At 45.6% G+C, this 56896-nt stretch overlaps 1 protein-coding gene and 1 non-coding gene across 2 annotated transcripts; one reads left to right on the plus strand and one right to left on the minus strand.

Moving 5' to 3' along the window:
* Positions 1-9282: 9282 nt before the first annotated feature.
* Positions 9283-13816, minus strand: ITPRIPL1 (ITPRIP like 1). Its single transcript, XM_056124438.1, has 2 exons — positions 13575-13816; positions 9283-12516 (listed from the first exon to the last, which is right to left on the minus strand). Exon 2 carries the CDS (start codon positions 12500-12502, stop codon positions 10859-10861), a length of 1644 nt encoding a protein of 547 aa, XP_055980413.1. The 5' UTR covers positions 12503-12516; positions 13575-13816; the 3' UTR covers positions 9283-10858.
* A 10322-nt stretch (positions 13817-24138) lies between these two features.
* Positions 24139-24245, plus strand: LOC130038655 (U6 spliceosomal RNA). Its single transcript, XR_008794748.1, has one exon. It is a non-coding gene; the product is annotated as a U6 spliceosomal RNA (small nuclear RNA).
* The last annotated feature ends 32651 nt before the right edge of the window (positions 24246-56896 follow it).

Below are 56896 nucleotides of genomic sequence, written 5' to 3' on the forward strand. Positions count from 1 at the left end.
CCAATTTCTTAACTATCTGACTTTCAGTAGAAATACTTCCAGGGTCAATAGGTAAAATAGCAGAAATCCAAAACCAACATTTAATTCTTGAACCCAGCTGTAGAAAGCAAATCACTTCACAATGCTTTTTCAGCATGTCTGATTTGGCGGGGGGGGGGGGGGGGGGGGGGTAAACTCTAAATAATAGTGGTGAATCTTTTATTGAAACAATGAATCTAATCAAAGCAGATAGAGTGTTAACTAGAATTCATCTGCCTCACAGGGACGGGGAGGGGTGGGGGGTGGGGTTTTATTGGGGTTCTTCATGGTAAAAAATAAGTATTGGTAAAGGGAAATGTGTTTGATATTTGCATGACTGAGACATAAACCTGAAAGCTTTGTAACCTTTCCCACAGTGATTCAATAAATAAATTAAAAAAAAAAAAAAGAAGCAATATACCACTAATGGAATATGGAGTGTAACCTAAGAGAATAGAGACCTCAGAGGAGAGGCACAATAAAAAGCAGAATAACTCTTCAAAAGACTGGGAGTGAGGAGAACAGGAAATACTGGGTTGAAGCTGACAGGTAGGGTGCTTAAAACTAAGGAGAGTGTGCAATTGATGATTATAAGGCCTAGAAAGTAATCAAGGTGAGGAGTGGCTAGTTTTGGCTAGTCTACTATGGTAGGGCAAGAAACAAGATTATTGGGGTCAAAGAGATAGTGCGTTTGCCTTGCATGTGGTCAACCCAAGTGCACGGCATATCCCCCCTAGCACTAGCAGGAGTGATCCTGAGCAGAGTCAGGAATAAGCCCTGAGCATGCCAGGTGTGGTCCACCCTCCTCCCAGATAAGCAGATATATAGAAGACACAGTAAAAGGTTGTCATGTAAGGGAAGGGAGTGAATAGGAATAATAGGGACAGAACGTCACATGTTCCTCTGATGTCTTCCCACAAGAGTTTGATTAAAATGACTCTCAATTGAGATCAAAATAAATAAAATCAAATTAAAAAAAGGGAAGGTGGGGAGCCACCATAAGGATAGCTTAAAAGACTGGAGCTTACGCTCTGCAGGCACGCCAGGGTTAATCCTTTGCACTATATGATACCAAGCACTATAGCATACCCTCTAACACTGCCAAGTGTGCCCCCCCTTCCCCCCTAAAAAGGAAGAGATGTTTTTAGACTCTAGAGGACTTTTTTTTGGGGGGGGTCACACCCAGCAATGCTCAGGGGTTACTCCTGGCTCTGCACTCAGAAATTACTCCTGGCGGTGCTCAGGGGACCATATGGGATGCCGGAGATCAAACCCGGGTTCGCCTCATGCAAGGCAAACGCCCTACCCACTGTGCTATTGCTCTGGCCCCTAGAGGAATTCTAAGTATTTTTGGATGTGGGTATACTGACAAACTAGGGAACTGAGTTTGACATTGGAAGAGACTAGAACAGAAACAGGACGCACTGAAGGAAGAATTTGTTTAAGATGCGAACTCAAGAAGGAATTAGAGGCATATTTCAATTCTCAGAATTTTTTCCGATTTTTCGCTTTGACTTTGACATTTTGCACCCATTTATCCAACAGATGTTTACTGATCTCAAACATTTTCCGCATCCATCTCCTCACCTTCTACTCATTTTTCATCCAGCTCTGATCCTAACCGACTCCATTCCTATCATTTATTGTTTTTTTTTGGGGGGGAGGGGGCAGGAGTCAAACTGCCCTGCAGAATCACCTACAACTTCCAGTTACGGACTCATTATCACTTCCCAGGCTTCCCAGAGCAATATATTTGAGAGCGCTGACAAGCTCTTTCCTTCTTGAAATGTTCCTGGCTTCTAGACGAAGATACCATTCTTCTGCTTCTCTAACCTTCCCTTCTCCATAAAAGTCCTGGCTGTCTGGCTGTTTTCTGTACATTTTCTTGTTTTTCTTTTTTCTTTTTTGGCTTTGGGGCCACAAACAGTGTTATTCAGGCTATGAGTGGCTGTGTTCAGGGGTCACACCTGTCATTGGGCGGGTGGAGGGAGTGGTCATGTGGTGCTGAAGCAGGCAGGTAGATAGGAAAGGGTCATGGCAATGAATCCTCACCTCTAGCAGAAAACTCAGACCACCACAACCCTAAGAACAGTCATATAAAAGCCGGTCTTAAAGGCCATTCAAGGCTCTCTCTGCTTCTTTTTCCCTTACTTCGAAAAACCTCCAAACAAAATGTTTTTATTAATTTGTTTGTTTTTTGGGGTCACACCCAGCGATGCTCAGGGATTCCTCCTGGTTCTGCTCTCAGGAATTTATTCTGGTGGTGCCCGAGGGACCATATGGGATGCTGGGGATAGAACTTGGGTCAGTTGAGTGCGAGGCAAATGTCCTACCCGCTGTATTATTGCTCTGGTCCTAAAACCTGGGTTTCTTTTCTTCTTTTAGGGTCACATGCTGATGTTCAGGGGTTACTCCTAGCTTTGCACTCAGGAATTACTCCTGGCAGTGCTCAGGGGAACCATTATGGGATGCCAGGGATAGAACCCAGGTCGGCTACATGCAAATGCCCTACCCACTGTACTATCACTCCGGCCCCTTAAAATCTATTTTACTTCACTGCTGGCTCCTCCTGAAATTGTTTTTTTTTGGGGGGGGGGGGGGGGTGGCGAGGACAAGGACCTGTAAGGCCTGGGTAGGCCTAGCACTTTCGTTCCCTGAAAAGAGTTTCCTTTTCCTGAAAAGAGCAATTCCTCCCTCCAGCCTGAATCTATGGTTCCCTGAGAAATCAGGTGGTAGGGATTAACTTCTGTGCTTTGGGCAAGAGGGCTTCAGGTGTGGCTTGATGGCCACCTAGTGGGGCTGGCAAGCTCTAGCCTGTGCAGAACTGGAGCAAAGCACGCATGCTCCCCAGCCAGTTGAGCTACCTCTCTGACCCAAATGTTCTAACCTGTTCCAGTGGTTTGGTTTTACAACCTATATGAAGACATCCAAATTCATTTTTTTTTAATGAATGGGCCACTTCCCGGAGAAGCCCATTATTTCCATGAATGTCAAACTCCTATTCAGGTGGTTACTTTTACTCAGTAGGTCATTTATCATGCCCAAAACATAACTTAGATTTCCAAATCTCTTACAAGGAACCACAAGGAACCACCTGTTCCACTCCACTCAAGACATTCGGTCACGATCCTCTCTTACTAGCCCATGCCAGGTTCTTTCCTGCCTGCCCAAATTTGCACTTTCAGGTGAAATATACAGTCCTCAGCCTAGGTTTACAGATCTCCGAGATCTCCAAAGGGGCCCCTCGGGGCACCCTCCTACTCTCAACCAGCATTCAGTCTCATTTGTAACTGGTTTGCTTTGTTGTCCCTCCAACTAGAAAATAAGCTTCCAGAGGCTGGAACCAGATTAGTTTGCTCTTAGTTTAGAATTTTTGTTTGTTTTTACAGAGAGAGGAGGAGCTAGGACCATACTGAGCCGTACTCAGCAGCTGCCATTCCTGGCGCCGGTGCTCAAGAGATCCTCTAAGTGTGACAGGGATTCAAAACGGGGTCGTGGGCACCGTAGCCACGTGCAGGTCAAGGCCCTGACCTCCTGCACCATCTCTGTGGTCCTTACGTGGTTCGTCCTCTCCTCTATCTCTGCACCAGATGGAAGGTCTGGCTCGAAGGAGGAATCGCTCAATATTGGTTAAAAAAATAAAAGGCATGGGGTGGGATGGGGAGTTGGGTGGGATACTGGGAGCATTGGAGGTGGAGAATGGGCACTGGTGGAGGGATGGGTACTCAATCATTGTAGAACTGAAACCCAAGCACAAAAATCTGCATGTCTACAACTGTACCTCATGGTGTTTCACTAATAAAAATTTTTAAAAAAAGAAAATATATATACGTTTAACATAGGTGCATTAAATAAACATAAATCAATGTAAATGTTGTAAATAATAAACGTAAGTTGAATAAATACATCAATATTCTGCAGCTACATATTAAAAAAATTAAAAAAAAATAAAAGGCACGAGTCTTGAGCGCACAGCGGCAACCACAACACTTCCATGGCCCTGAATTCACGCGTTTTCCCGGGAAAACCACCTTGGCGGCGAAACGCTGGCCCGCTGACCAACAGGCCGGGGGGAGGAAGACCCACACTCGGGCCTCCGCGGCGGCGACTCCGGGGAAACAGCTGCGCGCGCCCCGAGGCTCCGCCCCCGCCGCCCGCCAGGCCGCGCCCCCGCGGCTGACAGCCCCCCCGCAGCGAGCCCGAGGGGTCGCGGCGCTCGGGTCGCCCGCGACGCCCAGGTGCGACCCCCGCGCCGCAGCAGAGCACCCCCGACGGCCGTGGTGTCCAGTGGCTGGTCCCTCCTGGGCACCGAGGCGGGAGCAGCCTGGTCCCAGCCCCGCCGGCTGGGGCCCAACCCCCACCCTCTCCTCCAAACAAAAGCCAAAAGAGACGCCGAGGTCGAGGGGCTCCGCACGCCCCGCTCCGCCAGCAGCCCCGCTCCGCGGCCCCCCGCACGCCGCGGCACCGGGCGGCTCACCTGCACCGGGAGGCCTCATCGCGTCTCCGCCGGCGCAGCAGCAGGTTTTAAATTGCGCGCCGAGACGCGCGGGCGCCGCAACGTTCGCGGTGACGTCACGAGCAGGGCGGCGCGCGCCTGCGCACGCCTGGCCCGCTGTGTGGGCGGGGCCCGGGCGCGCCTGCGCAGTGCGCTCGGGTGAGGCGGGAGGCACCGGCGGGCGGATGTGTTTTGGGGCGGGGTCTTCCCGAGGCGGCGGTGGGAGGGCGTTTCCGGCCTCGGGTCCCGCGAGTGAACAAATTGTAGGGCTTCAGGGACACCCCTGCAGTATGTGGAACTCCGTCTTTTCGAGCGCTCGAGGTGGAAGTGGGCGCTGGGAACCCAGTTTAGGTGGGCGGGGCGGCACTTTCCTGGAATTGACTTTTTAATGGGAGAGGCGGATTCTGGGAAAAGCGACCGGGTTCCCTTAGCGACTGCGGGGCCTGGGCAGCACTTAAGGGGCTCGAGAGTGTGAGACAGAGGTGGGAGGGAGCAACGGCTAGCGGAGGACAGGTACAAAATGGACTTTAAAAAATGAAATTAGGTCGGGGGCTGGAGAGAACACAGCGGGTAGGGCGTTTGCCTTACACGCGGCGGACCCGGGTTCGATTCCCAGCATCCCATATGGTCCCCTGAGCACTGCCAGGAGTAACTCCTGTGCACCACCAGGTGTGACCCAAAAAACAAAAAAAAAAAGAAATTAGGGGCTGGCGCAATAGCACAGTGGGTAGGGCGTTTGCCTTGCACGCGGCCGACCAGGGTTCGATTCCCAGCATCCCATATGGTCCCCCCAATCACCGCCAGGGGTAATTCCTGAGTGCAGAGCCAGAAGAAACCCCTGTGCATTGTTGGGTGTGACCCAAAAAGCAAAAATAAATAACAAATTAAATCGTTTACTATTCATACTTCTTTTTTTGTGAAAAGCTTCTTGAATATGTTACCCTTTCCAAAAAAAAAAAAAGAGTTGGGGGCAGGACTCAAGGGACTGGAATGAGGGCGCTGCACGCAGGAGCCCTGGGTTTATCCTCAGGGCCGAAAATGGTCGGGGTGGGGGGCGGGGGAGAAGGGGATGAAGAATTTAAAAAGAGGAAAATGAGTTGGGAGTTCAGAGATCGTACAGCAGGTAGGTCCCTGGCTTAATGCCCCACACTCCATAGGATCTTCTGTACCCATTAGGAGTGACCCCTGACCAATGCACAGAAAGAGGGGGAGGGAGGAGGGAAAAGGAGCAGGGCCACACTCTGCAGGACTCGGGTTTCTCCTGACAGTGCTCAGGGAACCTTAAGTGGTGCTGGGGATTGAACCAGGGTTGATGGAATGAATGTACGGCAAGCATCAACCCCGTACTCTTCTCCAGTTCCGCTGCCATGCTCTCCCATACCACAGGGCCCTGCACACATGACATACTCCATTTCAGATCTTCTTCCTTCCGTCTTCACCCAGTTAGTTGGCTCCTTTCAGGTTTCAGCTTGAGTCACTTCCTCAGGGAGATCTTTTTGTCCTGACTGGAGGCATTAGTAGAACTTATAACCTTTGCCAGATGAGATGCGTCTTTGCTCATAGTTTTTCCACTGTCTGGTACTGACTGCTTACTGTAGCAAGTGCTTAACTATGTATAGAGTGAAATGGGAAACTAGATTGTTTTGGTTGTTGTTTGGGGGCTGTATCCTGATGGTGCTCGGGGGACCATGTGGTGCTGGGAATTGACCAGGCCTCCTGCTTACAAGCATGTACTTAGCTCCTTGAGCTACCTCTCTAGTCCTAGATCAGTCTCCTGGCTCTGAGCTCAGGGATCACTCCTGGCAGGGCTCCCGATATTATCTGTAGAGCCAAGGATCGAACCCAGGCTGGCTACATGCAAGGCAAGTGCCTTATTCACTATGCTATCTCTCTGGCCCTAGGCTGAGAGTGTCTCTGCACCTCATTTTGTGGTAGAGGGGGTAATACCCATCTGTGCTTAGGCCTTTCTCCAGGTTCTGCACTCAGGTATCACTTTTGGCAGAGCTCAACCATATGGGGTGCAAGAGACTGAACCCCAGTAGGCTGTGTGCAAGGCAACCATCATACTAACCCTCCCCTACACCTCAATTTTGGGAGGTGGTCAGGATTCTTTTTAGTTTATTTATGGACCTCATTTCTAACTCAATTATAATATAGTGACCCTACTCCCACACACACACCTTTCCATATTACCTTAATGAGGAATTAAGGGAGCAAATCTTGGGTTTTGTATGTGGCATACCCAGAGCTCCATTCCCTGTACTGCATAGAGTCCCCTGAGCACTGCCAGGAATATTTGAATAAAGCAGCAGGAGTAATGGTCCCCTAAACTCTGGAAGTAAAAAAGAGAAAGAGGAACTCTTGGAGGCCGGTGGGTGTGTACATTGGTGGCCCTGACATCTCACTTGTTCTCTGTAGGCCAAATACACTTGAGAAAGGGAAGTGAGACCAGGTGGTCCTCTAGATTTCATGTGGGCATCAACTAAGCTGTGGGGGTGGAAAGTGATCGTGGCACTGAACCAGGAACCTCTGAAATAAAATCACAGTGAGGAGGACACCGTTGTCCAGTGTGAACCTGTCAGAAGAACAGAATGGCATCTCTGAGCTGACTGCTAGGGACGCCTTGTGCAGGAAGGCAGACTCCCCATCCCACACGCCCACATCATCATCTCCCTGGGCTGGGCCTTTCTGAATGCGTCTTTGTTTGGGGTGGGGGTGGGGTGTTAGTGTTAGAATTAGGACGGATGCCAAAAGATTGAATGATTTGTCAGCAGTATCAGTGGTATGTAAAGTTCAATTCTGAAGTTAAGCATGGGCCCCTCCCAGAACCGCTTATCTGCTGGAAAAGCAGCCCGAGCCCCGATACCCATGTAACTTTCACCAGATTCTCGTTCACCCAAATGAAAGGCAGCAGTTTCTGTTCAGGTGAGGAATGTGTGTCACCAGCTGGCTACCCAAATAAGTAATGTGGGGCCTCAAATTTGCCCTGACCTTCTGGACTGCAGCTGGCTTAAGTAATGGTTCATGATGTCATTGGCGCTCAATAGGCACACAGTTCAAATGGCTTTTGCATTCAAATTTGCCTCTGAGCAAATGCCTTTAATTTTTGTATGATAGGAAATTCCTGACCTCCTGACTGGGCTAAGAACCAACAATTTCTGTCTTCTAGAATTCCCCAACATACAGCCCTTTATGTTAAAATAATTATAGTGCTTTTGGGACCAGCTACCATTTTGTAGCTCAAATGGTAGAGCATATGCCTCGAGGCCCTGGGTTTGATTTCTGATCGCTAAGCACTGCTTGCGTGGGCCTCTTCAACCTTTTGGTTTTGCTTTTCCAAGTACTTTTTTGTTTTAGTTTATGGGCTACACTCAGCAATGCTCAGGGATCACTACTCATGTTTCTGGAAGGAACATGTGCTATCATAGATGGCCCCAGGTCTCCTGCATGCATGTAGAGCATGAGCTCCTGCCAAGTGAGCCTATTTGTTTTTGGGTCACACCCAGTGGCACTCAGGGTTTAGTCCTGGCTCTGGCTCAGGGATTGCTCCTGATAGGCTTGGGGGACCCTATGTGGCGCTGGGGATAGAACTTGGGTTCAACTTATGCAAGGCAAGCACCCTATGCACTGTACTATCACTCCAGCTCTCTTAACTCCAATATCTTGTTTTATTCCTAAGCATACCAGCTTGCTAGGTTAGGTTCTTCCTTTCAGGACCTGCCATTTATTGCCAGGATCTAGTTGTGACTGTAAGGAAGTTATATATCCCTTCTGTGTTCCGTTTCCTCACTGGTAAAATGGGCCCGAGAGAGTAGAGCAGGTAAGGTGCATGCCTTGCATGCAGTTAACCCTGGTTCAATCCCTGGAAACATATATGTTCCTCCAAGTCTTCCAGGAGTGATCCTTGAGCATAGCAAGAGTAAGCCCTGAGCACAACAGGTTGTGGTCCCCCAAAATAAAATTGGAGGGGTTAAGTGCCCACATCGTAGAGTTATAGAATAAGACCACCCTCTCCCCGCTGGACCTTTTTTTCTTTTTTAATCACATCCAGTAATACTTAAGTTACTCCTGGTCAACATGCTCTCATGTTGCTCTCAATAGTGCTTTGGAGGGTCCAAGTGGTGCCAGGGACCAAACTGGGACCTCCCCCTTGCTAAGCCTGCATTCAGTCGATTGAGCTCTCTCTTCTCTCTGGCTCTAGTGTAATTAAATGAATTACCAAATAAAAAGCAAAGCAGTGCCTGGACCACTGTCTATACAAAGTAATCCCCTTACTGGAACTGCTGTTATATCCTGGGTGCTGGCCAGGTATTGTTTAACAATAAAGCTCAGCTTCCGAAAGATCTGGACAACTTTCCCTGCTCATTGTCAAAGTATTCCCAGAGTGCTACAGCTCTGGTCTTTCCATCATTTCTTGTTTTTGTCTCTACTCCTCCCTGCACTCCACCCAAGTTTTGTGACCATTCCCTTTGTAATCTCCTGCCTGCTCATAACTTGATGCTTTCTTTCTCACCCTTTACTGGACTAGAAACCACAGTTCTTAAATATCACACCACACACACACACACACACATACACACACACACACTGGACAAGTTTATACTTTCTAGAGCACTCATGAATGTTGTTTGTAGCCCCTTATGATCTTTTCACGTGGCTCATTATTTTGATTTGGGTACCAGAGAAATGAATAATTTAGGTGCTCCTTAACTTTCTGAATTATTCTTTCTTAGCTAACTCGTCCTACCACTGGGAAACCACAGAGCAGACTGGTTCACGGTGTATTGAGAAATACCAGGATGTTCTGGATGAAGGTAAAACAAACTACTTGGCAACAGGCATGTGAGAATGTTGGACTGCTGTATGTGTCATTGAATAGATTCCGGTTGTACAGAAAATAGCCTCCTTTATTGATAGGGAACTGAAACACCAGAAGACATCTAAAACAAACAAACAAAAAAATGTCTTCACCACCCCCAAATCCCACCAGCAATGAAGTCACCTCACTGATCTTAACTTGATAGCAATGTCTGGCAGAGACCACCAGGCAGCATAGGAGCCCAGGAGCTACTGTGCAGTAGGAGTCCCAACTATTGATTGGCATCAGGTCCTGGGACACCAGTAATTGATTTCTGCCAAGGCAAGGTGCAAAACTTCTACAGCAAAAGCCCTAAAGCCCAGCATCTGATTCCTGCTGCGGTCAAGTTCATTGTGAGGCCATGTTCTCCTTCCCAATGGTACTGGTCAGGAACAGCACTGGTATGTCCAAAACAACCACACCCACAATGATAGTCACATCATTAACACTACTAAAGAAGCCCAGAGCTTTGAAAGAAGGAGACACCACACCAAGACTATCTCCAGAATTGTGACTTTGTTAGAGTTGGACTGTTTTACAGTCCTTCCTGTCCAACCCTGGCACTGAGCCTGGATTGTGATGAACCTGCTTTGCAGAACCTCGAGCATAGTTCAAAGAACCTCTTTGTCATCTCTGAAGAGAATCAAAGACATTATCCGATTGACAAAGCACAGCTGTAACAAACAAAAGGACTCTCCCCCCCACTCCCCAGAAACTGTGACTATTCAGAGACCCCGAAAGTACTGTCCTTGACTAAGGATTGTATAATCTTTCTTCTGGGTTCTAATAAAGTCAACACAGATATTAGCTTTTGTTAATTATAGTAAACAGGTTATCTTGATTCCTTTTTCACTTGGAGACGTTCACTTAGTATTTGTGCATCAATGCTAAGAAGTTCTGTTAATTGCAATTTTAAATGCTGTATTTATGAAAATTAACTAAATTAAGGACATGGAAAATAAACATCTTGGTTTTTAATCTTCAGATGTGTAGTCTGAAAAATTACATCCTAAAATACAAGAAGTTGTCATCAGAGTATTTGGGATAAAACGGAGTGCCATTAGTTTGGATGTGAACTAAATTAATGAACATGGAATTAGTAAGGAAACCGGTTGACAGGAATGTGCTAGGAATCATTCACAAGAAGAAATAAACTAGAGTGGAAGTATTCTCATTGTCTTTTACTTCCAGTGTTGAAATAAAGTACAACTTCACAGGCTCCCTCTGAATTGCAACACTTGAGAAACAAGATCCTCACAGAACAAAGATTTCTCTAGACTGAAGTCAAGAGATACCTCAGAGCACCTGCCTTGGCTGAGGCCCTGCTGGTTGGGCCCCTTCTCCTAGCTACTCCTTAGGGTATCTTTAGCTATCAGAGCCCTGACTGGCAAAGGGAAGGTCCCAAATACCACTGATGTATCTGAAAAAATCTTTTGCAGTCTGAGGAGTCAGAAATAATTTCTCCCCCCTTTTTAATGGTCTTTACCTTAAATTCTCTCCGCCACGTGGGCACAAGGCAGAGTTTTCACCTGGGTCAGAAGGCTGTGGAACTCTTCCACAGCCTGTGAATGTGCCATGGGGTTGAGCACCAGGTGCTGGAAGAGATTGACCGGCTCCGCGTTCCGAAATGTCTTAGGGATAGGGATGGTGAGGGGCAGGAAGTTGTTTCCAATGAGGAAATGATGGAGTGACCTTTGCTGGAGGCCCCGACCCAAGAACCAAAGGATGTCCTGGAGCCGCTGGGAAATCATGTCTGGCTGCCAGTCTGTCAAGGGCAGTCGTAGCAACAGATGCATGAGTGCTGTTTTAAAGTGGTAAGAGGTGAGGATGGGAGGGGATGCTCCAGGAGGCAAGTTCTTGGTGCCCCGGAGACTGAGTATGATCTGGAGGCACTTGAGGTGACAGGTATTCTCGGGAGCGAAGCGCCCCACCAGCTTCAGGAACAAGTGCTCACAAGCCGCGAAGGACTCGGGCCAGTCTACACTGGTGAGCTGTTCCTGGTCAGGAGCCTGACTCACCAGGTAGACCAAGGTGTCTTCCCGCTGCACCCCCAAAATCAAGCGGATTGAGAGCGAGCGGCCTGAGCGGTAGTCCAGCCGGAGGTTGCAGGAGGTGGTGGACAGCGGGAAGCTGAGCTTGAAGTCATACTTGTGGGCCACAAGGGCCCAGGCATTGCTCAACAGTTTCTGGAACCACTGGGCGGTCTTGTAGACGTCCAAGTAGGAGGCGGTGCACAGCGCTGCCTTGGTGGAGCTGCTGCACATGCCCGAGTGGGCAGGGCGCTCCCGGTAGTGGTGGTGTACCAGGCACAGCACATCCCCCAGCAGCTTCTCGTGCTTACAGACACACTCAGACTCCACCAGCACAGAGCCGCAGCGGCGGCCCAGGGCCGGATCCCGCATCTCCAACACAAACATCATGCCCTGCGGGGGAGCGATGGGCACCAGGATGTCAAATGCCTGGGTGTCATGGACAGTACCCCATTTCTCAAAGGCAGCCCCAATGCCCAGGCAGTCTTCCAAGTGTGGGTGAGCCTCCCGGCGGCCGAGCATCCGACAGGCCTCGATGAGGTCATCCACGAAACTCTCCACGAACTCACAGGTGCAGGGCAAGTCCCGGATGGCATTGTGGATGCGGTGTTTATAAAAGGACTCCAGGGTGTCCCGGGAAGGGAAGCCAGCGAGCCAGTTGGAGGAGGTGACAGGCACCAGGCGCATTTCCTCCTCCTCCTCGTCACTGCTGGATTCATAGGCCGGCTCGTGCTGCATGTTCTGTCGCACGAGTTCAAAGATGAGGAAGAGGCAAAAGAGGCCGGCGTTCCACAGGTTCCCCAGCATCCAGCCCATGGGGCCCGGCCGGTTGGCCTGGAACAGCCACCCCGTGTCTTTCTTGCCCAGCACTAATTCCTCGTCGTCACGGTCTCCTCTCCAGAATTTCTCTGCCTTCTGCTTTTGCTCAGCATCCCGCCTCCTCTCCTCAAACTCCATCTCTAACTGGCGCATCTCCTCGCTCATTCGCTTCTCCAGCTGCCGGCTTCTGGCTAGCGTGTCCAGGTCCATCCGGTCACTGACCATCAAGGGGTGGTGAACAACATACATCACTGCCAAGAACAGAAGGCTTATCACAGCCATGGAGGCCTCCGCATCTGCACAAGTAGGAGGGCGGGAATGAGTGGGGGCTCTTCTGGACTCCTCTGCTCTCCTGGGCATATTCCCCCGGGTCCCTGGCACCCCAGATCCTGGATGGTAACTACGCAGGAGTCACAGGAAGCTTCATAGAACTGGGGCTTGGACAGAGCGAAGGAGACCTGCCCAGGTTTGGGAGAAAGAGGAGCAGCAGGCTATGCCACTCAGTATCTCTACTGCTTTCCTTCCGCCTGCTGTGGGTGGCAGTTAGGCGCCCAGAGTGTGGACAGGGGCTGCCTTCATTCCAGTGCAGGATGGGGAGGGGGAACCTCTAAGGTAGGGTGGCCTCACCCGACTCATCGGCTCACTATGGGCACCAGTCCTGCCTGCTGCTCCTGAGTCTCCCTTCCTCCAGCACAAAGCACTGGCCCGCAGGGCTGCAGGCCTCCTCCTGCCAGGCATCCTGCTTCCTCTGTGACTTCACAATCCTTCTGCTCAGCCTATGTCATCCGGTCCCTCGGTTCTCCTCCCAAGGGCTCCAAAGCCATGGGACTGGGGCTCCCTGCCCCCTGCTTACTGCTGTGCTCCCCTAGGTGCCTCGGGGAAGGCCAGATGCTCCTCAGGTGGTCTGGGCCCATTCATAGGCAAGCGGTTCCAGCTCTGGGCCAGGAACCCCTAGCACGGGTGCCTAAGGCAGGTGAGCCAGCAGTCATCAGCTCCTCTGCCTCCCTCGCACCCTTTCCCAGCCACCTCCACCCTCACAAAGGCTTCTTGCATTCATTCCACTAGTTTGCAAGCTCCTGAGCTTACCTAGTCAAGCAGAACTATGCCGTAGACGCAGAGGCCAGGTAGGGGGCCTCTCCTCCCTTGGGAACTTGACCTGGCTTGGTTTCACCTCTCCAGCAGCCCTGTTAAAATTTACGAGGTACCAGGGAACTGCGGATCCAGGGGCTGTGTGCCCCTCCCCCATCCATAACTTCCCCAAAGTCCACTCCCAGAGATCAGAATTCTCTGCCGCCCATCCGACCCAGCCTCCGCTGGGTTTCTCCCCAGACCTGGGGGCAGGTTACTCACTCACCGTCGGTGTTAGCAGGAACACCGTCTTAAAGAGACAGCGCGGCCTGACCGCGCCCGCCTTCTTCTCGGCGGGCTGGGGGTTCCGGAGCCCTCGTCAGGTCCTCCCGCGGGTCTGGCGCCGACCCCTTCTCCCACCGAACACACCATGTTTCTACGATAGTGTATCGGATCGGCTGTCAGGTTAGGGCAGCCGAGGCTGCACCGTGCCGCGCACAGCTCCGCGGGCGCCGGCCGGCTCCCGGGTTCCCGCCGTCCAGGCTCCGCCCCGCCCCGCCCCAGCCCCTCCCACCAAACCACGCCCTCCCCGCCCACCCCGGGGCAAGCTCCTCCCTCCCGCTAGGCCCCGTCCAAGCCCCGCCCACTGAGCCACGCCCGTCCCGCCTATCCCAGCGCGAAGCTCCACCCACTCAGCCCCGCCCAAGCTCCGCCCACCGAGTCCAAGTCCCACGCTGGCGAGGTTGATCCTCTGCTCCCCAGCCGGATCGCATAGCTCTGACTGCGGCTGCTGCGGCCACACACTGGAGACCTGGGGTGGGGGCGGGGGCACTTAGGCTGCAGCTGCCCGGCCTCAAGTCTCATGGGTCAGGGGTCAGGCAGAGCTGTCTTGTCATTTTCGCTCAGCTGCGCTCTGTGCGGAATATACTGACAGGATTTCGGTGCCAGGATGCTGATGGATAATTAGGTATCCACAAGGATGCAGGTAGCGGAAGAATGTAATATCCACTTAGCGCCGCTCTGCGCAAAATGGTACGGAGATGAGTGCGGTGTCAGCTTGCACCTCACTTAGCCCACACCCAGATTTAGGTGTTTTTCCCCAACCCTTTTCTCCTATCAAAGAGATTCCCTTGTGAAAGCACCAGACAGCACCACTTTAAGGCTTTGCCTCACCTCTACTTGCCTGACCTCCACCGGTCATGTGGAGATAGAACTCCTCAAACATGGAGCTGGAACCATAGTACAGCGGACAGACACTTGCCTTTATCGCAACAGGCCCACGTTTGATCCCCACTACCACATATGGTCCCCCCCAGCATGACTGGAGTGATCCCTGAGCACCACTGGGTGTGGCCCCCCCAAACAAAAACAAATCCTCAAGCTTTGGGGCCCTGAGAGATAGTAGAAGAATAAGGTGCTTGCCTTGCACACAGCAGACCATACATGCACAGTTGGATGCTGGCAACCCATAGGGTCCCCTGAGCCTCTCCAGGATGATCCCTGAGCAGAGCTAGGAGTAAGGTCTGAGCAGCTGAAGGTATGGTCCAAAAACCAATAACAAAACAAAACAAGAATCCTCAAGTTACAGGATAGTAACCACTGTAGCACTGTCCTCCCGTTGTCCATTGATTTGCTGGAGCGGGCACGAGTAACGTCTCCATTGTGAGACTTCTTACTGTTGAATACACCACAGGGAGCTTGCCAGGCTCTCTGAACCCCAGGTCGGCCTCGTGCAAGGCAAACACCCTACCCACTGTGCTATCACTCCAAGATAGTAACCAAGAATCTGATAAAGTTCTGTGACTGGACAAGCCTCAAGGCCTGCTGACAATCACCAGCAGAATAGATTTCCTGAAAATGATCTTTATCAGAAAGAACCCAAGGAGAAAGGAAGGCAATGAACTCTTGAGACTAAAGTCCCTCTGTTAAAAGGACTGTCATGGGGTAGGAGTGATAGTATAGCCTGTAGGGTGTTTGTTTTGCAACCAGCCAACCAGTTCGATGAGATCCTCCCCTCCCCACCCCAATACCACCAGAAATTATTCCTGAGTGCAGAGCAAGGAGTAACTCCTGAGCATCTCTCGGTGTGACCCCAAAAAATTAAAAATAAAAGACTGTCAAGCTTCAGTCCTCTTTAAACAAATGGCAAATCATCAAGGACCCAAACAGCTTGGACAGAATTTTTAAAAAAACTGGCCTATATGACTAAGGAGCAGGGAAGTCTATCTCTGGTTGACTGTGATGAAACTGAAAACATACCTTTCATAAACCTGAATGACAGATTACTACTAATTTTGGGGGTACTGAAGCCTCACATGTGAGAATTATTGCTTTTAAAGTTACATCATGATGTCAGGATGAAAAAAAATTACATTTATTTCAGTTCTCATCCTTTTCTTCCTGTGTCATTTTTTGGTGTTGCTATGATTGTTTTTTACTTGAGCAGGCCCAGTAACGTCTCCATTGTGAGACTTGTTGTTACTGTGTTGGGTATATTGAATACGTCACGGGTAACTTGCCAGGCTTTGCCGTGCAGGCGAGATAATTGATGAACAACGGGAGGACAGTGCTACAGTGCTATGATTGTTTTTACCATGAGGGAGTGAGGGGTAGAAACTGGGATGCCTAAGGCAGTGCCCTAGGTATTGAACTTGGCACCTGGGGTGGTGCTGGGATCAAACTTAAAAACTTATGCTTCCAAGGCAGGTGCTCTACTCTGGGGGTTCATCTCTGGGGCCCCCCAAAATACATTATAGAACATGCAAACAATTGGTGTTTAGAAGCTTGAATATAGTCCTATTAGGATATTTTTCCCCACTTTGGTTTTGTTTTTTCAGGTAGTACCTGGTGCTTCCCTGGTGCATAGCTCAGGGATTGCTCCTGTGGTGCTCAGAGGATCATGTAGTGCCAAGGATCGAATCCAGAGCTCCTGCATGCAAAGTGTATGTCCATTGGGCTGGAGAGATTGTACAGCGAGCAGGGCACTTGCATGCAGCCGACCCAAGTTCAATCCCCAGCACCCCTTATGGTTCCCCCCAAGCACTGCCTGGAGAGCCAGGAGTAATGCCTGAGCATTACCAGGTATGGCCCCCAAACAAACAAAAGAAAAGCAAAACAAAACAAAGCCTGTGCCCAACATGTAAGGGTTTTGGGGGGCTGGAGGGTAGGTGGGTTGGGATTTTTTTCTCGTTTGCTTTTTTTTCCTGATTTGTTTTGTTTTTTGACCTTCAGCTGTGCTGGTGCCAGATATCAAAACTAGGCCTCCCTTATTCCAAGTCCATGCTCAGTCTATTAAGCTATCTCTCTGGTCCTAGGAAGCTATAGTTATAAGGAACCTCAAAGACTTGTTTACATGTTTACAGTGTGTGAAAATGTAAGGGCTTATATCTATGGCTATTATATAAGGAGCATAAACCTTGTGTGAAATATCTGTTCGTGTGTGTGTGTGTGTGTGTGTGTGTGTGTGTGTGTGTGTGATGCCAGGGATGGAACCCAGAACCCTACATATGACACATACTTTCTTCCACTGAGTCATATACCCAGCAGCATGTTAAATACTTGAATTCATCATGTATTAGCAAGCCAGTAGTATCAATGGTGAATTTTGTTTACTCATGAACTTGGAAAAATCAGTCTGGGAGAGCATGGCAGGCATGAGGCAAGAGTTTGATCCCTACCCCCACCTACCACATTGTCTTGTGGATCTTGCCCCGGCAGAATGAAAAATCTGGCATACCACTGCTGAAAATGTGAGCGCTGGACCTAAAAGTGGATGACCTCCAGCATGTACCATAACTAAATTTGCAAGCATTTCAAACTATTGTGAGCACCACAACCAAGTGTGCGAGCATTACCATCAAATGCAATGCTCAAATCGTAGTTGTGACTCCGTTTATTGAAACAACAACAAAGGGGAAAATAAAAAAAAAAAAACAGCGATTATACGGCAGGTAGGATGTTTGCCTTGCACATTGGGAAACCGGCTTCAATTAGAAGTATCCTATATGGTCCTTGGATCACTGGCAGGAGTAACTTCTAAGTGCAGAGCTTACGGTAACCTCTGAGCATCACTGGGTGTAAACCAAAAACCAAAAACAAAAGGGGGGATAAAAACATATTTGTTATTGTAAAAGGATATTGACTTTCAATGGATACTGACTCACTCTGGCCCCCTGCTAGCCCCCATCTCATCCCTGCTTTAAAAAAAAAAACTAGTTTCGTGGCTTTTTACTAGAGATAGATGCTGAATATCCCGACTTGCCCTACTGCATATTAACTTACAATCTCTTTTTGAGTTTGGACCTAAGATGAAAATTTTTCTAAATAGAAACTGCCCTCAACTGAATGAGCAAATGAGCAATGAGCACTGAATGACCAAAAATTAGCTTTTGCTGCAGACTTGATTACCTTTTACTGTTAAATTAGCTTTTTTTTCTTCTGTTAAATATTTTTAGTGTTGGCTTTCTTAGTAAAAGAAAGTAAAACCCAGTTTTTTACTGTTTTTTTTTTTTGGTTTGTTTTGGTTGGGTTTTTTTTCTTTGCATTTTGAGTCAGACCTGATGATGCTCAGGGGTTACTCCTGGCTCTGCACCCAGGAATTACTACCTGGCGTTGCTTGGAGATGCCAGGGATCAAACCTGAGTTGGCTGTGTGCAAGGCAAATACCCTATCCACTGCACTGTCACTCCAACCTCTGTTTTAGCTTTTTTTTTTCACTATTAAATTAGGTTTTATTGTTGCTTCAAACTAAAATCACAAAGCAAAATGTGTATAAATATGAAACAATCTGTGGTGAAATCTTTTCAACAAATGTTGAGTTGCAAGTAATGTCCTTCCTGTGTTATCTAAAGATAAAATAAGAAACAAGATGCCTATTTCCACATAGATTTTCAGCAGATATACTTTCAGATCTCAAACTAGAGTTCTAGTTCATCAGATACCAATGTAAGAAGAAAAGTGTTTCAGGTAGGGCTAGAGAGTACAGTGGGTAGGGTGCTTGCATTGTATGTGGCCGACTCAGATTTGATCTCAGCATCCCATACGTTTCCTCAGACCCACTAGGAGTAATTCCTAAATGCAGAGCCAGGAATCACCTCTCAGCAATGCTGGGTGCGTCTGGGAAAAAAAAAAAAAGAAAAACAAAAAAAGGAAAGCATTTCATGTGTGGCATTGTGGTTCAAATGGTGGAAAAGATGCCTGCATTTTTTTTCCCTTTATTTTATTTTATATTTTTTTTAAGTTGTAGATTTACAATTTTTTGTGCTTTGGTTTCAATTATACAATGATCAGATACCCATCCCTCCACCAGTGCCCATTTTCCACCACCATGGATAATATCCCTCCCACCCCCATCCCCCCATCCCCCCTGTCTCTGTGGCAGGGCAATCCCCTGTGTTCTCTCTCTCCTTTTGGGTGTTGTGGTCTGCAAAAGAGGCATTAAGTGGCAAACATGTTCAGTCCATAGTCTACTTTCGACATGCATATCCCCTCCTGGGAGGATCCTCCAAACATCCTTTATTTGGTGCTCCCTTCTCTATCTGAACTGCCCTTTCCTCTAGGATACCCAGCTAGCCTCTAAGTTACGGAGTAATCCTCCTGGTGCTGATCTCAGCTATTCTTGGGTATTAATCTCATACTTTGTTACCTTATATCCCCCAGATGAATGCAATCTTTCTATGTCTATCCCTCTCTTTCTGACTCATTTCGCTTATGATGCCTGCATTTTTAAGGTGCTGGGTTTGATCTCTAATACCAGCAGAAATGCTCACTGCTATGTGGGGCTCCCAGAACAATTTTGTTTGTTTTGGTTTTGGGGCCACACCCAGTGGTACTTAGGGCTCTGACCTGGAGGGCTTGGTAGACAATGTGGGAAGCTGGGGATAGAACCCCTGTCAGTCCCATGCAAAGCAAACACACTCCTACTGTACTATTGCTCTGGCAATAGTACTATTGCTCTGACCCACCAGAACAACTTTTTTAAAGGAAGTGCTATATTTTATTTTTCAATGGGGGTGCCACACCTAAAGGTTCCTGGTTCTGTGCTCAGGAGTGGTCCCTGCAATGCTTGGGGAGAGGGGATATATGACCAAGATTCTGTAGGAGGCAAGGTAAATGCTTTAATCCCTGCACCATCTCTCCAACATGGCAATGCTAAATTTTAAAATACATTTAATTTTGCAATTGAGTGTATTTCACAAAGTCTTCAATAATTAACTCTTACTGTGTTGATATACTAGAAGGCAAATATCAAGAAAAGAATTTAATCATAGAAATGCCTTCTGTGAAATAAAATGTTCAATTAAAATCTTAGGCTGAGGATTAATCAATCAATATTTGGTAGTTACTATATAAAAGACATTCTCAAAGAATCAGTCACTTATCACTTAAGTGATAAGTGACTGATCACTTAATCACTTAATCCCCGTTATTCATCGATTTATTTGAGCGGGTGCCAGTAACGTCTCCATTCATCCCGGTTGCGTGCTAGCGCAGCCCAATGGTATCTGTTCGTTTTAGGAACATGTAGAGCCTCAAACCGATCATTTAGGGTCTTGACGAAGAAGTCTGACCATCTTATAGGTGGGCGTCCACGTGATCTTTTGATGTCTCGTGGAATCCAATCAGTAATGGCTCTAGTCCAGCGGTTGTCTGTAAACCTCATTACGTGTCCAGCCCATCTGATTTTTGATGTCTTGGCAAATGAGACAGCGTCCCTGATTCTTGAGCGTTGATGAAGATCAGAACTCCGGATTCTATCTCTCATTTGAGTGAATCGTGATATTCCAAGCATAGTTCTTTCGATTCCTCTTTGAGAGACCCGAATAGTGTTCTCATCCTGTTTTCGTAGGGTCCAGGTCTCTGAGGCATATGTTAATGCAGGAAGAATAGTGGAATCAAAGAGATGTGCTCGTAGCTGGAGGTTCTTTGTCCTTTTAGTTATTTCTTCAATGCTCTTGAAGGCATTCCAAGCTGCTCTCTTCCTCCTGCGCAACTCAGGTGCCAGGTCATTCATCATGTTGATTTCTCGACCTAGGTATATATAACTGTTGCATTCGGAGATGGTGGTTCCTTTGAGAGCGAATGGAGCGTCAGGAACAAGGCTGTTTCTCATAAACATTGTCTTCGCAAGATTCAGCTGTAGTCCGACCTTTCCACATTCACGGTCAAAGTCGTTCAGCATTTGTGCCGCTTGGTTGATGTTTGGTGTTATTAGAACGATGTCATCAGCAAAGCGGAGGTGGTGTAGTTGCCGACCATCTATCTTCACTCCCATGTTTTCCCATTCCAGCCGTCGCATGATGTTCTCGAGGGTGGCACTGAAGAGTTTTGGTGAAATGGTATCACCCTGCCGAACCCCTCTCTTGATATGGATGATTATTTCTTTGTAGAATGGTGAGATCTTGGTAGTGAATCCGCAATAGAGCTCACGAAGGATCCTGATGTATTGAGTTTGTACGCCCTGATTGGCTAGGGCTTCTATGACCGCTTCCGTCTCAACAGAATCAAAGGCCTTCTTTAAATCAATGAACGTTAGACAGAGTGGCATCTTGAACTCCCGAGATACCTCAATGAGCTTGGTTACTGTGTGGATATGGTCGATGGTACTGAATCCTTTTCGGAATCCAGCTTGTTCACATGGTTGTCCTTCATTTAGTGTTCTGCTAATCCTATTCAGGATGACTCGAGTGAATAGTTTGTAGATGACAGACAATAGGCAGATTGGGCGATAGTTGCCAATGTCGTGGATGTCTCCTTTCTTGTATAGTAGTACAGTCTTGCTGGTTTTCCATTGGGATGGAACCTTGCATTCAGACAGGTAGCGTGTGAAGAGTCGAGCCAATGTATTGATGAGTACTGATGGTAAGTTCTTCAGGTGTTCAGGTCTGATCTTGTCTGGGCCAGGTGCTCTTTGTTTCTTTACAGACGAGATGGCATGTTGGATTTCGGAAGGGAGAACATTGGGAACGACATATCCATCATGTGGTATGTGGTATGTGGGCAAGTGGATGTGGCTATTAAAGAGATCTGAGTAGAAGTCATGAATAATCTTCTCCATTGCCCTTCTGGAAGATGTGATAGATCCATCATGATGTCGGAGGGCAGTCATCTTGGTTTTGTAGTTGGTGAAGGACAGGCGGGCATTACGAATGTTTTTTCCAGCTTCTGCTGCATCTACCAGTACTGCTGCTCTCCTGTTTTTGAGGTCATCCTTGATGGCTTCTCTGCACTGTTTTGCCAGTTCGGACGTTTGCTTGTGGTTGCCTGAGGCACGTGCCAAGCCACGTTGGCGAATAAGTTCAAGAGTGTTCGAAGAAAGACGGTTTTTTGTGGTTATCTCTCTCTTGGCATTCCTTGCACAATCATGGAGGTGCTGAATCATTCGATCGTATTCTTCATCAATGTTGTCAATGACGGCATCTTCCCATGTTGCCGCAACAGAGCCAAAGAGTTCCCAGTTGGTGGTTGTTCTGGGAGTCCTCTTCTTAAACCTTGCATTCTTTTCTCCTCGTTCTGTGAGGTAGAATTTTGCACGAAGAAGATGGTGGTCTGATCCCATTTGGAATTTTGGGACAACAGCAACATCGGTTAGGCAAAACCGCCGATTGAATATGATGTGGTCTATTTCATTGTGGAACCGTCCATCGGGAGACTCCCATGTCCAACGTTTAGATTCAGCCTTTTGGAATTGTGAGTTACCATGGAAGGTTTTGGTTGACATGATGAACTCAGACAGTCTGTCACCCTGTCAAACTACAAAGAATCAGTGTGTAATATAATTACAGATCAGCAAGAAGAGATGAACGTTTAGGCAGTGGAGCAATAATACAGTGTGTAGAGTGTTTGCCTTGCAAATAGTTGATTCTGGTTTGATCCTCAGCACTATATTTGGTGCTCCAATAACCCCCAGAAGTGATTCCTGAGCACAGAGCCAGGAGTAAATCCCAAGCACAGCTGGATATGGGCTAAAAACAAAGAAGAAAAATGAGAGAGAGAGAGATTTACAATCTGTATAATCAGAGCACTAACTTAGACCCCCAAATCAGTGCAATGTTCTATTTTTCTTAAGAGAGACAGAACTTTTTTTTAACCACTTTTATTGAGGCATCAGGGTTTACAATGCTCTTAATTTTATTTTCATGCGTACATCATTCCAGCACCACATCTATCACCAGAAAACTCTCTTGCATCCACCAGTGTCCCAAGGACCCTCCCAACCACCCTCACTCCCCTGTAAGCTCAGTTCTATAGACAAATTCTCCAGTTCTGATGATCTTATTCACTTGTTGTTCCATTACTATGTTTCTTTATGTCCCATATATGAAAGAGCTTTTTTTAAAAATTTAATTGTGGAGGTGGTGACACCAAGACACATAGATGAACTCTGAACTCCTAAAATTCCACAAAACTGTAAATCAATGATAAGTTGATAAATTTTTTTTCCAAATCTATATATTTCTCTTTTTACATATGTAAAATTTTAATGATTTTACATTTTAAATTTTAAGGGCAATTAGAGGCCATCCCAAAAAGCCTCTATCCCTCTCGGAGAGCCTGACAAGTTACCGAGAGTATTCGGCCTGCACGGCAGAGCCCCGCAAGCTATCCATTGTGTATTCGATATGCCAAAACCAGTAATTACAATAGGTCTCATTCCCCTGACCCTGAAGGCGTCACTAACGAACAGACGCCATTAAGCTACACTAGCATGCGACAGGGACAAATGGAGACGTTACTGGTGCCCGCTCGAGCAAATCGATGATTAACGGGAAGTCAAGTGATCAAGTCAAGTGAAAATGTTAATGAACAGAATGAATAATTCTATGCTAATAACTTAATATAAAATAGATAAATCCTACAAATAACAATTTAGTAAGAATGGGGAAATGAAAATTAAGAAAAATCTGGGGCCAGAGAGGTAGTACAGAAGGTAGAGTACTCGCATTGCATTGGCCATTGCGGGCGACCAACCTAGGTTCAATCCTCATCATCTCATATGGTTCCCCAAGCATGCCAGGAGTAATTCCTGAGTGCAGATCCAATAGTAACTCCTGAGCATTGCTGGATGTGGCCAAACAACAACAGAAGAAAGTTGAGGGGCTGGAGCAATAGGACAGCAGGTAGGGCATTTGCCTTGCATGTGGTTCACCAGGGTTCGATCCTTGGCATCCCATATGGTCCCCTGAGCACTGCCAGAAGTGATTCCTGAGTATAGAGCCAGAAGTCAGTAACCCTGAGAATTGCTGGGTGTCACCTGAAAAGCCAAAAAATAAATAAAGTTAAGAAAAATTTAAAGGAAGGGCCAGAGAGATAGTACAGCAGGTAAGGTACTTACCCTGCACCTGGCCAACCTGGGTTTAATCCCCTGAGCACCACCAAAAGTGATCCCTGGAGAGAGAGAGAGAGGAGAGAGAGAGAGAGGGAGAGACAGACAGACAGACAGACAGAGACAGAGACAGAGACAGAAAGAGAAGGAGAAAGAAAAGAGATTTAAGGGAAAATCTGTATAGGCCTATAAAAGTATAGAAGTGCTTTATTCTAAAAAGGAGACTAATATATTAGATATCATATAACAGATAATGCTTAAGTATTTGATTACCAAAAATATGTATTGTAATAAAAATTCATACAGGGCCCAAGCGAAAGTACAGTGGGAAGGGCGTTTGCTTTGCAACTTGTCGACCTGAGTTCAATCCCCAGCATTCCACGTGGTCCCCTGAACACCGCCAGTAATTCCTGAGTGCAGAGCCAGGAGGAGTAAACTCTGAGCATTGCCGGGTGTGACCAAAAAGGAAAACAAAACAAAACAAAACAAAAAAACTTCTATAGATGTTTTAAAAATCACCAGAACAGTGCTCGCTTTGGCAGCACATATACTAAAATTGGAACGATACAGAGAAGATTAGCATGGCCCCTGCGCATGGATGACACACAAATTCGTGAAGTGTTCCATATTTTTGAAGCAAATGTTTGTAAAACACACTGTAATAAAGGACTTGTGCCAGAATATTTAATGACTGTTACCCCTCAATTACCACATATGCATATATATAGATATACTTTAGATATGTATTATATTTCAGCTTAATTATAGACTCAGTTTTGCTCCATTTTGCCAGTGTTGTACTGTCTGTGACTTGATACTACTTCTTTAAATCATAGGTTGTGAATCCTATAACTTATATAAACTTAGATGTCAAAAAATTTTGTTCCAACTTAAAAAAAATCACCAGAACAGACATAGAACATTTAATTTAAGTGAAACACTATCACTGTCACTGTCCTCCCATTGTTTATTGATTTGCTTGAGCAGGCCCAGTAACATTGTGAGACTTGTTGTTACTGTGTTTGGCATATCGAATACATCACGAGTAGCTTGCCAGGCTTTGTCATGCAGGCGAGATACTCTCAGTAGCTTGCCAGGCTCTCCCAGAGAGGCGGAAGAATCGAACTCGGGTTGGCCAGGTCGGCCACGTGCAAGGCAAAGTGAAACACTAATTATTTAAAAATTATAAAATTCCTTAGCAAGCCAGAAATGAACAAACCTTTCTTAATCTAGTAGAGAGTAACCATAAGCATCATGAGTGAATGCCACACTTAGTGGCAAAATGCTGAGGTTTTTCTTGCCTATTAAAGGAGCTTCTTTAATGCTTCTTGCAAAACTGGTTTCAAGGCTACGAATTCCTTAGGCTGCTGCCTCTCCATGAATCTCTACATTGTTCCTTCAGATATGAATGATAATCTAGCTGGATAGTATGGTTATGTGTTCATTTCATTGAGGGTGGTTTTTGGGGTGGGTGGGGAGGTTTGGGCCATATCAGAGGTTCTCAGGGCTTACTACTCCTGGCTCTGTGCTCAGGGATCATTCCTAGAGGTCTCAGGGAGACCTTATGAGGTGCCAGGGAGGTAACCCTGGTCAGCTGTGTGCAAGGCAAATACCCTACACTGTGTTATCACTCCAATCCACCATTGAGGGTTTTTTTTTCATTATTTTCTTCTGGCTCATAGAGTGGCATTTAATAGATCTGCTGTGAGTCTTATGTGCTTTCCTTTGTATGTAAGTCTCTTTTGTGGGCAGGGTGGCACACCTGGCAATGCTAAAGGTTTACTCCTGGCTCTGCGCTCAGGTATTGCTCCTGGAGGATTTATGGAAACATATGGGGTGCCATGGGATTGAAACTGAGTCTGCTTCATGCAAGGTAAGAGCCTTATGTACTGTTCTATCTCTCTTCTCCTGTGAGTTCCTTTAAATCTTGCTGCTTTCAATAGTTCGTGTCTATCTTTTGTTACTCTGATTATTATGTTCTCAGAGTTTTTCTGTTTTTGCTGGGACCCTTCAGGCTCCTTAGATCTGGGTTTCTGCACTCTTCAACTTTGGGAAATTGTAGTTTATTATTTATTTAAATAGTGGATCTTCATTAAATTTGCCCTTTCTTCTTCAGGATTCTGATGATTCTTATATCATTCCTCTTGAATCATCCCGTAGTTCTCTGATTTGCTATTCACTTCTTTTCATACTTTTCCTCCTTCTTCTATTGTTTCTAACGGTTTCCTATACCTCATCTTGGAGATTTTCGGCTCAGTTGCAGAATTCTGCTTATTCTGCTGATTCTGCTGATCAGATCATCTATTGAGTTCTGTCATGTCTGATTATGGTTTTCTCATTTTTGGTTCTGGTGATAAGACTGGCTACTGTTGATGTTTCTGGACAAAACACGTTTAAAATGCTGCCTTAATTTCAGTCAGCCCAGGAATACGTGAAGGTGACTATTGACGGAAAACTCTTTTTTATGTATAAAACACATGACTTTTATTTTGTTTTTGGTTTGGGGTCACAGATACTGGTACTCGACTTACTCCTTGCTCTGCATTCAGGTTTCACTCCTGGTGGTGTTTAGGGGAACCCATGAGGTGCCAGGGATTGGACCTGGGTCATCCACATGCAAGGCAAATGCCCTACCCATGTACTCTTACTCCTGCCCCTAAAACACATAAATGTTTTTATTGGGGTTTTTTTTTGCCATATTCAACAATGCTCAGAGTTTACTCTTGACTCTGTGCTCTGGAATTACACCTGGCAGTGCTCAGGGCACCATATAGGATACTAGAAATTGAACCAGGTTGGCTACGTGCAAGACAAACACCTTACCTCTATACTATCTCTCCAGTACCTAATACACACGACCCTTCCTTGATAAATCTTACTAGCACATCATAGCAGCTTATTTATTTCTCAGGAAAATAAGTGTCTTGCTGATTAGAGAGATAGCCAAGAGGTTAATGCCCTTGCCTTGCCATACAGTCCAGCTGGGTTCAGATCCCTGTCACCATATGTGGTCCCCCACACCCATCTCCAGCACCAAGTATCAATAAGGGTCACTTCAGTCACAGAGTCAGGAATTGCCCAGAAAAGCCAGAGTGATAGTACAGTGGGTAGGGTGTTTGCCTCGTATGTGGTCAACCCGGGTTTGATTCCTGGCACCCCATATGATCTCCCAAGCACTACCAGGAATAATAACTGAATGCAGAGCTAGAAGTGATCCCCGAACATCACCAGATGTGCCCCAAAAACCAAAAAAAAAAGAAAGGAAGGAAGGAAGGAAGGAAGAAAGAAAGAAAGAAAGAAAGAAAGAAAGAAAGAAAGAAAATGCCTAGAACTCCTAGGCACCACAGTGTGTGCCTCTCCGCCCATTTCTACCCCACCCCATACACACCAGAAAAAAAGTGACCTGGGCAACTCTCTGTGGGGTTTGCACTTTCTCCAAAGTCTACAGACATTCTCTATTAGTACTCAGACTTCTTTGCACATGCCAAAATGTGCATCTTTGTTTCATTGGTGAATCTCAGCTGCTACCTGCATGGGAATGTGGATATAAGATGTGGTGATAGGGTGTCCTGTTCAAGGCTCCAGAGTTTCTGCCTCCAGAGTCCCTGAACTGGACTTTGTGGATTCTGAAAAGAACATATGCAAATGAGTCTTATGTTAGAAGGATTTGGGGTCTTCATTTGAAAGTTTGGGGATTTTTTTTATTTTACCAGAAATCTCTTTCAGGAACTTAACTCTTATTTACATCAGTTAGCATGTGGTAAAATTGGTTTTGTTCTATGTCATAGTTTCCAATAATGTACTGATAATTGATAATGTATTGATAACTTCAAGTGGGAACTCGCTGTGCATATATTTTCCTTGTTTGTTCTCCCAGGTAGCTCTGTCTAATTTAATTATCATATTCTTCTGTCTCTGATACTCTGTTCATTATTGGTATTTTCCTTTCCTAAATCTGACTTATCTGACTTTCTTTTTTCTGGGTCTTTTTTTTTTTTAATAATGTAGGAGTCCTGCTATTTATTTAGCCATTGATTGAATTGGGACAGTACTCCACAGTACTTTTTTTCCTATTTTTTAATTGAATATCCATGAGACAGACCATTATAAAGCTATTTATAATTGGATTTCAGTCCTACAATGATCCAGCACCCTTCCATCCACTAGTGTACATTTCCCACCACCAATGTCCCCTATTTCCCTACCACCTCCCCTCAATACCCCTACCCTCACCCCCAGCCTCCCTCTATGGGAGATACTTTTCTTCTTGCTCTCTCTCTCTCCTTTTCCTTTTGTGCGTCATGGTTTGCAGTAAATAAAACCCAGCTACCAGAAGAGAACAGCGCAGAATCTCCTGCCCCGCACCTGGCTGTCCTCCTCGCTGGGGTCCCTTGGAGGGGGGCGGGTTGAGTTTCCCTCCCCACCCTGAGCAGAGCCCCAGCAGCCAAAGACCTCCAGAACCAGGCACAACCATGCTGAGACAACTCTCCACACGCACGAAGGTACCGGCAGAGGAACAAAGGCATGCAGGTCCCAGGGCTGAGATCTCCAAGCCTGCTCGGATGGGAGCTGAGCATCCTCCACCCAGATCCTCCAAATTCCAGTAGGCAGGAATCACACCCACCAACTGCCCCCACCCCCCCGTGCCGTGTAATCCCATCAACGGCCAAGACCCAGAGACTATAAAACCCAGCCCCTGGAAGTGCGCGGCCACATTTGTGGCTGTGCAACATCTTATTATCTCATTCTTACTTTGGACAACCTGGCAGGTTACTGAATGTAACCTGCCCACATGGCAGAGTCTGGCAAACTCCCCTTGGTGTGCCCAATATGCCAAATACCAGTAACAATGATGGGTCTCATTCTCCTAACCCTGAAAGAGCCTTGAATACGGCACTTTTTAAAATCTCAGGGCTAGGGCGAAGGAGTCGTTACTGGTGCCTGCTCAAGGCAATCGACAAACAACAGGATGATCGTGATCGTGATCACAGTTTGCAGTACAGATGCTAAGAGGTCATGGTGTTTATTCAAGGCATTCAGTATTTTTATAGGGACAGTAGGGCTGGAAAGGTTTTTCAATTGGGTGATCACTTGGGGTGTGGATATGACTGCAGAGTCTTCCAGAAGTACAGGAAGATGGGGGGATGTAGCCTATTCGACCCCAAGAAAGCATGGAGATTTCAGTCACAAAACCCATTAATCCAAATTTTCAGCAGATTACATCTTAGTGAGGTCCATTCTGAGACATGGAGTCAGTCCGGGGGTATGGTGGTGATTTTGGATTGTGAAAGCAAGTGAAAGCAAGTGGCTGCTGGGGGCTCTGCTTGGGCAGGCACCAGGTCGACCCATCCCTCTCTGATTTACCCTAGTCTGTTCAGCCATGCAAAGGTTCAAGAGTAGCTGCGGCTTTTGATCTCTTTTGAGATTTATTTATGGGTCTCTGAAATAAGGCCAAAAAATGAGCTTGTATAGCTAAGCCATAGTTGGTTCGTGGGTACCTAACTTTTGGCCATTTAATTTCCTGATAAACTTGGCCTCATGTTGTTGGGGTCTGGCCAAAGGACAGAGGCAATTTTGGGGTATCAGAAAGCCTGAAGACACCATCAGGATAACATGGAAAGTATAATATTAAGTGAAATGAGTCAGAAAGAGAGGGACAGACATAGAAAGATTGCACTCATTTGTGGAATATAAAGTAACAGAATGGGAAACTAACACCCAAGAATAGTAGAGATAAGTACCAGGAGGATTACTTCACAGTTTAGAAGCTGGCCTCACATTCTGGGGGGAAAGGCAGCTCAGATAGAGAAGGGACCACCTACTAAAGGCTTGGTACTAGGAGGACCCACTCGGGATGGGAGATACACCCTGAAAGTAGACTATAGACCGAACATGATGGCCACTTAATACCTCTATTGCAAACCACAGAACCCAAAAGGAGAGAGAACAAAAGGGAATGCCCTGCCACAGAGGCGGAGTGGGGTGTGGGGGATGGGGTGAGAGTGGTGGGAGGGATGCTGGGGTCATTGGTGGTGGAAAATGGGAACTGGTGGAGGGATGGGTACTCGATCATTGTATGACTGAAATACAAGCACAAAAGTTTGTAAGTCAGTAACTACCTCACAGTGATTCACTAATAAAATATTTTTTAAAAAAGAAAGGCACCATCAGGCTGCTGATGCACTGGCCCCACAGGTAAAGGTTGACCTATTGACGGCACCATACCCCCATTTTTCTTAGTCTTTCACTGTGTTCCCCACCATGGTTAAGAGTTCTTATACATATTTCCAACAGTTTATACATTTACTAAATACTTGGACAATACTTTCAAAGTGCATAAATGAAACAAACAAATCACCTGCAAAGATTATGTTCTGAATCGGTGGTCTTTATACTTTGGGGAAATAAATAATAGCACAATGGGCCGAGCTCATTCCTTAGGTGCAGAAGGTATGAGTTTAATCCCAAGCACCAAAGGGTCCCCTGAGAACTTCCAGGAGTGACTTCTTAGCACCGGTAGGAGTAATCCCTTAAGCACTACAGGGGTGTGGCCTCCAAATATTTTTTTTGTTTTGGGGACCACATTCAGAGTGCTCAGGGCTTACTCTTGGCTCTGTGCTCAGGGATCACTCCTGGTGAGCTCAGAGGACATATAGGGTACTGAGGATCAAACTTGGGTGAGCTGCATGCAAGGCAAGTGCCCTACCCTCTGTACCATTGCTCCATATTTTTAATGTGTAAATTCTATAATCAAATAATACATGGTCAGAAATGCATTCTAGGGCTGGGAAGATAGCTCAATAAGCATATGCTTTGCATGAGAGAGGCCTGGTTTGATCCTCTGAGCACTGCTAGTAATAGCCCTTGCATATCATTGGGTGTCCCTTCTCCCCCAAAGGAAAATAAATGCATTCTATCTCCTCAAGATGGGCTGGAGCAATAGCACAGTGGTAGGGCATTGCCTTGTGCGCAGCCAGCCTGGGGAAAGCCATGTCGGGTTCAATTCCTCCGCCCCTCTTGGAGAGCCTGGCAAGCTACCGAGAGTCTCTCGCCCGCATGGCAAAGCCTGGCAAGCTCCCTGTGATGTATTCAATATGCCAAACACGGTAACAACAAGTCTCAAAATGGAGATGTTACTGGGCCCACTTGAGCAAACTGATGAACAACGGGAGGACAATGACAGTGTTTTTATCTCCCCAAGAGAAACTAAAAGCGTGAAAGTGAGGAAATGGGAACAGTAAAACAGCTAGGGCACTTGCCTTGCATAAGCTTAATCGTATATGGCTTGCTTCCTGGCACCATATATGGTCCCCTGAGCCCTGACAGGAGTTTTTCCTGAGCGCAGAATGAGGAGTAAGCCCTGAGCACAGCGACTGTGGCCAAGAAACACACACATGTAATCATATATATATATATATACACATTTATATATATATATATGCACATCATAGAGGATAGAAGTTAATATAGGTTCTCTGTTTAAGGACTTTTAAAGATTAAACAGAGGATCTTTCAAATTCAGGGAAGAACAACGCTGATGTGGTAGCTGCCATTGCTCTTGGCTCAGTATGAGCCAGGGTCTATCATAGCGTGTACCATGACTAGTAATAATGGAAGACTATACCATAATAGAGAACTGAAGATACCTGTGGAGTTGATGGTATGGGTAGACACAAAACTATAGGTCAAGCAGTAGTCACAAAAAAAATCTAGAGAGTGAAGAGAAGGAGATTTCTAGTAGTGCAATTTGGGAAATTTCTCAAATTTCTCGAATTATTAAAAGAAATTTATCATCCAAATATAGTCTGTATTCAAAATATATTGATGCAGGACTCTAGGTTGCATCTAATCTTTGAGTTCCTTTCCATGGATCTCAAGAAATACTTGAATTCTGGCCTGCTCTTCATGCCCGTGCTCTCCCTGAATACACTTCCCACTTGCTGTTCTCTATGTCTCTTTGCTTACTTGCTCTTTCAAGTCTGTTTTCTCTCTCCAACATGTATTCCTTTTCTTCTTCCCTGCCCCACATCTTCATAAGTTTCATTGATTTTCTTGCTAGAAAGTAAATAAAAGATGCAGTTTTCTTGTAAGTTTGTCAGAGAGGAAATTCACTGATAAAACTATTTGGGACCAAGGAAAACAGGGAAAAGTATGTTTGCTTATAAACTGGCTTTCCCCTTCTCTATTAGAATGCTTATAAAACTCATAGATATACAGCTATTAATTGCCCAGGAATGCACACAAAATAAAAGTTTGATAAATTTTTTCTTTTCTTTTTCTTTTTTGGCTTTTTGGGTCACATCCAGAGATTCTCAGAGGTTACTCCTGGCTCTGTACTCAGCAATTACTCCTGGAAGTGCTCAGGGGACCATATGAGATGCCACGGATTGAACCCAGCTCGGCTGTGTGTAAGGTAAATGCCCTATCTGCTGTCCTATTGCTCCAACCCCTTGATAAATTGTTGAGAAAATGAAAACTTTCTTAACTATTAACTATTTTTGTCTTATGTACTTTCCTTTGTTATAAAACTTAAACTTCATCTAACTATCACTTGATCACTTGACTTCCTGTTAATCATCGATTTGCTCAAGTGGGTGCCAGTAATGTCTCTGTTCGTTCTAGGAACACAAAGAGCCTCAAACTGATCGTTCAAGATCTTGATGAAGAAGTCTGACCATCTGGTAGGTGGGCAGCCACGCGGTCTTTTGACGTTCCGTGGGATCCAGTCTGTAACGGCTCTAGTCCATCTAACTATAAATGATTTAAATAGGTAAACTTGTTCTTGTGAATTTAAATATATTAATTCTGTATATGTGCACCGACTCTCATTACTGAAATAAAACTAAATCTTCTCTTGACAAAGGAAAATGAGAGGTACTCAGGACTTACTCCTGGCTCAGCACTCAGGGATCACTCCTGGCAGGGCTCAGGGGACCATACAGGCTGTGGGGGATTGAATGTGGGTCAGCTTCATGCAAAGTGAGTGCTTTACCTACTGTACTATCACTATGATCCAACCCCAGTGTTTTCTAAATCACATACCTCTGATCCTGATCCCTCGCATTGCTTATGGATATTGCGAGGCCCAAATTTGGTCTCATTCTGGGTCCCAGTGTATTTTTCCAAGATTTACCTCACCTCCGTATGATCTATCACATCAATCCAAGAAGCTGCCAGGGTCACACCAAAAGCAGTGTTTATTAGTTAGAGGATATTGACGTGGGTGGGTTAAAGGCAGGAAGTGACTAATTCAGCATCAGATTCTGAATGTTTACTCTTCTTAAATTAAGCATAAGATTTCTACTAAGTGTGACCTGTTTGCTCAAGATATAGGTAACATTACCAAAACAACTTTCTATTTCTACTCTTAAAATGCATTATGACAACCCTATGCTATTAGTCTTCTCTATAAATATAATGATTATAATATCCTATTCCATAGACAAGCATAAATAACTAAACCATTTTTACAATATTTTATGTAATCCAGTTGATTCTGGATTTATTGCAAATGAAGTGGAAAGAAATAGAGACTACAGAGGGAGAAGAATGATTTTTCAAAAGAACTATTGCTAATTCCTTCAAAGACTTAAGATGTTCAACAGTGAATGAGTAGAAAAGAAATGGTGGTATGAGACTCGAATAAATCTTGGAAGAGGGGCTGGAGCGATAGCACAGCGGGTAGGGCATTTGCCTTGCACGCAGCCAACATGGCCGACCCAGGTTCGATTCCCAGCATCCCATATGGTCCCCCGAGCACTGCCAGGAGTAATTCCTGAGTGCACGAGCCAGGAGTAACCCCTGAGCATCACCGGGTGTGACCCAAAAAGCAAAAAAAAATAATAATAATAAATCTTGGAAGAGAGCCGCAAACTGCAGAGATACCTCCATACCCCATGTCAGACTGAATTCATTCAGGGCACCTCAGAGGAGAGCAAGTGAGCCCAGCACCCTCCCCATCAGAGTTCCAACAGATGAAAACTCCTAGAACCCAATCACCACTATGCTGATGGTCAATCTCCACAGGAGTCTGGAGGAATGGGCTGTTCTTCCATGAGCCTGGCAGTCATGCCCACAAACTGCCTCTGGTTCCATATAAGCTCCTTAATAGTCATGATCCAGAGACTGACAAATAAATCTCGAAAGAGAGCCACAAGCTGCAGAGATGCCTCTGGACCCCAAACTCACCATCCAGTTAAAAACTTAACCCCAATTCTATCACCCTATTTAAAATTTTAGAATTCCTGCAGCATGCAGCTGCACTTGAGGCCACATGACATCTCATATTCTATGCCACTGATGTACCAAAAGTAGCACACCGCATTTGATGGTATGTAAAGTAGAAGGCAATCTGATCTCAATCAAATATATATATATATATTTATATAAGCACACATGGTTCAACCTGTAACAACATAATAGTAATCTCTTATACAAGGACTTAATGGTTTCAAGGTGAGATATAACAATTTTCTAAGGAAAACTTTTTGGATCATTTTTAGTGGATTATTCATAACAAGCAATATAAAATAAATTGTTTAGTATCTGCCTTTGGGGGAGGCTTGAATGGTGGTGGAAAAACTCAAAATTACGGTGGTGGGAAAGTGTAATGGTGGTGGGATTGGTGTCAGAATATTGAATGTCAAAATTATTGTGAACAACTTTATAAAAATAAAATAATAATAATAAATAAATGGTGGTTTATATACACAATGGAATACTACTCAGATATGAGAAAAGATGAAATCTTTTGTGAGACCACACCTAGATGTTTCAGGGACTACTCCAGATTCTGTACTCAGGGATCACGCCTGGCAGGACTCAGGGGTCCGTACATGGTGCCAGGGATCAAACAGGGGTTATACAAGATAAGCACCTTATCCCCTGTACTATCTCTACAGCTTACAAAATCTTGGCATTGGTTGTATGGAACTGGAGGGTGTCATTATAAGTGAAGTGAGTCAGAAAGAAAAAGACAAACATCAGATGATCTCACTCTAATTCGGATTATAGAGAAACAAAGTAAGGGATTAGACAGTCCCAATGCAAATAAACCCTGAGATACAGTCAATTTAACAGTGATCTGAGGGTGTTAAGGTGTTGGGGGAGGGAGAAGGAACCTTTGGATAATGGTAGAGGGGTCTTGGCCTACTCTGGTGGTGCACATGTGAGGTAGCACAACTATAAAATAATGCTAGTACTATTATAAACATCATTACCATCAGGTAAAAAGATAAAAGCTTTTCCTCAAATAACAACAGAAACAAAAGTATTCATCAATTACCAAAATGGCTATTCTATTTTTATAGGCGCCACACCTGGCAAGTGGACTCTTAGAGTCCCACGTATCAAAGCCAGGACTTCACATATGCAAGGCATGTCATCTACCACTTTGAATCACAGTCACATATCTGGCCCACAACAGACACTCTAAAAAATTAAAGACCAAAGGGGTTTTTGATAATTAAAGACTTAATAACAAGAGTAAAATCTCCACTGAAAGACTAAATGATAAAATTACATCCCCCAAATAACAATAAACACTTAAAGGACTAGAGAAAAATTACAGGGCCAGTCAAGTAGTTCAATGTATGCCAAGAGGAGTCTCAGGAAACAGAAATCAGAGAGGAACACTTGTCAAGGATATAATACAAGTATCCCATAACTATGGTTCATGAATTTCTAAATTGAAATGGAGTAAACAGGGCCAGGAGAGATAGCATAGCACGTAAAGTGCTCACTTTGCATGCAGTCAACCTGGGTTAGATCCCCAGCATCCCATATGGCTCCTTGAGCACCAGCAGGTGTAATTCCTGAGTGCAGAGTCCTGAGAGCATCGTAAGGTGGATGACCCAAAACAAAACAAAAAAAGAATTAAATGGAGTGAACAGAACTGAAGAGAGGCCAAGGGGACCATGGGAAGTCAGTGCTGGCTGACGTTGGCCTTGCCAATCCCAAGATCACCACCTAGTTTTTAGGTTTATATCTATTTTTTTTTCCTGGCTCTGCACTCCAGCATCGCTCCTGGTTGTGGTCAAGGGGCCACATGGATAGCAAGGGTTAGAACTTGGATTGGTTATGTGCTAGGCAAGTGCCCTACCCTCTGTACTCTCTCTCTCTCCCAGATCTGTATTAACTGGTAATTTTTTGATGGATATAGAACAGACCCTAAACACCTTTGCATGGATCCAAGACTAGTAGGTGCAATATTACTTCCCCTTATTGCAGAAAATTAGAAAGTATTCATAATAGAAGAAGAGAAAAACTAATATCTTAAGGACAAAATATAACATCATTATTATATTTCATGAAATAAATCAGCAACGCCCATGGAACAGCTCATGGTCCTGAAGTCATCCTTGGAAGGGAAGTTCAGTAGGGAAGTTAAGCCAGGCTACGGCTATTGCTACATCTTTCCAGGCCTCCATCTAGAGGAACAGTATTGCCCTTTTTCTTGGTACAATTGGGTTTGCTATTAGTTTGTGCCCACAAACTGAACAACATGTTGTTTGGAGATCTTATACACATAGTAAAACTATAAAGAAAAGAAAAGAAAGGGCTCCCACAAAAATCAGTTTACAGGACTGAAGAGATAGTACAGCAGGTAGGGCATTTGCCTTGCATGTGACCAATCTGTGTTCCATCCCCAGCATCCCATATGGTCCCTTGAGCACCACCAGGAATAATTCCTGAGAGCAGAGCCAGGAGTAACCACTGAGCATTTCCAGGTGTGGACCACCCCTAACCCTCAAAATCAGGTTACCTTTCATGGCGAGAGGATGGGAGGCCCTATTAGGGAGAGCCCTAAGGGGTCTCTGAGCTACCCACAAATTACAGGTATGATTATATACTTTCTAGCAGTTTTTCCCCCTGACACATGCATTGTATGTGCCCCATATGCAGACCTTAAAAATCTGAGCAGCAGATAGAGAAGGGAACACCAAGTAAAGGATGTTCGGAGGACCCGTTCGGGTTGAAAGATGCATGCTGAAAGTAGACTATAGACCAAACACGATGATCGTTCAATACTTCTATTGCAAACCACAATACCCAAAAAGAGAGAGAATAAAAGGGAATTCTCTGAAGCTGAGGCGGGGTGGGGTCGTGGGGGATGGGGTGGGTGGGGATGGTGGGAGGGATGCTGGAAAAATTGGTGGGGGAGAATGGGCACTGGTGGAGGGGTGGGTAAACCATCATTGTATGACTGTAATGCAAACACAAAAGTTCGTAAGTCTGTAACAGTACCCCATGGTGATTCACTAATAAAAAATTTTTTTAAAAAATCTGAGCGGTATGCTGGATAAAGCAAGCTAAGAGCTGCAAACATAAAGCCAAGCAGGAAACATCCTGCTAGGGAAAGTTCAGGTGTAAGCAGAAAGTGCCCTGCTAGGAAGAGTACAGGAGAGAGCAGACACACAGGGTCGCAGCACAGGCAGCCTGGTAGGGAGAGTTCAGCCAAGAGCAAAGCATCCCATAGTCTCAAGCTCATTGCTTATTTACCCCACATCCCCCATGCTCCACTGAGCTAACAGTGGGATGTACTAACTCGTAACACATGGTAGGTGAAGGAAAGAAGGGAAAATGGAGGGTGTATTTCATAAAAGCAATGACGCCCTTTGTTTGGGGCTGTTGACGCTAACTTGTTACCTGAACAAGTCACTGGATCCATATTATTCTTTGCTACAGGCCCTGCTGGACAAAGTTGAAAATACCAGTTTGACTGGCTTTATTGTGGTGATAAGCGCCTACCTCTGTCACCTCCCTCCCAACTCCTCGACTTGCTTTCCCAATGCTTGTGGTTCAAATGACCAAGGATGATCTGGGAAGTGGGGTGGGGACAGAAAGTGCCTTCAACAGAAAGTGAACCTCTGGGGGAAAGCACAGCGAGATGAACCGCAGAACCCACACTCCTCGTCATTGTTGGGTGGAAACTAAGTTTTTGCAGTACCATCCCTGTTTCATAGACAAAGAGCCCAGAGAGCAGTAAGCAACCTCATTCAGTATTTTCCTTTTCTTCTTTCTTTTTTAGTTTACCTGATGGTACTTGGGAACTTATCCCAGATCAGTCAATGCTTGGGGATATATATATATATATATATATATATATATATATATATATTTAACCAAACCTGGACTTCTTGTATTCAAAGCATGCATCCCAATCTATTGAACTATGTCTCTGCCCTGATCCCCAAAATCTGCATTTTCTTTTTCCTTTTCCTTCTTTTTTTCCCCACACTTGGTGAGGCTCAGGAGATACTCGAGGAAGTGCTTGTGGTGTTTGGGGAGTCATGAGTACTAGTGATTGAAGTTGAGGATCCCACATGCCAAGCAAGTGCTCCAGCCCCGTGAGTCATTTTCCAGGTCCCAATTCAACAGTTATGAAAGGAAAATAGATAAGGCCTCAAATATACTTTGTGAGAAGAAAAAATCGGAAACAAAATTTTTACACAAAGCAAAACCTTGTGACTGATGACAGAATAAATTTTGGTTTCACATAGTAACCATTTAATGAGAGATAAAGCAAATAGGATGAAGAAATAGACAAAGAAACTAAGTGATTATAGGGTCTGCAATTCAAACACAAGGTGCCCATGAAGAGTTCTAAGATCTTATTTTTTTTTTTTTTTTGCTTTTTGTGTCACACCTGGCAATGCACAGGGGTTACTCCTGGCTCTACACTCAGGAGTTACTCCTGGCGGTGCTCAGGGGACCATATGGGATGCTGGGAATTGAACCCAGGTCGGCCGCATGCAAGGCAAACGCCTTACCAGCTGTGCTATCTCTCCAGCCCCTAAGATCTTATTAAAGAGAGTTGTTACAAACTGACCAGCCAGGGACACACTCAATAAAAAAAAACTTATGGGGCACGACCCCACCAACTGTAGGGAAGGGTTTAAGTACCCTCAAACCATATTGTTCTTTCTCCCTAGAGTTAGAAACTTACCAACCTGTAAGCTGATTGGTTAGTGCCACCTGTGGGTGCCCCTTTGTTCTATTCTTTTCATGCCTGACTCACCACTAGATTCCTGCTCTTTACTGATTGGCTGGCACTATCTGCAAGCATTGTAAATTTTGTTCATTCTGTTCCCTTTCCCAAGATGTGGTCTTGGGTTCATGCCCAGTTCGACTGTCAGTTACATAATCATACAGAATAGCAAAATGGCTACCAACAACTAAAGTGGCTGCACTTTGGTTCATGCTGAAAATGGCTGTGCTTTGCTTCTAACAGTGGAAAGGATAAAAAAGAATGGGAGAGAAGAGAAGGGATGATTCACTCAGGCATACCAGATTTTCGTATAATGCAGGATCTTCAGTGACCATCTCCCCAGAATCTGAAGCTACATACAAATTATCTGAAATTAGGACTGGAGCAATAACACAATGGGTAGGGCATTTGCCTTGCATGCAGTCAACCCATGTTCGATTCCCAACATGCCATATGATTCCCCCAACCCAGCAAGAAGTGATGCCTGAGTGCAGAGCCAAAAGTAACCCCTGAGAAATGCCTTGTGTGGCCCCAAAACAAAATTGTATGAAATTGGGGCTGGAAATATGGGTCAGTGATAAAACATATGCCTTGCACATGTGACGCCTGTGTTCACCTAAAAAAAGAGAGAGAAAGAAAGAGAAAGAAGGGAAAGAAAAAGAGAAACAAAGAAAGGAAGACCAAGAGATAATACCATGGGAAAGGCACTTGCCTTGCCTTACCAGAACCAGCTCTGCTTCTATACTGGCACTGAGCATGGCCAGGAATGACAGAACCAAAAGTAAACCCTGAACACTGCTGATTGTGGCTCCCTGGAATAAAATAAAATCACTGTATCACTGTATCACTGTCATCCCGTTGTTCATCAATTTACTCAAGCGGGTGCTAGTAATGTCTCCATTCATCCCAGACCTGAGATTTTAGCAACCTTACTTATCTTTCCCAAAGCTGCTGCCTCCAGGCTCTTTCAGGGTTAGGGGAATGAGACCCGTTATTGTTACTGTTTTTGGCCTATCGAATACGCCACAGGTAGCTTGCCAGGCACATTTCCCCATTTCTTCCCCTATTTTATTTTATTGAGCCTGGCAATAAAATAAAATAGAGGAAGAAATGGGGAAATGTGCCTTAAAGTAAGGAGGTACACACCTCAGGCAGAGATGTGGGTTGCTTCCCCGAAGAGAGAAATACAAACCTTTGCCTTTGCCAAGTTTCTCTAAATATCCCCCTATAGTCTGTAGCTAGGGATGTGTCAAAGAGAAGAGTTTGGGATTGTTGATGTCTCCTTTGACATTATTACTTTATTTTATTTTGATTTGGGGGCCACACCCAACTGTGCTGAGGACTTTCTTCGGGCTCTGATCTCTCCTAGGGGGGTTAGGGGAACAATTTGGGGTTCTGATGATTAAACCCGGGTTGGCCACACGCAAGGCATACACCCTATACATTCTACTGTCTCTGCAGTCCCTCCTTTGACATTATTTGATGTACTTTCTTCCATATGAGAGTCATCTCCTTACAGGGGTCTAGCCATGTTCTAGGTTTAGAGTTCCACATCTTAAAAGATTTTCTGGGCTCCTCAGATGGGTTCTAGGTCTCAAAGACCTTCATGCCTTTGGGCTGGTTTTGGTTTAGAGACAGTGTTTTTCCCAGTATCATTACCAGGCTCCCCAGTCTCTCTGATTGCAACAAAATGGTTGGAATGCAGACATTCGATTTTAGGGAAAACACCTCTTCTGAGGTCATCCTTCTCTCTGCTCTCGTGGAAGACATTACCTTATTCTTCAAGGTTACTAGCTACAAATACAGTACTAAGAAAGGATAAGTTCAAGAGTGGCTTGTGTTTTCGGGAATAACAAGGACATGCAAGGATGCCTAGAGCCCACAGCAGGCTGCCTCTGCCAACACAAACCCCAGCGTAAATGTGATTATGAACTAAAACAAATTTCTAACATATAGGAAAGGAACAAGTGCTAGTTAATGGATCTTTGTTCTAATTGTTAATGAAATTAAAAACAATTCTGACCCAGGATATAGTTCAGTCATAGAGCAAATGCTTTGCATGTGTAAGACTTTGAATTTCATACCTGAAGCCAAAGTTCAGAAACAAACTAATAGCAATGAGACAAGTAAAACTATTCTAAACATAGGAGTGAGAGAGATAGGACAGGAAGTAAGGTGCTGCTTTTGCATTCGGCTAGCTTGGTTTGATCCCAGAGACCACGTATGGTCCCCTGAACACCACCAGGAGAGATTCCTGAGCTCTGAAGCCAAGAGTAAGTCCTGAGAACAAACAGGCGTGGCCCCCCAAAAAAATAAAAACAAAAACGCAAACACTATGAAGGAAAAAGAATCTTATTCAGAGATAGAAATGGGTAAATATGTATGTACTATCTAATTGTATCATTTATTTTAACTCTTCTCTTCAATGACATCGCTAAAGTCAGAATGTAACTCAGTTGCTGAGCCCTTGTCTCACACATATGGGTCCCCAGGTTTAATCCCTAACACTGAAAAAAAGATAATTAATATTTACCATATTCCCCCATTTATCAATCAAACACATAGTTATTTGTTTTAAGTCCACTGAGCTTCCAAGAAGATGTGGTAAAAGATTTTTTACTTTTGGCTGTTTATTGGCTTCCAGCTGTAGTTACATTTGTTTTATTTATGTATTTTTACCAGGAGACACACCCAGAGGTGTCGAAAGATGGGAAGCCAGGGCCACTCCCAGAGGTACTTGGCACTGGGCCTGCATTCAGTGCTCAGGCCTGATGGTGCTGTGTTCAGAGCCTACAGTGCCATGAGCATCAGGGCCATTCCACCAAATGCTTAGGGGCCACCAGGGCAATTCCTGACTGTGCTGTGGGCAAGTGGTGCCAAGGATGGAACTCAGGGCCTCACATATGTTAGGCATATGCTCCTTCCCTTTTATCCACATTTTCAGTCCCATAGGATTTTCTTCTTTGTCTACTTTTTATTAAATACATTTTCTCCCACTCATTTTATGTGTCTTTTGGTGTGGGAAGGCGAATTGAACGACACTTGGTGTTGGTCAGATTTACTCCTGGCTCTGTGGTCAGTGGTCAATCCTCTTGGTGCTCAGGGGATCATATGTGGTACTAGGGTCAGCTGAAGGAAACTGGAGTCTGCTGCAAGCAAGGCAAGCACCTTCACTGGGTACTATCTCTCCAGCCCTCCTATTCATTTCAACAGTCAGGGTGAATTGCAATGAGATGCTAAAGTGAATGATCCACTTTTGCACCTCTGACCAAGGTAGCTACAATGCTACCAGACTGCATTGCTGGGACCGGAGAGATAGTACACTGGGCAGGGCACTTACCCTGCATGTGATCAACCAGATTTTGATCCCCAGCATCCCATATAGTTCCCTGGATACCACTAGGAATAATTTCTCTGTGCAGAGCGAGGAGTAAGTACTGAGCATCCCTGGGTGTGACCCCAAACCAATCAAACAAACAGACAAATTGAAGTACATTGCTGGCTGATGATAGATAAGTAGCTTATCATTTGTCAGGCACACACTGAGCTCCATTATGAGAAGCAGTGGTAGATGCCAGGCACAATGCATGGAGGACTGAGAATAATATAAAGAAGCTCAAAGAATGACCATCCTGAGCCGGTCTCTACAGCAAGTATTCCTAATCACAGCAGATGCAGCACAATTGTATGTGGGGATTGGTCCATCATTTTTATTTATTTATTTTTGGTGGTGCTGGGGGCTGAACCCAGGATGAAATCATGCAATTCACTGCAGCTTGGATGGAACTGGAGGATGTCACATTAAGTAATCAGAAGGACAAATGCCGATGTTCTCATTTATTTGTTATCTATAAAATAATGGGACAAGGAAATGAAACGTATCAAAGGTGGGCAAACCCTTGGCCCTAGATTATAGAAAGGAAAATATTAGAGAAGGAGAGAAATGGCGAGTGGGTGATAGGGAGTAATAAGAGGCAATCAGGAGGTTTCTTAAGGACTAGAGTCAGGGGCCTTGAACACATTAGTAGTGGTAGAGGTATGGTATATGTATATATCTAAATCAAAGAGCTAACAGCACTAAAAGCATGAAATACAACCTACAACAACCAAATCTAGAAATGTGCCTGTCCTCGGTGCTGAAAGTAGGTAAAGGGATGAACATGATAACCTTTAGGTACCTATATTGCAAACCAATGCCCAAAAGGGGAGGGAGGGAGAGAGACAGAGAGACAGATACAGAGTTAGAGACAGAGAGAGAGGGAGAGTGAGAGAGAGATAAGAAAAGTGCTTGCCATAGAGGCAGGCTGGGGGGATGTGGGGGGTAGGAAAACTGAGGACATTGGTGGTGTGAAATGTGCACTGGTGAAGGGATGGGTGTTGGAACATTAGAACATTGTATGACTGAAACCTAATGATGAACATCTTGGTAACTGTGTATCTCACAGTGATTCAATTAAACACACACACACACACACACACACACATCACTGTTGAGGAGCCAGGCTAGGGTGTGGGAGGGAACCTAAGAAATTGGTGGAGGGAAGTGGACACTTGTGGTAAGATTGGTGCTGGAACATCGTGTGCCTGAAACTCTATTATGGACGCTTTTTGTAAATAATGGTGCTGAAATTAAAAATTTAAATTAAATAAATGAGTGAAACTAACAACCTACCCTTCAAGAACATTTGGATTAGAGGATATGGGGGATTGACATGACTAGAAGTGTCTGCCTTGTAAACATGGAGTGATGAACTCGGTCCTCCACACCCCTACCATCATGAAGCACAGGGATAAACACAGGAGTAGCACAGTCCAGCTATCTCTATTATTTGGGACCCCTGGCCCTAGAGTTGAATTTGCAATCTCTGGCACACAACCAGGTATGTGCAGATACCACCACTGGGTAACCCACAGTGAGCACCAATATGAAAGATGTGCGAGCACTGCAGGCAAGAGTGTGACCCCCCAGTAAGTATGTGTGAGCCCCACCTCTGAGAGAGGGATACCCCTGGCAAGCAAAAACAACAACCAAATGCGTGCAGCCCCCAGGAAGCACCACAAGCAAATGTGCCAGGAATACAAGAAAGTACGTGTGTGAGCCTGGGTCAGCACAACAGCACGCGCAACAAATGGGGCAGGGAGGGGTGGGGGAGTGACTATTCTACCTAGGTTTAGCATCACTTTAATTTTTAATTTTAATCATATATATAAAATATATATGTATGTATGTGTGTATATATATATACATAACCAGGCATAGCCCATATATATATGGGCTATGTACATATATATATATATATATATATATATATATATATGTATAGGCTATGCCTGGTCATGCTCATGGTTTATTCCTAGCGCCGAGCTCAGGGATAACAGCTGGTGGTGCTCAAGAGACCATATGGGGATACCAGGGACCAAGCCTGGATGGAGTTGGCTATGGGCAAGGCAAACACGCTATCTACTGTACTATCTCTCTGGCCCTAAGTCTCACTTTATTTTACTTAATTTTTTTCTTGTTTTTGTTTGTAGGAGGGAGACCACATCCAGTTGTGCTCAGGGTTTACTCCTGACTGTCCTTACGGGTCATTTCTGACAGTGCTCAGGACCATATGTGGTGCTGGGAATAGACTTGGAGTCAGTTGTATAGAAGCCAAGTCTTTCTGGTGCCTCCTGCCTATGCTTTTTGTGATGGTTCTGGGGTTCCTCCATCAGCCAGGCCTATCAGGCCCCTCTCAGGGCCTCTACTTCCCTCAGTGGAACACAAATGCACAGAAGTGACTTGGGTCTCCACCGTCCACCCTTCTGTTCCATTGATTTCAAAGACTCCACCCGGTCACAGAACTGAAGAGAAGGTGTGGGAGGGAGCGGAAACCCTAAGGGAGGAACTGCCCATACAAACAGGCTTGTGACTCACTTTCTCTCAAGACTGTCTTTCATCACGACAGAAGTCAGTCCTTAGAACACTACAAGTGCCCGGAGGCCCAGGTGGGAAGGGATCCCTCTTGGAAGCAGCTTAGACCACACCTGGACGCGTGTCTGCCTTTAAAACAGCCAGCACTGACATGTCAGCGTGGCATCATTTTATTTTTCAACAAGCATTTGGCAACCTGACCACCAAAGTAAGTTCTTAGTCCCTGCAAATCAGTCATTGGTGACGCTATCTAAGTTGTCTAACCCTGAGGCCATAAGACACACCTTTTGGGTATAGTCGTCTGTCCTGTGCCGTGGCTTTTGGTTACATGAGGTGCTGCAAATCCTCTGTTTGAGAGCTAGAGTCTGGGGAAGAACCAATAGTCAATCTGAACCAGATTTTCTGGGTGTCAGGGCCATCTGACTTGGCAAGACCATTTGGAATAAGAAAGGATGGAGGTGAGGGAAGGAAGATAGTGCAGGGATTAAGGCACTTGCCTTACTCTTGCCTTACAGTAGACCCTGGTTTGATCCCCTGCATTGCATATGGTCTTCAAGAGTGAACCCTAAGCACAGAGCTAGGAATGAGCCCTGAACACTGCCAAGAGTGGCATGAAGGGAAGGAAAGAAGGAAGGAAGGAAGGAAGGAAAGAAGGAAGGAAGGAAGGAAGGAAGGAAGGAAGGAAGGAAGGAAGGAAGGAAGGAAAGAAGGAAGGAAGGGAGAGAAGAAAGAAAAGAAAGAAAGAAAGAAAGAAAGAAAGAAAGAAAGAAAGAAAGAAAGAAAGAAGGAAAGGTGGGCTCAACGTACAACGAGGCACTATTCTTTTCTGATGCACAAACTGCTTCCAACTTCCAAAATCAAAGTGTCACAGAAATGCCTTTGTGAAATGCCGCCCTGCAGGGCAATACTGTTGTACCTTCCCTTTTCCCGTTACTGCCCTGGTGCCCAGCAGCCCTGTGGAGCAGGTAAAAGTTATCCTAGACAGGAAATGCACCTGAAGCACAGAGTGACTAACAACTTTTCCCAGCTCACAAGGCTTGACGTGGTAAAGGGTGAAGCTGGGGTTGGAACCTGGGTAATAGATATGAGTACCCATGCTTCTAATCGTTATGTAAGCTGTCTTTGGTTTAAAATAAAACAAAACAACGACACTGTTTTTACCTAAGATAAAAAAAACCCTAAAGGGAGCAGACCTGTTTAGAAAGGTAGACACACCCTGTGAATTCATGGGAAGTCAGTTTTGACACTAAGTCTTTGATAACCTGTTGATAATATCTGTCTTGCTTTTATACGTACAGCCCTGCAACCAAAATTTCAGTGAATGCCATGCTGAAGATGCTTGATGAAATGGTGTCAAATGAAGATATGAATGAATAAAGCACTTTGAAGTCATCTTTCTGGTGAACTGCTGTTCTAGGCAAATAGCGAGGGAACAGCCACCATGTATTTATCTCTTTACTCGCAAGGTGTGTGCTCTGTCAGTAAGTTTTACAACTAGCATTCACTGAATCCCTTCGGTGTGGAGGATAATGTTCACTGGAGTCATTCAATATAAACCTGAAGGGGTATAGTTCCAACCCTAGGTCCAGAGGCGTTTTATCATTTACTGTGCAACTCACCATGGGGCTTCAGGATGGCTCAGCCCTTTTGTGTACCAACCTCTGGCCTCCAAGGGCTTTATTGGGTTCTTTTGAATTCACTCTCACTTGTCCTATTCCACAATCCTCAATCTCTACCACTCCACCCCCTACAATAGCCTCCTAGCTATGCTCCCTTTCTCTGCTCTCCCCCAGACACCTACACCATCCCTACCCAGCACCCTGACAATTCCTTCCTTGAAGCCCAGCTCTGTACCAATCACTTACCTTCTTTGCTCCTCAATTTCCTCCTTGGTAAAATGGGGGGAAAGCAATTATACTTCAGTGAGCTTTATGGAGATTCAATGAGATAATATATGCTAATGTGGTGCTGTTGTAAATGCTTGTCATGCAATGAATAGAAAGAGTTTTGTTTTGTTTTGGTTTGGTTTAGGGCCCCTTTCGGAGAGCCCGGCAAGCCACCGAGAGTATCTCGCCCGCATGGTGAAGCCTGGCAAGCTACCTGTGATGTATTCGATATGCCCAAAACAGTAACAACAAGTCTCAAAATTTGTTGTGAGACGATACTGGTACCCGCTTGAGCAAAAAATCGATGAACAATGGGAGGACAGTGCTACAGTGCTTGGTTTAGGGCCACACCTGGCAATGCTCAGGGACTACTTCTGGTTCTACATTCAGGAATTACTCCTAGCAGTAATCAGGGATGTGGGATGCTGAGGATCAAATCTTGTCAGACGTGTGCAAGACAAACACCCAACCTACTGCACTATCTCTTCAGGCCCCTAGGACGATTATTCTTAAATCTAAATGGTGATTCTGGGGCTGGAGCAATAGGTAGGTTTGAGCGGGTAGGGAGTTTGCCTTTGCCTTCCACACAACCAACCTGAGTTCCATCCCCAGCATCCTGCCGACCACTGCCAGGAGTAATGCCTAGTGCAGGGCCAGTAGTTAGCCCTGGGCATCATCGAGTGAAGCCCAAAAAGCAAGCAAGCAAACAAACAAAAAATGGTGACTCTGCTAATCAAAAGCCTGCTGTTAAGATTTAACAAAGAGGGGCTGGAGCGATAGTACAGTGGGTCAGTTGCTAATTTGCACACAGCTGACCTGAGTTCAATCCAAAGCATCCTGTGTGGTCCCCTGAGCCAGACAGAAATATTCCTTAGGACAGAGCCAGGACTAAGCCCTCAGCCCTACCTGGAGTGTCCCCAAATCCATCATCATCATCATCATCATCATCATCATCATCATCATATATTCAAAACAACAACAACAAAAGAAACAAATCCCACCCTGACCCCTAAACCAAAAACCTGCTTTGGCTCTCTCTTTGCTCCTGGTTAAAATAAAATCTCTTTACAATTGTGTTTGTTGTTGTTTTTAAAATAGGCATTCTGAGTTATATCACTCTGTCCCTTTCCTTGTATTTGCTGGGACATGCTCTGTCTTCCCACCTTTTTACTTTTGCTCTTCCTAACCCTCCCAAAATCTCTCTCATCCCGTCTGTACTGAAATTCAAACATTCTATCATAAAGCAGAGCCTCACTTAGCTTCCTAAGCCAGAAGTAGTTTCTGAGTTCCCACAATGCCCCCTTGTGGCACTAATCACATACAGCTTCACTTTTTTTTCTTTACTTTTTCTTTTCCTTAATCTTTTTCGTTTTCTGTTTCTGTTTTGTTTTAGTCTGAGGCCTCACCAGAAATAAAAAGGCCTTACCCCTGGCTCTGCGCTCAGAGATCACTCCTGGCAGTACTCTGGGGACTATATAAAGTGCCAGGGATTGAACCTGGGTGGCCTTGTACAATGCAAATATTATACCGCTGTACTATGACTCTGGCCCCCATAGAGTCTTCAATGTTACAGCCCCTAATTAGAGTAATTTTCTCCAGGGTTCTAACTGAGTCTTATACCCGAAAGTGCTCACTTTATATTAGTCCATGTACATATAATGAAGGTAGGGATAGGAAGGTGTTTGAATGTGGCCAATTTCAGTTTGATCCTTGATTTGATTACTTGACTTCCCGTTAATCGTCAATTTGCTCAAGAGGGTGCCAGTAATGTCTCCATTTATCCCTGTCGCATGCTAGTATAGCCCAATGGTGTCTGTTCGTTCTAGGAACATGAAGAGCAGCCTCAAACCGATCGTTCAGGATCTTGATGAAGAAGTCTGACCATCTGGTAGGTGGGCAGCCACATGGCCTTTTGACATCCTGTGGAATCCAGTCGGTAACGGCTCTAGTCCAGCGGTCATCACCAAATCTCATTACGTGTCCAGCCAATCTGATTTTTGACGCCTTGGCAAATGAGACAGTGTCCCTGATTCTTGATCTTCAACGGAGGTCGGAACTCCGGATTCTTTCTCTCATTTGAGTGAAACGTGATATTCCAAGCATCACTTAATCACTTAATCACTTAACTTCCCGTTAGTCGTCGATTTGCTCGAGCGGGCGCCAGTAACGTCTCCATTTGTCCCTGTCGCGTGCTAGTGTAGCCCAATGGCATCTCTTCGCTCCGGGAACATGGAGGGCCTCAAACCGATCGCTCATGATCTTGACAAAGAAGTCTGACCATCTGGTAGGTGGGCGGCCACGCGGTCTCTTGACATCCCGTGGAATCCAATCAGTAACAGCTCTAGTCCAACGGTCGTCTTTAAATCTCATTACGTGACCAGCCCATCTGATTTTCGACACCTTGGCATATGAGACAGCGTCCCTGATCCTTGATCGTCGACGGATGTCAGAACTCCGGATTCGTTCTCTCATTTGAGTGAAACGTGATATTCCAAGCATAGCTCTTTCTATTCTTCTTTGGGAGACCTGAATGGCGTTCTCATCTTGTTTGCGTAGGGCCCAGGTCTCTGAGGCATATGTTAATGCAGGAAGAACAGTGGAATCAAAGAGATGTGCCCGGAGCCGGAGGTTCTTCGTCCTCTTAGCTATTTCTTCGACGTTCTTGAAGGCGTTCCAAGCCGCTCTCTTCCTCCTGCGCAGCTCAGGTGCCAGGTCATTTGTCATGTTGACCTCTCGACCTAGGTACACATAGCTGTTGCATTCGGAGATGGTCGTTCCATTGAGAGCGAATGGGGCGTCAGGAACAAGGCTGTTTCTCATAAACATTGTCTTCGTAAGATTCAGCTGTAGTCCTACCTTTCCACACTCACGGTCAAAGTCGGCCAGCATTTGTGCCGCTTGACTGATGTTTGGTGTTATTAAAACAATGTCATCAGCAAAGCGGAGGTGGTGTAGTTGCCGACCATCTATCTTCACTCCCATTCCTTCCCATTCCAGTCGTCGCATGATGTTCTCGAGGGTGGCACTGAAGAGTTTTGGTGAAATGGTATCACCCTGCCGCACCCCTCTCTTGACATCAACGATCACTTCTTTGTAGAATGGTGAGATCCTGGTAGTGAATCCGCAATACAGCTCACGGAGGATCCTGATGTATTGGGCTTGAATGCCCTGATTGGCTAGGGCTTCAATGACCGCTTCCGTCTCAACAGAATCAAAGGCCTTCTTTAAATCAATGAACGTTAAGCAGAGCGGCATCTTGAACTCCCGAGAAACCTCAATGAGCTTGGTTACCGTGTGGATATGGTCGATGGTGCTGAATCCTTTGCGGAACCCTGCTTGCTCGCATGGTTGTCCTTCATCTAGTGTTCTGCCAATCCTATTCAGGATGACTCGAGTGAACAGCTTGTAGATGACAGACAATAGGCAGATCGGGCGATAGTTGCCAATGTCATGGATGTCTCCCTTCTTGAACAGTAGTACGGTCCTGCTGGTTTTCCATTGGGATGGAACCTTGCATTCAGACAGGTAGCGAGTGAAGAGCCGAGCCAGTGTATTGATGAGTACTGACGGCAGGTTCTTCAGGTGTTCAGGTCTGACCTTGTCTGGGCCGGGTGCTGTTTGCTTCTTTACCAACGAAATGGCGTGTCGGATTTCGGAAGGGAGAACGTTAGGAACGACGTACCCATCCTGTGGAATTTGGTATGTCGGCAAGTGGACATGGCTATCGAAGAGATTTGAGTAGAAGTCATGGATAATCTTCTCCATTGCCGTTCTGGAGGATGTGATGGATCCATCAGGACGTCGGAGGGCAGTCATCTTGCTCTTATAGTTGGCGAAGGACAGGCGGGCGCTACGAATACTTTTCCCGGCTTCTGCCGCATCTACCAGTACTTCTGCTCTTCTCTCTTTGAGGTCTTCCTTGATCGCATCTCTGCACTGCTTTGCAAGCTCGGACGTTAGCTTGCGGTTGCCTGAGGCATGCGCCAAACCACGCTGGCGAATTAGCTCAAGAGTTTTCGAAGATAGGCGACTTTTTGTGGCTATCTCTCTCTTGGCGTTCCTCGCACATTCATGGAGGTGCTGAACCAGTCGATCGTATTCCTCGTCAATGTTGTCAACAATGGCATCTTCCCATGTTGCCGCAATAGTACCAAAGAGTTCCCAGTTGGTGGTCATTCTGGGAGTTCTCTTTTTGAACTTTGCAGCCCTTTCTCCCCGCTCTGTGAAGTAGAATTTTGCACGAAGGAGACGGTGGTCCGATCCCGTTCAAAATTTTGGGACAACAGCGACATCAGTCAGGCAAAACCATCGATTGAATATGATGTGGTCTATTTCGTTGTGGAATCGTCCACCGGGAGACTCCCATGTCCATCGTTTAGATTCTGCCTTCTGGAACTGTGAGTTACCATGAATGGTCTTGGTTGACATGATGAACTCAGACAGTCTCTCACCCTGTTCGTTCCATTCTAGGCCATGGGTCCCGATGTGAAGTTCTTCAGCTGATCTTCTCGGTCCTATCTTGGCATTAAAATCACCCACAATGATCTTGTAGAAGGTGTGGTCTTCTTTATAGAACTTCTCTAGCTCCATGTAGAACTTCTCGATTTCTCTTTCATCATAATGAGATGTGGACACTACTTCCACTACCCAGCCGTCGCCACACTCCAGGACGCTTTCCGGACCCGCGCGGCAGCTCCGGCCGAGACCCACGCACAACTGAAGACCCACAGAACAAGATAAGTGGAACTCTCTGAGACCTTGGACTCCAGGCTCGGCGGACCCAGGGACAGAGCTTCTCTGCTTGCTCCCACCACCACATTTGACAAAGGGATTCTAATCAGGAGCCCCACCCTACCCTGCCCTGTCTGCTTCCATCAACCACCCAGGGATCGAATTGTGCACAGGAGACCCACCCTACCCAGATAAATACCCCACTGGCAGACTTCCACTCTCGACACTACTTCCACTACCCAGCCGTCGCCACACTCCAGGACGCTTTCCGGACCCCTCTCTTGACATCAATGATTACTGCTTTGTAGAATGGTGAGATCCTGGTAGTGAATCCGTAAGATTGAGGAAGGATGAGGAAGGAGAGGCTGATAAAATCTCAAGGCCGAACTAGGCTGCCAAAATGAAGGAAGACAAAAATTATTGTCTGTACTTTCAATGGACATATGCTAGCATCAGATGCATCCATCGAGGACCTGATGGTACAAGCGCAAAGGATCAAGTACGACATCATTGGTCTGACTGAGACAAGAAAGCATCAATCACATCACGCCGTGTTCGACACTGGAGAAGAATTGTTCCTCGGAACATGCGATAAAAGAGGCATCAGGAGGCGTCGGTGTCCTTGTCAACAAGAACTTGGCCATGAGCATTGATTCATTTGAATGCCTAACAACCCGAATCGGACATTTACATTTGAATAGATGTGGCTCACTGCCTGCAGTTTCTATCTTCGTTGTCTACGCACCAACATCCAATTATGATGAAGGAGAAATTGAGAAGTTCTACATGGAGCTGGAGAAGTTCTATAAAGAAGACCACACCTTCTACAAGATCATTGTTGGTGATTTTAATGGCAAGATAGGACCGAAACGATTAGCTGAAGAACTTCACATCAGGACCCATGGCCTAGAATGGAACGAACAGGGTGAGAGACTCTCTGAATTCATCATGTCGACCAAGACCATCCATGGTAACTCAAGGTTCCAGAAGGCCGAATCTAAACGTTGGACATGGAAGTCTCCCGGTGGACGGGTCCACAATGAAAAAGACCACACCATATTCAATCGACGGTTTTGCCTGACTGATGTCGCTGTTGTCCCAAAATCCCAAACGGGATCGGACCACTGTCTCCTTCGTGCAAAATGCTACTTCACAGAGAAGGGAGAAAGGGCTGCAAAGTTTAAGAAGAGAACTCCCAGAGCGACTACCAACTGGGAGCTCTTTGGCACTATTGCTGCAACATGGGAAGATGCCATTGTTGACAACATTGATGAGAAATACGATCGACTGGTTCAGCAACTCCATGATTGTGCGAGGAACGTCAAGAGAGAGATAGCCACAAAAAAATGCCTGTCTTCGAAAACTCTTGAGCTTATTTGCCAACGTGGTTTGGTGCATGCCTCAGGCAACCACAAACGAACAGAACGTCCGAGCTCGCAAATCAGTGCAGAGATGGGATCAAGGAAGACCTCAAAGAGAGAAGAGCAGAAATGCTGGTAGATGCGGCAGAAGCTGGGAAAAGTATTCGTAACGCCTGCCTGTCCTTCATCAACTATAAGACCAACATTACTGCCCTCCGATGTCCTGATGGATCTATCACATCTTCCAGAAGGGCAATGGAGAAGATAATCCATGATTTCTTCTCAAATCTCTTTGATAGCCATGTCCACCTGCTGACATACCAAATTCCACAGGATGAATATGTTGTTCTCAATGTTCTCCCTTCCGAAATCCGACACGCCATTTCATCAGTAAAGAAATGAACAGCACCCGGGCCAGACAAGGTCAGACCTGAACACCTGAAGAACCTGCCGTCAGTACTCATCAATACGCTGGCTTGGCTCTTCTCACGCTACCTGTCTTAACGCAAGGTTCTGTCCCAATGGAAAACCAGCAGGACTGTACTACTGTACAAGAAGGGAGACATTCACGACATTGGCAACTATCGCCCGATCTGCCTATTGTCTGTCATCTACAAGTTGTTCACTCGAGCCATCCTGAATAGGATTGGCAGAACACTAGATGAAGGACAACCATGCGAGCAAGCCGGGTTCTGCAAAGGATTCAGCATCATCGACCATATTCACATGATAAACAAACTTATCGAGGTTTCTCGGGAGTTCAAGATGCCGCTCTGTCTAACGTTCATTGATTTAAAGAAGGCCTTTGATTCTGTTGAGATGGAAGCGGTCATTGAAGCCCTAGCCAATCAGGGCATTCAAACTCAATACATCAGGATCCTCCGTGAGCTGTATTGCGGATTCACTACCAGGATCTCACCATTCTACAAAGAAGTGATCGTTGATGTCAAGAGAGGGGTGCGGCAGGGTGATACCATTTCACCGAAACTCTTCAGTGCCACCCTCAAGAACATCATGCGACAACTGGAATGGGAAGGAATGGGAGTGAAGATAGATGGTCGGCAACTACATCACCTCTGCTTTGCTGATAACATTGTTTTAATAACACCAAACATTAGCCAAGTGGCACAAATGCTGGCTGACTTCGACCGTGAGTGTGGAAAGGTCGGACTACAGCTGAATCTTACAAAGACAATGTTTATGAGAAATAGCCTCGTTCCTGACGCTCCATTTGCTCTCAAAATGGAACAATCATCTCCGAATGCAATAGTTATGTGTACGTAGGTCGAGACATCAACATGACAAATGACCTGGCACCCGAGCTGTGCAGGAGGAAGAGAGCAGCTTGGAACGCCTTCAAGAGTGTTGAAGAAATAGCTAAGAAGACAAAGAACCTCCGGCTCTGGGCACATCTCTTTGATTCCACTGTTCTTCTTGCATTAACATATGCCTCAGAGACCTGGGCCCTACGCAAACAGGATGAGAACGCTATTCGGGTCTCCCAAAGAGGAATTGAAAGAGCTATGCTTGGAATATCATGTTTCACTCAAATGAGAGAAAGAATCCGGAGTTCCGACTTCCGTCGACAATCAAGAATCAGGGACGCTGTCTTGTTTGCCAAGATGTCAAAAATCAGATGGGCTGGTCACATAATGAGATTTAGAGATGACCGCTGGACTAGAGCCGTTACCGACTGGATTCCACGGGATGTCAAAAGACCATGTGGCTGCCCACCTACCAGATGGTCAGACTTCTTCATCAAGATCATGAACGATCAGTTTGAGGCTCTTCATGTTCCTAGAACGAACAGACGCCATTGGGCTACACTAGCACGTGACAGGAACAAATGGAGACGTTACTGGCGCCCACTCGAGCAAATGACGATTAACGGGATGTCAAGTGATCAAGTGATAATCAGCTGACTGTGTGAAGTCATCTCAGTGTGGTTTTCATCTGTATTATCCTGATGACTAATGATGTTGAACATATCATTATGTGCTTTTTGACCATTTAATTTATTTTTTGAGGGGGAATGTCTGTTTATTTATTTTTCCATTTAATTATTTGCTTTGGGCCACAATAAGTGGTGCTCAAGGGTTACTGTGTCTGTGCTGGGTTCACTACTGAAGATGCTTGAGGGATTATGTGGTGCTGGGGATTGAACCTTGGTATCTTGCAAGTAAAGAATGAGCATCAAGCCATTGAATTATCTCTGGCTATCCTAATTTTATAATTAGGATATTTGCCTTCTTATTGAGTTGTAAGAATTCTTTATATGTGATTTTCTCTTTATATATTCTGAACGAGTCCCCTATCAATCCATTCAGTTTTATGATGGTGACTTAGAAGCACAGAATTTTTTATTAATTCACCGTGAGATACAGTAACAAAAATTTCATGTTTGAACTTAGATCATACAGTCATCGAACACCCTTCTCTTCACCGGTGCACATTTTCCACCACCAAAATCCCCAGTATTCTCCCCCGCCCTCCACCATCCACACCTCCCCCTGCCTATGTGGCAGACAATTTGCAAAGTATTCTTTCTCTACTTTAGATACCTTCAATATTTCGAGACCAGTCCTACCACCTCTTATACCTGCTGAAAATACAATGTATTTTGTATTGCTTGTTATGAATATAGTATAATGTCACATGGCCGCGAGAGCAGCTGCATGCTCTAGGAATTCTAAAATTTTATTAGGGTTTGAAGAAATCACTGCCGCAAGTTTCTCAGGTCTGAGATTCTTGAAGCACAGAATTTTTTTTTTTGTGAAATAAATAGATTTTATTTGGAGGATTTTTAAGGTGTGGAGGGGGAGAGAGTGACAGAGTAACGTACTCAAGAGAGACTACGGGCTTCTCCAAGGGCGGAGAGAGCTCCTACACACATCCTAGCATTAGACATGAAAGCATGAAAGTACACATCTCAAGAGGGGAGATGCGGATGACACATGTGCTTGGGCACCACATGTGCTCCGCCACATGGGCGCAAGCAGCACATGGGCTTAGGCAGCATATGCGCCAAGCACAGAAGTTTTTTAAATTTTGAAGCAATCTAGTTAATTTTTTTCCATTTGTTGCTTCTTATATCTAGTCATTGCCTAAGCTTAGGTTATGAAAATTAACCCCTAATCTTCTTAAAAGATTTTTGTTGGGGGCCAGAATGATAGTACAGCAGGTAGGGTGTTTGCCTTGTACACAGCCTACCGGGCTCAATCCCTGGCATCCCATATGGTCCCCTGAGCACCGCCAGGAATAATTTCTGAGCATTTCCAGGTGTGACACAGAAAGAAAACTGTACTGTCCTCCCGTTGTTCATCAATTTGCTCAAGTGGGCCCAGTAACGTCTCCATTTTGAGACTTGTTGTTACTGGGTTTGGCGTATTGAATATGTCACGGGTAGCTTGCCAGGCTTTGCCATGCAGGCGAGATACTCTTGGTAGCTTGCCGGGCTCTCTGAGAGGGGCGGAGGAATTGAACCCAGCTCGACTGGGCTGGTTGCACGTAAGGCAAACGCCCTACCGCTGTGCTATCACAACAAGAAAAAAAAAGTTGGTGTTTTTTTTTCCATTTGGGTCACACCCAGCGATGCTCAGGGGTTACTCCTGGCTCTGCACTCAGTAATTACTCCTGGCGGTGCTTGGGGGACCATATGGGATGTTGGGAACCAAACCTGTGTTGGCCACATGCAAAGCAAATGCCCTACCTGCTGTACTATCGCTCCAAACCCAACAAAAAAGATTTTTGATGATGTGGTTTTTGTTCTTACATTTAGTTCTCTAATTTGTTTTTAGTTCCATTTTCGATAGCACAGTGGGTAAGGCGTTTGCCTTGCAAACGGCCAATATGGCCAACCCGAGTTCGATTCCTCCGCCCCCCTCGGAGAGCACAGCAAGCTACCGGGAGTATCACGCTTGCATGGCAGAGCCTGGCAAGCTACCCGTGACATATTCAATATGCCAAACACAGTAACAACAAGTCTCACGATGGAGATGTTACTGGGCCCGCTTGAGCAAATTGATGAATAACGGGAGGACCGTGACCGTTTTGTGTATGGAATGAGGTAGGAGTGCATTTATTCCTTTGTGTTTGAATATCCAGTTCTCCCAGCACCACTTGTAGAAAAATGTTTTTGCTTATTTGGGGGCTCTGCTGGCGGTGCTAAGGGCTTACTCCTTGGCTCTGTGCTCAGAGTTCACTCCTGGAGGGTTCAGAGGATCATATGGAATGCTGCGGATCTAACCATGTCAGCTGCGTCCAATGCAAATGCCCCACCCACTGTATTATCTCTCTCACTTCCCAGAAAAATGCTCTTCTTTCCATATGATTATCTTGCTGTTCTTGTTAAAAGTCAATTCCACAAAGGAAACAAGAATTATAGTATTTTGTTTGCCTGTGTG

This window comes from Sorex fumeus, unplaced genomic scaffold, assembly GCF_029834395.1.
Source record: "Sorex fumeus unplaced genomic scaffold, SorFum_2.1 ptg000006l, whole genome shotgun sequence".
In the NCBI taxonomy this organism is placed as follows: Eukaryota; Metazoa; Chordata; class Mammalia; order Eulipotyphla; family Soricidae; genus Sorex; species Sorex fumeus.

Coding starts and splice junctions, on each gene's coding strand:
- ITPRIPL1 (XM_056124438.1), bottom strand. CDS start 12,502: ATGGCTGTGATAAGCCTTCTGTTCTTGGCAGTGATGTATGTTGTTCAC.